The sequence below is a fragment of the Ipomoea nil genome, unplaced genomic scaffold (assembly GCF_001879475.1).
Source record: "Ipomoea nil cultivar Tokyo-kokei standard unplaced genomic scaffold, Asagao_1.1 scaffold2826, whole genome shotgun sequence".
Taxonomy (NCBI): Eukaryota; Viridiplantae; Streptophyta; class Magnoliopsida; order Solanales; family Convolvulaceae; genus Ipomoea; species Ipomoea nil.
Window position 1 is genome coordinate 2,656,111 of NW_017619254.1, and position 72,089 is coordinate 2,728,199.

Here is a 72,089-nt window from a genome sequence, read left to right on the forward strand (position 1 = left end):
GTCTTGTCAAGATATAGGGTAAAATTAAAATATTTTTATTTTGAGATAGATCTTTAAAAAAATATATAGAATAGTTTATTTTATCTGGTCCGTCTTGAAGAGTTGGAGCTATATAATATGCTAATCAAGAAATACATGATTCATTTTGTGAATATAGATTATTGATGGATAATTAGCTAGGTAGTCATGTATTTATATTAGTTAGTGTTACAATACGTATATAACCATATAGGTTGTCATTTCACCCTTTTAGTACACACCATTGACTCTTGGGTAATAGCCAATACCTTTTTGGTATATAGTATTAAAGTAGCTTTGCAGCAGAACTTGTCTTGATGTTAGGAGTTTTGACGAATGTGCCAAACAACTCTTTATTCATCAAGTCATTTTTTATTTCTTGTATGTATTGACTTCTTCTGTAGTATGTTAGGCCTAGATTTGCTAACTTAAGAAAAGTTATTATGCCCTGACTTAGACAATTCTATTGATTCTAGTTGTTGTCATTTACCGAAATTAAAAATTTCAACTCATCATGAATTAAAGGGCCTGCTGTTGGCTAGTATTATTGTTAAGCCTAGCTACTTGATAGATCTATTGTTTGAAAAGATGGATTGGATCTGGCGAACATATTTATTGATCGAAAATACTTGTATCGGTCGATCTATCAAGATCTATGGGAAGCAATGCTACACTTTAAGTAGTGGGATCTACCGACTAACTTTTGTTGAAGTAAGGATATACTACTCATATCAGCTCAATGAATTGTTGCTTATAACATCTTTAGGAGAGGTTATGTTGGATAATCATCGAACAAATAGTTCTATTGTAGTCAAAGTATTCTATCAAATGTAATACTTGAAATATAAATTTTGGGATACTATATTTCTTAACTTATTCTCAACAAATTTCTTAACTTCATACAACACTAATATCATCAAAATCTAAACATTTCTTAACCTCCACTGGTCAAATGGGTTTTGGATGGATCTTGCACGATGATCACGGATCTTTCAAGGTAGGTGCTAGTTTACCATGTTGGGCCATGTACTCTGTTAAAGAAGCTGAAGTCATGGCAGTCCGCGAAGCTCTCAGGTTGAAAGAGAACCATATCACTCACTACCACCTTGAAACCGACGCTTTGCAAATTATTCAGGGCCTCAATTATGGTAGTCTAGATTCTTAATTTGATCTTATCCTTCTAGATGTAAAAGATTTACTTTCACCGCTTACCGATGTTTCTATCTCGTTTGTCGATCAGCGAACCGAATTGCCCACCTGTTAGCTCGGGAATCCCTTTCCCTGTCTGATCGTAGAGTTTGGATTATTGTCCCTCCTCATTTCATTATTAGCTCTTTGTTTGCGGACCTTTATTAATGATATCATCTTTTCTCCTCCAAAAAAAAAAAAGTTTGTAATACATTTTTATTAAAGAACAAGCACGTATTGTACTCTAGAATAGACATTATGATTGTTGTTGTACTAATGCTAGATTTCACGGTTCTCTCCTTTTTTTTGGCCCTGTTTGGTAAATGGCTGTTAGCTGAGAGCTGTTAATTGTTAGCTGATTGTGTTAATTAGAGGGTATAACTAGTTGATAACATTAGCTGTTATAGAAAAGTGTTTGGTAAATTAACTGTTAGCTAATAGCTGTTTGGTATAATTTTTTTTTTTTTAAAGAAAAAGTTACTTGGGGTAGCTTTTTAAATTTTAACATTTTGGAGTTAAAAAAATTAATTAACCAAACACTTATATTAATATTTTAACTAAATCAAACAATTAATAATAATTAAATAAATTAAAATTCGCCTATAGGCCAATTTTTTACCAAAAGGGCCAATAACTTTGCTCTACCCGATCCACCTCTTATGCTCTATATATGTTTCTTATATCTTCTCCCTAGAAGTATGGTTTGACTCGAACTGAAACATATTGATATCACAACTATATTATATTATATTATATTATTGTAATAGTGAAATAGATATATTAATGTTTGGCCGGTGCGATTTGAAGTTGGGTTTTTGTTTTTATTATGAAAATTATTTAAAATTAGAAAGTTTATTTAAACATGTTTCCTCTTTTAGTCTTTCTTTGTCCAGTAGTTTCGGCATCATGAAGCCAGTCTCCATAAACGACAACATCTGTAGGCCTGTACGTTTTGCCAAATATGATTGTGGCTTATAATTATGAATTACAAGAAATTCATGTAACTAAGTTTAATTTTACGTTGCTTGTGTGAAACATATTGGCTGTTGGATTCTTTAATCCTAAGTTCTAATTAACGACAAGAGAAATCTAGATTAATGTTTTATATATGTCCTCATTAATATATAACTTGAATATTTACTTGAACTTGCATATATACAATCCATATACCTTAGCTTGAGCTTTTGCAATTGAATTGTGGTGACCAATTACATAAGACTAGTTAAGGGTTTAAGTTTTATATTAATTTTTGTAATTAAAAATGTTACAATTTGTGCATTAAAAATTATAATTATATTTTTATTTAATAAGCCTTGATTTTATTATGCTTTGATTTACTGAAAAGTGTGCAATTGCCACCTCAAAGATGCGCTTTGAATATGACCCTAGTCGGCAAAGGACCCTAAGGAGGTAAACCAACTTTAGGTTATCTTAATCATTCTCATACTCTTTCGCTTTCAAGAGTAGGTCCCACTTTCGCATCATCAAATTTACAATTTTCTCATAATTCTAACCTAAGTTGCTCATTGCTAACAACTTCCACATATAGTCAAACTTAAAATCTCGCGGTTACTAGATTAATTGACTGTCCAACTCAGTTTGGGTTGCCCCAGATTATATTATATATGCTCATCATATACATACACATGCACCAATGCAAGCATATCCTTATATTTTATAGAATTAATTTCACTTTTGGTCCCACGACTTTTGATGTTCTATCACTTTTAGTGCACAACTTTAAAAATTTTTAATTTTGGTGCCTAACTTTGTTATTTTTATCAGTTTTGGTCCTTTCGCCCAAATTGACAGCGAAATGTTGCAGTATTTTATATTGTTAGGAGTAAAATCGCCATCTCAAGGAAACATCTTCAATATCTAAACAAAATCACTGTAAAATTATATCTATAGGTGTTTGATGATGAGAATAATGGGAAAGACGGGCAGAAATCAGACAGATCTATGGGATTTATAGTTTCAACCATTGGCAAACTCTTCTTTTTCATCTTAATATGATTTTTCTTTTGTTTAAATATTGAAGATCTTTCCATGGGATGACGATTTTGCCCCTAAAATATAAAATTCAGAAATATTTTACCGTCAATTTGGCTGGAAGGACCAAAACTGATAAAAATAACAAAGTTAGGCACCAAAATTAAAAAAATTTAAAGTTGTGCACCAAAAATGATAAGAATTCAAAAGTCGTGGCACCAAAAGTGAAATTAATTCTATTTTATATTACTAGATATTAATGAGATATAACGTACAATTGGATGGGTTGTCTAAAGTAGATTCCTAGATTATTATACTTCCTAAGAATTATATTTAAACATGATACCTCTGCAATAATCCTTGAATATTATATAATTAATCGTGCTTTTTTTTTCTAATGTAAATTAAATTAATTAGTCATTATTATACGATTTATTTTCCTTGAGTTGAGGAAAATGAGCTAAGCTGAGCTGTGTGTCATATCCTAAAGAAAATTATATTTTTCCTTTTTAAAATTACCATCTTATGTTTAATTTTGACGTGCTAGTATCATTGATTTTTTTTTTTTTTTCATGAGTTACTGACTTACTGTCAACTCCACTTTGTAAAAATAATCTATATAATAACTAAACAAAAATAAAATAAAATTCTAATACAATAATGAAGTGAAAATTAGAAAGTAATTTTATGATAGGAATGTAGTACTATATAAACAATTTAAATTCACTGCTGGAAATTATGGAATTTCCGACCACTTGAAAATGATTTTAAATCAAATCGAAAGCCTTGTTCTGACCATTTTTGGTATCTAGAAAAACCTTTATTACTATTTCCGATCACTTTTTACTTTCAACTTGATATAAGATCACTTTCAGGTGGTCGGAAATTCCATAATTTTCAGCAACGATTGTATAAATTTATTCTAAAATTATTTAAATGTTGTATAGATCAATTCATCATTATCCAATTAAACCTATTTAATATTATAGTAGGACCAATGAAATGGATATTTTGTGCAATAATTGAATTCGAATAATCTTTTATATAATTTCAAACGTATAAAAAAGTATAATATTTATTAAAAAAATTTAATAATTAAACTAAATTTATATATAAATAAATTAGAAACAATTAAACTCAAATCATATATCAATGAATTAATTTATTAATGTCTTAGTTTTAAACAATTAATTCATTAATATTTTTTTAAGTACTACTGACATTTAATATTTAATATTAAAAAATTATGCCACATTAATTCATTAACATTGCATGCCCTAAGTGAAGTTATAAACCAGTTTAAGTTGTTGATAGTTGATCGACTCAAACTAAAAAAGTCAATAATAAACTTCTCTCATAAATGTTAAACTTGGAACATTGGGGATACAATACCAACTATCCGACCAATTTGGCAGGATTACCTATGGTAGGCAAACTTAGCTTTCAATCAATTTGCCATCAATAAATATCTTAGAAGATGTTATATATGTAGCACCAATTCAAGTATGATGGTCAAAAACACACTTTTGTACATGCTTAAAATATTTTAGATTTAACTTTAATGACTTTCAATTCTGCAAAGTTCATTAAAAGAAGAATATGTTTTTTAAAGTTATGGTACACCACTGAATTAGTCTCTAATAAATTAAGTGTTTGAACATGGTATATATGCTATTTAGCATATAATATAATTTTGAGGAGAAAGAGAATGAATTCTCAAATATATCAACATGCTTTTGGTATTTGACTCTTTATATACACTTTATTATTTTAAAATCTTAATTATTATCATGGTAATCGCTGAAGAGCAAATACCAATTTTGGTCTCACGAGTATTAACAAAATGACAGTTTTATTCCACATGTTTAATTTCTATCAATTTTCATCCACGACTATTATTTTAGTACCAATTTTCATCCACAACTATTATTTTAGTGTCAAAATTCATTACGTCGGTCACCCCTTCGTTTAAGACATGCGAAAATATGAAATTATTAAGGGTATTTTCGTCATTTTCAAATTAATATACCAATTTGAGCATGAATAAAGTGATTTAAGCACTAAGATCTATCACAATTTGCAGTTCTCCTCCTAAAATTAAGGTATGATGAGGAGGTGAACTGCGAATTGAGATCGATTTTAGGGCTTAAATCCCTTTATTCATGCTTAAATTGGAATCTTAAGTTGAAAAAGATGAACATGCCCTTAAAATTTTTAGATTTCGGCATGTCTTAAATGGATGGGCGATCGACATGATAAATTTTGGTACTAAAATAATAATCGTGGACGAAAATTGGTACTAAAACAATAATCGTGGATGAAAATTGGTAGGAATTAAATATGTGAACCAAAATCGTCATTTTGTTAATACTCGTGGGACCAAAATTGGTATTTGCTCAATCGCTGAATTCGATACTCAATCTTAAATAAATACAGATGTCTTATATAATAATGGTATTGTATATAACAATACCCTTAATTAAGTGTTACGTATCATCTAGAAAGTCATCATTAACTTAAGATAACCTTAATAAAATGATGACAAATTAAATTACATAACACTCCATAGTTGTGTGTTAACAAGAGTTTGGAATTGAATGTGACCTTCTACTATACTTAAGAGTTTATGGATGATTAGATTAAGAGATATTTAGGCCAGGCCAAAAGAGAGATAATCACAATTCACAAGAGTGAAAGTGAAAGTGGCTAAAAATAAAAAGAAAAAGAAAATACAAAGTACAGGTCAACAGAAGAAGACTGAAAGATCAGAGACTCAAAACTACCATACCATCCAAGAATTGTAAGTGCATGAACCAATTTCTCTATATATATCCTCAGCTCACAACACTTTCCTCCCATCCCTTTCTTCTCTCTTTACTCATCATCCTGTAAATCAACAAGAATTAAAGACACAGCAAAAAAAAGAAGAAAAAAAAAAATGCCTTCGTCTTCGATTGTTGTCATCTCCAAATGCACAGTCTACCCAGAATACAAATCCTCGAACTCCAAATCCTTAAAGCTCTCAGTTTCGGATCTTCCCATGTTGTCTTGCCAGTACATCCAGAAGGGTGTGTTGTTGTCCCAACCCCCACTCGACGCCGCCGCCTTAATCTCTCTCCTCAAGCTCTCTCTCTCCAAGGCGCTGGCCCACTTCCCCGCCCTCGCCGGCCGCCTCCACACCGACGCGAAAGGCCATGTTTATATCCTGTCCAACGATGAAGGCATCGAGTTTGTGCACGCGAAAGCTCCGCATCTCTCGGCCGCCGCCCTTCTCCCTTCCCACGCCGACATTCCGCGGGAATTTCGGAGCTTTTTCCAGTACGACAGCACCCTGAGCTACGCCGGGCATTCGAAGCCGTTGATGGCGATACAGGTGACGGAGCTGAGCGACGCCGTTTTCGTCGGGTGTACGATGAATCATGCGGTCGTCGACGGCACTTCGTTTTGGAATTTCTTTAACACTTACGCCGAAATTTGCAAGGGGGCGAAGAAGATAAGTAGAGTGCCGGATTTCGGGCGGGACACCGTGTTTAATTCTCCGGCGGTTCTTAAGTTCCCGGCCGGCGGGCCGGCGGCGACTTTCTCTGGCGACGAGCCCATACGCGAGAAGATATTTCACTTCACCAGGGAAGCGATATTGAAGATGAAATTCAGAGCCAATAACGGGAAACTTTGCAACGGAGAAAACGGTAAACTTAACGGAAAGATAACGCCCGTTAATCACGAGCCGGGTTTGCAAAACGGCGGCGCGGCTTCGGAGATTTCGTCCTTCCAGTCTCTGAGCGCTCAGCTGTGGCGGTCGGTAACGCGGGCCAGGAAACTGGAGGCGAGCAAAACGACGACGTTCAGGATGGCCATAAACTGCAGGCACCGGCTCGAGCCGCGGCTCAAGCCGCTGTACTTCGGGAACGCGATCCAGAGCATCCCAACCGTCGCTAAAGCAGGGGAGCTGTTATCTCACGACTTGAGCTGGGCCGCCGAGATGCTCCACCGTAATGTGGTGGCCCACGACGACGCCACCGTCCGCCGGGGAATTCAAGATTGGGAAAACAACCCAAGACTATTTCCTCTGGGAAACTTCGACGGCGCAATGATCACCATGGGCAGCTCCCCGAGATTCCCAATGTACGATAATGATTTCGGGTGGGGCCGGCCGCTGGCGGTGCGAAGTGGCATGGCCAATAAATTCGACGGCAAGATCTCCGCCTTCCCCGGCCGCGAGGGCAACGGAAGCGTCGATCTTGAGGTGGTTTTGGCGCCGGAGACCATGGCCGGACTCGAGAACGACATGGAGTACATGCAATATGTTTCTTGAATCCAATTCGATCATCACTTCAACATTTATTTTTCTCATCTTTAAATGTACCTTAATTAAACCAATGTTAAGTAAGGCTGATTGTTCTCAAATTAAAACTCCTATGTAATAATGTTGCATCTAATCCAATTTCAAGTCGTGTTCAATATATATGCATCTAAATTAAAGATCGATCAGATTATATCAAATAATAATATTTAATTTAGAAATACATTTATTTTCTTTTACATGTTCTAAAAATTATATTGTACTTAAAACAGACATAAATACTTGTCTTTGTTTTGTCAGTGTAACATATTTTTTTGACGAGACACACCACCTCTTGATAAGATGCTAGACCCATATATGTTCCACACTTCCAGATACATTGATTGAGGGCCACAATATATATATATATATATATATATATATATATATATATATATATATATATATATATAGGGTCTGGTTTAAGTGAGAACCACTGCTTAGGTGTGAACCTGTAAACTCCTATGCAGCATTGAGATGTGAGATTAGACGTTCTGAAGAGTGGTGCAGTGGTGCATCCGGTGCAATAGTGCAGTGATGTATATTTATCAGGTCAAAATCAACGGTGCACAATGGTAAATATGTTCACATGTTAACTAATCTCAGTCATCTATCACAGTTCATCAATGAGGATTTTAGTAAAAACAAATACATATTCAATTTTATAATTTCTACAAACTTTCAACTTAGCTTTGCAATATTTATAAACCTTACTTTATCCTTTTTTCCTTATTTTCAATTACCCTCAACTGTTGATCCATTTTTTACATGGGAACATGTTCTACCTCGATCAATCCTTCTCTATATATGTGTGTGTATTGATGGGATGAGTGAAAGTTAAAGAATTGTTGGGAGTTGTTTGGATGTGATCTTTGAAGAGCAAGATCATCAACTGCAGTGCTGAAATTGAATGGCATTATATTGAAGATGGTGATTCTTGTTAATCCATCACTGTTTTAGCGTGCCACTATGAGAGGCTGTGATAGAATCTGTAAAGGATAAGAACTTTCTGTGCATGATTCAATGAGTGAAAGCTTTTTGTACACAATACATCTCATATTGACTATTTGACGGAGATCTGAACCAATGTATAAGAGATAGTTCAATTTTTAACGAACTAAGTTTTGTGGACGTGTAGTCTTAAGGTGGGACGATGTGTCCCACATTGCCTATTAAACAGTCTCAATTTGCCCTCTATGTATTTGAGAATATGTTGGGTTTACATCTCAATATTTTTCACGTGATTAGAAATTTTCTTTATTTCGAGAGTGTTTTTGAGGATTAGATTTTAGTGGCTTGCAGGCAGCCTAACCACAACCTGATATCTGTGTACCAAATAGGAGAAGGGACAGGCTACAGTTGCAATAGTAAAAGCATCAAGTGCCATGTTTCAATCTACAGAAGTGCAAATTTACCAGGTTTCAATCTACAGAAGTACAAATTTCCCAGGTTTCAATCTATAGAAGTGCAAGTTTCAATCTTTAATACACTCAGCTAAGGGGCTTTTAACTACATGTACATCAATTTGAGAGTTTGAATGGAAAAGGGGCACAACAGACCGACCCAGTTTTTCATGTCGAAATTCTACAACCATAGCACAAGAGGACTAGATTTTGAGGTTTAAGGATGGTAGAGTTCATGTCTTTAATGCAGACATCTTAGAGAACAATAAGGTTTCCATCTATCCATGAAATGCTTCACCTGTTTTCGATGTCTGGTGTCTGGAATATACGCTTAAATAGCCACTGGAGTGGCCCCGGGGACTGGGATCTCTCCTTCCTCCAAAACGAAATGGCAGCATTGTACTGCTCGTTGCGAATCTTTTTGGTCGCCGCCTTCCAGTCATATTTCTCCACTTCATCGCGTGCAGCTTTGCCAATAGTCTCTCTCAGTTCAGGGTCCCATAGAAGAGGCTTCAGTTTTCTCAAACAGTCGTCGAGATCACCAGGGTTGAACAGATAGCCAATCTTGCCTTGTTGATCGTCTGAAATAATTTCCGGGATTCCTCCAGCCCGGGCAGCCACCACAGGAAGTCCAGACGACATGGCCTCTAGCACTACTTGCCCAAGCGTCTCAGATTCCGAGGGCATCACAAAAACATCTCCGCTGGCATATGCCTGAGAAAGCTCCTCCCCTTGTAACATACCTGTGAACACTGCAGGCATGCCACAGAACATTTTCTCGAGTTCCCCTCTACAACGATGAAACGACAGAATAATTAGCAAATGCATATCACGCAAGAATTCACTGCACCACGTTTTCAAGTGCCCAAAAGTTGACCATAGCAACTTTGTTAAGACCATTAAGCAAAAACACAAAATGGTTATTCTTTTTTGGTCAGGACCATGAGGTGTCCTAAGTAGGCGCTAACTGTAAGAGACACCTTTAAGGTCCCATACCATACTCAGACTAATCCCCATTCACACCAGACCGGCCCAATTAAAGGGCAAAGTGGTGGCCAGATTGGTTTCTTCATACGAGAGGGGAATCGAACTCCCGACCTCTCTTAAGAGATGAGAGTACACGGTCACTCACGCCAACCAAGCTGGTTATTCTAGCTTTTGCAACTCACCTGTAAGGCCCGTCTCCTATAAAGGCTATTCTAGATTCTGGAATTTTATCCATGACCCTGTTTCATACATGAATTCAAAATGTCAGATGCAACGCTTCTCCACAAAATTTAGCAAAATGCATGCAAGAAATGAATTTTGTTGAACAAGATGAACAGAGAACAAAAAGAAAAGGGATGAACACATTCCTAACAAATAAACGTAAAAAATTTACACTTGTGGAAGACCCCGAGAGATAAAATATGTACCCCATCACACTAAATAGAACAGAAGCAACTTTATTATATTATCTTTTGTTGTTGTCATAAGTAAATAGAATGGCAGTACCTCTTAAGGAAATCTAAACTCTTCTCAACTCCAATTCGCCCCACATGGACTATCAGCGGCTTCTCAGGCTCCCCGTTACTTTTTGGTAAAAAAAAAAACGGAAATGAAAATGATTCCAGTATAGTAGTATTGTAAACGCCTTAGAAAACAGCCAAAGGCACTACCTTAGTCTTAAACGCATTTCCTCCGAGTAATATTGAGGATGAAAGCTCTTGGAATCAACGCCCTTATTCCAGAGTCGGATTTTGTCAACTGAAAAGAAGCATAGGCAGAGATGTTAATGGAAGAGCGTAACCACGAAGTTCATGGTAGCTAATGGACTTCAACAACCACAATGTATACGTAAGAAGTAGACGATCAACAATAGCGATTCTAACAAGGATAGAAAAAATTAAAGGGGTTACGATCCTTTTAGTCAGTTATGGAGACTAATAACCTCCATGTAATTTATTTATTTAGTTCTCACCTTCTGTTACTTTGTACTCTTCCAGATCTTTTGCAATTGCGGCAGATGGCACGAGCGTAAGATCAGCCGCTCTATGAAGAAATTCTGGAGGACAATAAATATTTAACTATCATTCATTACTAAGGAAAAGGTATGATATCAATAAAGAACGATCATAGGAATCATACTTATAATTAACCACATAGGTTGGACCAGCCAACTATAAGTATATCTTGGAATATATCTGCAAAAAAAAAAAAAAGACTAATCAATTTAAGCCCTTAATTTGATATGTTTTACAAAAAAACTGAAGAGAGGTAACATTATTATAATCAATAATCACATACGAAGTTTGAAAGCTATTAAAGTTAACATACACTGGAACGTGGGTATGGTAAGACATAACTATGGGCACAGACAAGAGTTTTGCAATGCAGAGAGCACCAAAAACCTTCAAGAGAATAGAACTGTCAATAATACAAAAATGGACGACACTTTTCCCCTTAAGCTCTTAAAAGATAACCCCAAATCACCACGTAAGAAAGCGGGGGCCATGAGCAAGTCAAAACTAACCATTATACCAGGCGATGACGCGTGTACTATATCAGGCTTGAACTGTGCGACTTCTGAGATTATTCGAGGGCTAAGAGCCAGAGAAAGGGGCACCTTACGGTACCAGGGGCAGGGAAAGCTAAAAACGAAATGAAAATCCATTAGACAAGCCAAATACTAAGACAAAACTATATAAATTTAGTAAAGAAAAGCGTACAAATAAATCAGTTATAACCTTTGTGACCCTATCAATTTCGCTCCATAAAATTCTTCTGGCACCCCTTCATGTGTTGTCACAACCATTACCTGCACCAAGCATTCAACGAGCCTATTTAGTCCAATGGTATCAACTGGACACGCTTTATGCAGGAGGTTCATCCCCTCTCAACCATCAAAAGTATAAACATAAATTTTAAGAAAATCCCATTGAGCAGTTGTATGATTAAGTCTGGATGGAATGTGAATCTGTGATGAACGACTTTAGGCTAATATAAAATTACAAGATACACTCTTGGCCCACAGAATCTTGCGAAAACAAAGTCAATTGCTCGAAGAATTTTTTTAAAGCCTCCTATGACAGAATATGACTAATTTATGAACATCACTGATAAAAGAGAGAATACCTCATCCCCCATTTCCCGCAGATATTTGATGAAATTCTGGAATCGATTCTTATAACCAGATATATAACTGCACATTCAGTCACGAAAACAATTGGACAATATAATCAGTATTTGCTGCTTGCGAAAACAAATATACCCATAACTAAGAAAAAGCATGATTAAATATTGTTGATGGTTTCTTGGCCAATTACACAATACAGATCTGCACAGATACTCTGGTCATTGTAGGGTTCATATGCACTACGTAATTGAGCAAATAGGCTCAAATCATTGCTTTCAAATGAACAATGCTAGCATGTTTTGAGGAAATCCAGAATTAAGTCCTCAAGGAAGAAGAGTTCATGAATAGATAGCAAAACATTTGTTCTTCCCTGCACAAGCACTTTGGTGTGCAAATGTGGATCAAATTTGTACATAAGAGAACAGAACTGCAAATTTATAAGATTAATGGCAATCTGGCATAATTCCACAAAATTAATGCATTAACAAGAACACATACAAAACTTCAAGTCAAATCACAATCACACACTAAGATCTTTTGGGGAGGAAACCAAGTGGACCACACAGCTGATGGGTAGAACACATGTTTGATTCTTTCTTCTCTGAGAAGGGTGAATAATAAATTAACAAGGAAAGAAGATATGCAAAAACACATCGAAAACTTCCAGTCAAATCGCAATCACCTAAAGTTAACGAGCTGTAAAAATCAGAAGAACTCACGCGAATGGAGAGGGCTCAACGAAGAGAGCAATACGCCTGGGCCTTGAAGTCATATCAGATTCAAGAAGAAGAGGAAGGCTCCCATTCTCTTCTTCTCTGTACTCAGTAATTGTCATCTTACTAGAAACTGCAAATTCCCACAGCGTTGAGGCCAGTCCCAAATTCAAAGATTGAGTTTTTACGCCCAAAAAGAAAAAGAAAAGTACAGATGGGTTTTTTGCTCTTGAACAAGAAAAGCAAGAAAGTAGGAATAAATTGATGGGTTTATATGAATATAAGAAAATCGGAAGACATAGCAGAGAAAGAAGGCTTTATAGAGAGAGGAAAGCGGACATGGCAGTGGATTTGGTCATTAAATGTCTGCCGTGATGACTAGAAATGACTGCATTTTTAGAATCTTTATGGCAGGTTGTCCTTCACCCAATACGCATTTCCTATATCATCATGATTCATGATCAACACTGGCTCTGAAATTCTTGAAATTTTTATATATTTAATCCAAAACAAACTATAATTCAAGAATTACAATATTAGTAAGCGTTTATTCTCCACTTTAAATGTAATACATATGATTCGATAAATTTGCCTACGCGTAAATATATGTAAACTAACATTAAATTCTTTTAAAAAGTTGAATCCCAATTCCAAGGTCTCTAGACCTCGGTCCTAATAAAACATTTGCTTACTGTTCACAAATTTTTATTACGTGTCGAGGTTGTTTAGGAATCAAATCTTGGGCAGAAAAAGAAAAGTTTTGGCTGCTTATAAAGTCGAGAGAAAAGGTGTAAAATCGGAATCATATTCATCTATACTCAGTTACTCATAATCCTGGGGCGGCTTCAATTAACATATTTCTGTTGACAAGGTGGGATGGAATATAACTAGAAGCTTTGGAGAGAATATGCTTGCAGCTTATGCATAAGCCGCCGTTTGATTTTATTTTAATTTTATAACATAAGTTTCTCGGTTTCGCCAGAGTATATATAGACCTTATAAAATCATTGTAAAACCCAAAAAAAAAAAAAAGATAAATTCTAAATGAATCCACTAACCAATAAAAGTTTCTCAATAACTTCTTTAAGTTTTCATAGTAAAACTAAATGTTAATTAGTTGACCATTTCACTTATCCACGATGGGGCATCGGTTGATTTTTTCATAACTACCATTTGGAGTTTGATCTTTATGTTATTCCTTTCATATTTATTGATTTTGTTCTAAAGCTAGTTGATAATGTAATAGGCTATCACTAATGTTGGGCTACACATGCTGACATGTTACATTCTGATGATACTTATGAGGATCCTTATTGTACAATTTATTGTTTAATTTGTTTGTTTTTAAAATTTTTTCAAATAACAATAATTATCTGTTATATTCACATCGATGACCTTAACAAGATAGGTGTGATTATTTTAAAATAATTTTATTTTTTTGTAAATACAACAATGGTTGTGGTGATACTGAGGGGAGACACTCACGACTGGCTTGATACTATATTTATTTATTTATTCTTTCTTTTTGTTTAAAGATGCATTGCATGCATGTCTAATTCATCAAAGTAAATCATTACCACATTTAAAAATAAGTAAACACAGAAGCCTAAAATTAGAGTACAATAATTGTAGGAATAAGGTTCAAATTGGCCACTGAACGTAACCTGAAAATGCAATTATGCCACTGAACAAAAACAAAGTGCAATTAGGCCACTGAACACTCCAAAAATGTGCAATTTCACCTGATAGCAGGTTACCCTCAATTTTAGCAGGTTATCTGCTTACGTGGCAGCTGAGTTGGCATTTTTAATAAATTTTAAATCATTTTTAATAAATTTTAATAATAAATTTTTATTTAAAAAAATTTAAAAAAAATAAAAACGACTTTATTTTATTTTTTATTTATTTTTTTCAATTTTTTATAAAATTTATTATTAAAATTAATTATTAAAAATTATTTAAAAATTATTAAAAATGCCAACTCAGTTGCCATGTAAGCAGGTAACCGGCTAAAATTGATGGTAACCTGCTATCCGGTGAAATTGCATACGTTTGGAGAGTTTAGTGGCCTAATTGCACGTTTTTGGAATGTTCAGTAGCCTAATTGCACTTTTTGTTCGTTCAGTGGCCTAATTGCATTTTCAGGTTACGTTCAGTGGCCAATTTGAACCTTATTCCATAATTGTAATATAATGTATAATTTCATAGAATCACACACATAAAAAAAATATTGACATAATTTATAGTTATAAGTTATAACTAGCATTGATTCTTATAAGTTAGTTAGATTAGATAATCATTTTTGTAAGGTGATTATCGTCCTCTTTATAAAGTGATTAATCCTTATGTGTTTATAGGTTTCGTTTCACTGAATAAATAGCTAAAAAATGTTAAATCAGAATTACAAGCAAATACATATATTAAAAAAAAAATAACAATTGTTCTACACATTGGTACTCAAGTCAAAATTATAAGCAAGGGCGAAAAAAAATAAAAAAATAAAAAATAAAAATTAGGACAAGAATTCGGTTAGTCTTAATATTTTTCTTTAATCTTTTATTTCACGTTGGTTTGGTTGGTATTTGTAAATATATCTATTTAAGTTAGATATATAGCATAACAACTATAGTACGTACGTTGAAATTAAAATCGTCCATTTAAACCTTTATTGAATAAAAAATAGTACTACATCAATTTTAAGAAAAATAACATCTTTGGTTTTTGAATTATAATAATCAAGTTTTGACTCAGTCATTCAGTTCCGACAATATCCATTTTTAACCCTTAGTTTTGAGCAAAATGATGAGTTTGATCCGCGACGTTAAATATGTGTCTCAACTTGATAGAAAATTCAAAAATCTTATATTTTTAGAGGAGTAAATTTAGAATTTCACATGTTATTCTCCTTATATTGAAACCAATTTCACGGTATTATTTTTCTCTTCTCAACCTTCTATTTCAGGGTTTTTCAACTCTAAAAGCATTTTAATAACACTTGTATGACTTGTTTGGAACATGTGTCTCATATAAAAAACCTATGACTCAGTACAAACAATGGAACACTTGATTACCGTCTTAGGTGTATAAACACAGTAACACACTATCCTAAAAGTTTCTGATTTTTCTTGCTAAGCAACAAGGGTGATCAAACCAGAGCTTTTGAGATACAAGAGATGATGTCAAATTTCTTATGTTGCTTAGCTTTTATAAGAAATTCACAAAGTGAGTAATTAACTTGAGATTTTTAGTTAGTAAAAATTCTTTCGTAAACTCTATAGTAGTTTAGTCCATGCAAGACGAACACATTAAGGATGGGTGGATTTTTCTTATTTTATATTATTTTATTTATAATTATTAAAATAAATAAATAATAATATATGATTTTTGACTAAGCTACTACAGAGTCTATAAAAAAAAATTAGACTAAAAATCAAGTTACTACTTTGGTGAATTTCTCATAAAAATAACTTGAAAATTTAACATCTTATATCTCAAAAGTTCTGGTTTGATCACCTTTGTTGCTTAATAAGGAAAATAAAATTTTTTAGGATAGTGTGTTTCACACGCTGAATGCAGTGATCAAGTGTTCCCTTGTTTGTATTGAGTCTCAAGTGCCTTATACAAGACCCAAATTTCTAACAAGTCATTGAAATGCATTTGGCGTTGAACAACCTTGAAATCGGAGTATGAGAAGTGGAAAATAATTTTGCAAAATTAGTTTCAATATACGAAGGAAAATAACTTATGAAATTTCTACTTTACCCCTCCAATAATAGAGGGCTCTCGAGTTTTCTGTCAAGTCAAGACGGATCCTTAATGACGATGGGGAACAAATGTACAATTTTGCTCATAACTAAAATGTTAAAAATGGACACGGTCATAACTAAGGGGCTGAAGCATTAATATATATGGATATAACTCATGGACCAAAGATGTCATTTTCCCTTAATTTTATATGTTTATTGTTGGATCACTTAAATTGTTATCATTTTTCTTTTTTGGTACTTCAAACGAGACTACAAAATACCTATACATCCCCATTCTCTAAGGGGGTGTTTGGTACGCTGGAAAATATTTTTCATGAAAAATGTTTTTTTTAAAAGTTGAGGAAAATAGAGTTTTATGTTGTTTGATTAGATGAAAAAAAAAAAATTCTTAGCTCAACCTAAGTATTTTGTTTTTAATAGAAAACTAGTATGACAATTTTATCCTCATTATATTTTATTAATTATTTTTATTATATTATTATTATTGTTGTTGTGTAGGGTTATATTTGTTATTATACCTATTATTCCTTAGCATTTCAAATCCAACCAAATAATAGAATTCATATTCTCATAATTTATTTTCCACAAAAAAAACAATATAATCCATTTTTCTTGAAATTTATTTTCCATAAAATTTCAATTACATTCCTTTTTAAATATTTTCCAGCGAATCAAACTGTAAGTAAAAACTCCTACAACATTATGCAAAAGTGGGTCCATCATACTCATTTGGGGATTATCTAGCACTATTGCCCCTCGGTAACTTGCTTGCCCATATTAACAAGAAAGTCAACACATTTGTCATCATTTTTGTTTTTGCATAATTAGCTACTGAAATTAGTTTTTACTTAAGCTTATAAATTAAAGTGTGATGAATTTTGGTGCATAACAATTTATTTATCTAAATAAAATAATAAATTAGTGCATAAAAGTTTTGGTGCATATATATCAGACTTGTTAATAAATCTTTGATTTACAAAGAAATTTATAATCGTTATCCAAATGCGCGCTTTCTTGATGACCCTAGTCAACAAAAAACCACAAAGAGGTAAACTAGCGTAGGTCGGCAATCGCTGATAGACTCAAACTGAGAAAATTAAAGAGCAACTCTCTGAAAGAGTCAAATTTAAAATTTGTGCTTACCAAATCAATTGTTTGACTAACTTAACTACATACAGTTGCCCCATTGTTAATAAATCTTATGCAATAAGAATTGTGAGTTGACAAATCCCTAGATTAAAATAATAATAATAATGTTAAATGTGCCCCCCCCCCCCCCCCTCACAAAAAAAAAAAAAAAAAAAAAAAAAGACCAAAAGAAACAAAAACCAAAAAAAAAAAAACAAAAACCAAAGAAAAAAAAAACTTTGCACATGCTTAAATGATTATATTTATCAATTTGTGGTAATGCCGAATAGAACATATTTGACTAATGAATATAAAGTCATAAAGAGTTACTAATTTGTATTTATAGAGTTAATTATAGTTTTAAAATTGTATAATTTTAATCCCCACTTATGAACTGTGATGATGTTTTCACTCTTTATTTGACCACATTGCATTATTGACTATAATTTTTTGTCAAATTTAATCCCAATTATGACTAAGTATGGTAAAAAAAAAAAAAAGTTAAAAGCAAAAATTGTATTATAATCAAATTTTAAAGATACGATTGAATATAGAAATACCTTATTTAACAAAAAAATATATATAAATACCATCATAATTCATTACTAATTTTTTGTCAGATTTAATCCCCAACTAGGACTAAATAGGTAAATAGCAAAAATATAATATAATCAAATTAGAAAGATGCAACTAAATACAGAAATATCATCATAATCTATAACTAAAACTAAAATGTTTGATCATATGTAAAAGCGTTTCATATGAAATGTGTAGAATAAAGTATCACATCTTCACTAAATATAAAAAATAAAAAATAAAAAAATACTAACTTTATGTGTACAAATTTGAATGCAGACAACCTAATAAAAGAAGAGATTCTCACTTTCGGTTGAGATAAAAGGCAGAGAACAAGATCACAAAACAATGGGAATATATTTGACAATGCAAACAAAAGTGGCACAGAAAGTTTTTATGCCTTTCCTTTGCCTTTGATTAATTAGAGGAATTTTCTGGTGGCCGGGTTGCGTTGTTATTAAGTAGGGTTGAAAATAAGTTTGAATCACAAACTAATTAAGAAATTATCATCGCTTCTCTTTTGAAGTTTAGTGATGAAATGTGTTTCAATTGGTCTACAAATCTTTATCACATTTTTATCCATTAGTGAATGAGGTAAATCGCGAGATGTACTTTAATTGGCTTACAGGTTGAACAAGGTCAAATTCAAACTATCCTTTTTTTTTCTCCTTGTGCTTCAACTAGCATTACAACCGAGCAAGGTCAAAACCATACCTACATTTTTTTTGGTCATTGATAGGATTTAAACAATGCACCTTGTGGCTTTTAGCAAAACAAATTTTATAAATTTACTTTGGGTTGATTGACTAGTTGAGCCTGACCCATGGAAAGTTAAAAGTTTGAACCGATATCTTTAGCGATTCATTGGACATAAATGATTCTTTTGTAAATAAAATATTATTTTGTAATTACATAATCATAATATATATTGCATACGACATTCAATATCTCTATCACTATGAAACTAATCCACACTCGAACTGGGATGCATCCACAAAATCTTGTAGTTGTATTAATAGTCTATTTATTACTGGTTTTAATAAATGTATTGTTGAGTATTTGAGTAAAAAAAGTTAAGGCCCTGTTTGGTAAAAATATTAGCCTATCAATCAATTTTGACTTATTTGACCACTATTAATTGTTTGACTGGGTTAAAAAATCAACTTCAAAATGTTAAATTCAAAAAGTTGTTCAAAACAGCTTTTTCAATTAGCTAAAAGCTAATTTACCAAATTAAATACCCTCCTACAATCAGCTAATATTATCAATTAGTTATACCCTCTAATTAACCCAATCAGCTAACAGCTAACATCTATTGGCTAACCGCCATTTACCAAACAGAGCCTGAATATTTTGGTCTAAGATATAATTTAATAGTGAGTTATACCTTTTTTTTCTTTTTTTTTTCTTTTTTTTTTTTTTTGCGTCAGAATTATATCTTTTTAGATTGTAGACTTATGTATGAATTTTTAAAAAGTAAGGTAATTATTTTGAGGTTCACCAATTTAATTGTAGACTTTATCATTTATGTAACGGTTTTATTATTTGTTTAAATTAGTATTTTCGACGCACGGAATGAATTTGTTATAATATATTAAGAATATTTGGATCAATATACAATTATATAAATTATAATAACGAATATTATATAGTGCAATTCATGAAATGAGTTGAATCGATTATGCTTTCTGATGTTATCTTTGGTTGAATTCGAGCAAATAATTGCCAAATTATCCGTGCGATGCACTAATAAAATTTTTTATTATATATTTAGATAATAAAATTAAAGATGAAATTATAAACAATTCTAATATTTGAAAATGTACATTTATTTGATTATAAGATTAGTCTCAAAGTATCACTCAATTAATTAAATAATATATAACTCGTTTAATTTGTCTGCAGTTATCTTAAAAGAATAGATATGTAATATGATTTATGTAATTATATTATTACTGAAATAAAAATGGAAAAAAAAAAGAGAAATAAATTAATTGTAATTATTATAAAAATAAATCCAACGACTCATGTTTAGATTAATTACCCTACAAAATATTAGGCAATTATTGTTAGTCAATTGTACTAATATCTGTGTAGTTATACTTTTATAAATCACTAGTAAGTTTCCCGTGCGATGCACGGTCATTAAATATGGCCTCTTAATAATTTAAGATTATCGTATAATCTTCTTATTCTATGTAATAGCAAAATGTTTTTTAATAATTCAACATTTGAATCGGAAGCACTTAATCACAACTCAAATATGTTATACCTCCGGATTCATATGTAAGTCTGACAACCTAGTAGTTGCACTCGTGCGATGCTCAGACATATGATACAATAATAAGATTAATAGTACATAAAAATAAACTATAATAGTATATGAATTAATTATTGAAAAACGAAGAACATTGTAATTGTATTACACATTATTGAAAACTTCTTTGTATACGACATTTTTAGTCGTACTTACCGATGGTACATTATTCCCACATCAAAATTTTTAATCCTCTAGGATTACTAACTCTTGAGACTGCAAATGATACACCATAATTAAAGATTGGCTTTCTAAAAAACAAATCCACGTGTGATAATGTTTGTCATTAACTTTTATTTATTGTAATGGCATATGATAGCATCAAAATGAATTGCTTTCTTTGGAACTTGAAACAAAAATCTTGAATCAGAATGTGTTAACGACATTCGAGGAATTAAAACTTTTGCTCCTACACTCGTTCCACACATGATTTGAGCTTCTAAAACATGATCAGTCAACTTTGTAACAATAAACCTTGTATCATTAAAGTATGTTAATATTCTCACAATAACATATTAACATTTTCAGAATATTATATAATGTTAAATATATCATTATATAATTATATATAAGATAAGATATAATAATAATTGAATAACATGGAAAGTTGAAATAGTAGTCATTCATTGGGTTCATAAATATGAAAATTAATAACAGTCCAAACGATGCCTTATTATTTAGGCGGGAAAATGATGTGGCAAAAACATTTTGCTATTATATAGAGTAAGATAAGATGAGATTACCATTACTTTTAGTCTAAAATTCTAATCTCGTACCTAATTATATATACCTAGTTAGACTAATTTTTAAATGTTTAATAATTTTCTAATTAAGAGTATGAATTTAGATAGATTTTAAAATGAATTCTGGTAATGAGTAACCACTATAGAAATCAATAAGAGCAATGCTACAAACACCTCATGTATTTTCCATACTCATCATGTGATTGGTAATTAAATTTATTTATTTGTTAGTAGTGGTTATCAAATTGATTCGTACTCAATAAATGAAAGTTATATCATGAGGAAAAATCTGGAGGTAAAAGTCATGAGAAAAAAATGAGCATTTTCCATTTTAAAATGAAATTTTTGTAATGAGTAACCATTATATAAAATAATTATAAGGAATAAGGTTCAAATTGGCCACTGAACGTAACCTGAAAATGCAATTAGGCCACTGAACGAAAAAAAAGTGCAATTAGGCCACTGAACACTCCAAATGTATGCAATTTCACCTTGATAGCAGGTTACCATCAATTTTAGCAAGTTACATGCTTACGTGGCAGCTGAGTTGGCATTTTTAATAATTTTTAAATAATTTTTTATAAAGTTTAATAATAAAGTTTTTTTTTAAAAAAAAAATTATTTAAAACAAATTTAATTTTTTTTAAATTTATTTATTTATTTATTTCAATTTTTTTTATAAAAAAATTATTATTAAAAGTTATTAAAAATTATTTAAAAATTATTAAAAATGCCAACTCAGCCGCCACGTAAGTAGGTAACCTGCTAAAATTGATGGTAACCTGCTATCCGGTTAAATTGCATACATTTGGAGTGTTCAGTGGCCTAATTGCACGTTTTTGGGTGTTCAGTGGTCTAATTGCATCTTTTTTTCGTTCAGTGGCCTAATTGCATTTTCAGGTTACGTTCAGTGGCCAATTTGAACCTTATTCCTAATTATAATAGTAATATCAATTCATAAAGAAACATACATATTTTCGTAGTGTACAAATATTATAATAATTATTATATATATATATATATATATATATATATATATATATATATATATATATATATATATATATATACCTTAGCAGAAACAACGTCTTGAAGTATAGAATTTAACAAACACAACTTTTAAATGATTGCTGGTTTGCCCGAGAGGTTAGGGAATATATATACCTTAGCAGAAACAACGTCTTGAAGTATAGAATTTAACAAACACAACTTTTAAATAATTGCTGGTTTGCCCGAGAGGTTAAGGGGGAAGACTTAAGATCTTCTGCACATAAGTGCACATGGGTTCGAACCCCGTAGCCAGCATCATATATATATATATGTGTGTGTGTGTGTATAAGTTGTCACATTTATATATTGAGTTATTGTTTACCATAATAATTATTAAATTTTATATAGTAATAATTTGGGCGGGATAGAAGTATGAATTTGTTTTTATTAGTACTATAGATTTGTTAAATTAGCATTCATGTCGTAAAATTAAAGCTGCACTACGTAGCACAAAGATGAAAAACAACAAAATAGAAAACGTGATACAAGATACAAGAAAATAATAATTTAAAAATATAGAATACGAAATGTGGAAGAAATTTATAAGGGTTTATTTGTAAATACATTTCTTGAAGTATGCATGGATAAATATTAATTATTGGATGGGGCCATAGGATTCGAGCTCATTTTATTAGGAAAGTCTTGGTCTAAGTGAGAATTTATTTTTATTGCAAGGGGTGAAGAATGAAGCATGAAGCAAAATATTAAAAGATGTGCTATAAATGTGTATCAAACCCATGACTTAGCTTCCACAAGACAACACATGCCCCAACCCACCAAGCCACTAGTCCACTACTTATCTTGTGTATTGGAGGGTAGGAAGCTCTAGTTGTACATGGGAAGTGCGCTGGAAGCAAAGTAGTGGGAGGACACATGTAAGGCCAAGAATGAAGACTAACAGGTGTTGTACATTTGTCGACCTTCACGAAGGTATCTATCCTATATAATTAAGGCACTCTTAATTCCTCTTAAGACATCATCCTTGGGATCATAATAACCTCCCTAGCTTGGAGGCTTGTGGTCCCAACCTTCAGCCTAACAGCATATGACCCGGTATGTAATGAAACCATCAATTATATATAGAGAGAGGAGGGAGAATATATAAGATGTGAGGTTGGAGGGGGTGGGGTATATAAAATCGAGAGTATGTTTAAAGCGTTTTTCTCTTCGATTTTTTTTTTTTAAATAATACTGAAATGGTCCTAAAGTGCTTTAATTTAAACAAGGTTTCGGTGAGTTTTCAATGAATAAACATATGTATTTTGATTGAAAACACTATGAACTTGGCCAAACAAACACTGAATTTGCAAAAGTAACAATTAAGGAGATAATAGGATTATAAGTCAACATCAAATGAAGTTACGAAGACAATCCGAATGTATGTATGGATAAATTTCGTTTTGCAACCATAGTTCATAATTGTAAATGATCACAATGCAAATAGATAAACTAGTTTAGATTGTTCATATTTGACTAGCTCAAATTAAGAAGGTCAATATACCGCTCTTGCAAAAAGTAAGATAAATTTTGTCATGATAAGTGGTAATGCAAAATGTTGCTCAAAGACGTACTATTATATTGCTCAAAAATGAGGTAAAATAAGATAAGATTACTAATAAAACTAAAACTAGTAATATTCAGTATCAACACCTTGTGCTCAATTGAAACCTTGTGCTCAAAGATAAAATAGAGATTAATGCCTATCAATTATGTATATGTTAGTCATTTTTTGTGCGTTATATTTGCTAAGCATATATATAATATATAAACATAAATGTGTAATTTAATTACTACGTATCAGTTTTGTCTTTTAGTTGAGACGATGGATCACATACTTCAATTTGGTATCAGAGCAACCAACCTCCATATCAATTACACTAAAAAGACTCTGATCTATGCAATGTATTAACTAAGAAGATATGATATTGACAAATGACAAGAGAATCAAACTTATAATTTTTTTTTTTTAATTCAAAAATCATAATTCATCTATTCAGTCATCCTTTCGAAACAGCAATTCGTGTTTTATTGCGAGACTAGCCGATTTCCAGATGTTTTGGAAATGAAAGTGAATTGAGTTTGAAGATATTCCATAGCATATTCTAATGTCCATGTCAACCGCACATGCATGAGTAATCATTTTCGTTATCATTGTTTGCTTCAATTGCGTGCATTAATAAATTTTTGAGGAATATTCTTCTTCATTTCCCAAACTCTAATGTATATTCTGCACTATTACGTAGGTCACTAAATTGTACAGATAGAACTAGATTTTCTTATTCAGAAATTTTTGAAAGCAAATATACATTAAAGAATAATGACGTTACAAATAAAACAGGGAAGAATAATATTCCACACCTAGCGATCAGATTCTGATTTTATAATTTTAACAGAAGTATGTATTACAAGAATCGCTGGCAAATCATAACATTACTAATATAATATATGTATTACTCGTACATAACAATAGTACCAGAAATGAAAATTTATTTTTAAAAAAATTATAGATATGCATACTCTAACTCTGTCAATTCCTGCTCTAATGTAAATTAGGATTGCTCTATCATCTTTCATGTATTCTAAGCCAACTCATATCATCTCTAACCCAACTCTGTCATCTCGGCTCACTGGTATGCATCTCTCGTCTAAATGGTGCCCTTGACCTAAGTTCGATAAATCTAGCTAGCTCTATTAATCACAATTTGTAATTAGATTTAATTTTAGTTTTTATTTTTTAATATTGAATTAGTTATTTTATAACAAGTGGTGTTAAACTTTTATATTATTGACTTTAAATATTATGAAAATTGATTAATTGTTTCACAAGTTTATCAATTTAAGTCAGGCCTAATTATTGATTATAGTGCCTTCACGTAATGAGGAGTGTATTATTATTAAAATTAAAATTCATTGCGTTAAAGCAAACACTATCTTATGATTTGCAAACTCAGACTCGCATGTGACATGTGAGATTGCGTTATATATACATGTAAAACTCAGACTCGCATGTGAGATTATATTGCGTTATATATACATGTGAGATTTGGGCGGCTCACAAATCGAGGTGGGCTTGTGGTTAATTGGTTTTGGGCCGACACAAAAGCGATGTGGGCTTCTAATGCTTTGGGTTATATATTAAATTTTTTTTTTTTTTTTTTTTTTTTTTTTTTTTTTGGGTTACACTCAATTCTGCCAATAGTTATGCTGTGCAACCGAATGTACCATGCGTATGGTGCATACGGTTCAAAACGACGTCGTTTTGATTAAAAACGCGCGTCCCACTTAAAAAAAAAAATCAGGTTCGACTCTCAGCAATAGCATTATTGTGGATATATAGTTATGAAATTGTGGATATATAGTTATGAAATTGTGGTTATATAGTTATGAATTTATGGATATTTAGTTCATTCGTTGTGGATATTTAGTTCAATCATATATTGTAGATATTTAGTTCATTCATTGTGGATTTTTACTTCATTCATTCATTTATTGTGGATTTTTACTTCATTCATTCATTCATTGTGGATTTTTACTTCATTCATTCACTGTGGATATATAGTTATGAAATTGTGGATATATAGTTATGAAATTGTGGTTATATAGTTATGAATTTATGGATATTTAGTTCATTCATTGTGGATATTTAGTTCAATCATATATTGTGGGCTAAAGTGTCATTCCGCACCATGAACCATAAGCGATTTTTCATGCCGCACCCTGAACTTTGATAAGTGTTATTTCGAGTCATGAACCATTAAATTTTTTTCACCTAGACTATTTTACAGGTTTTCCGGTTTCCTTGATGATATGGCATTTGGTAATGCGCTGACGTGGACTTAATTTTAAAATTCAACACCCATTTCAAGGACCATTGTTTGATGTGGACTGAAGGCCATCCGCACACTGATCTTCAACGCCATCTATTTCTTCCTGCTACCGTTGAGCTCCTTCTGTAAATCGCCGGGAAGTTTCATGATCATCTTCATATTAACGTCTGTTGTTTCCTTTGGGTTTACAACCGATGGATATTTCCCCTTTCCAATTACACGGTTCTTCAAAAAATAGCTACAATTTAGGTCCGTCTCTGAACGAAACCTTCATTCTCTGGTTGATCTTCATTCTCCGATTCACACCATTGGTCATCGGAAACTGTACGCTTCTTCTCTCCTCATTTCTCATTTCCTCATTCTATGTTTCTCTGCAAGTGCAAGCAATTCGTTCATTATATTGCCTGTCTAACTATATATATATATATATATATATATATATATATATATATATATATATAGAGAGAGAGAGAGAGAGAGAAGAGAAAGAGTGCAGGAGAGAGAGATGAAGAACAATACCTGTGCGAAGGCAAAATAGAGGATTTTCAAGCTATTCACAAGCCTCTTGGGTGGTGCACGACAGCAATTTATCATCTACGGCGGAGGGATGGCCGGAAATAATGTCGACTGAAGAACACTATACACAACGGTGCACCTCCTGGGCCAGAACCACCATCACGTTGCCGCCGCAATGGGTGCACAGAGACAAAAAGATGGAGACCTGGAGCCAATGCCATCAACATAGTTCTTGTTCCAAGTGATCTTGGTCTTGGTAGGGCCATTGGCGATGAAGACAACGTGGTTCATTTTCTTTGAAACAACCACGTAGTCATTGTACACTCCAACTAAACAGTCACAACTCAGAAATAATATTCATATACATACATATATACTTATGTATATAAGAATATCAAAGAGTTGGGGACAGAACATAAGATGCATGCATGTGTAAAACTCTTATTTTATTTGCAAAAATTTAATTCAGCAAGAATTATATTCCATCGGAGTATATAAGAATATCAAAGAGTATTTTATTCTCCAACACTCCAGCGTAGAAGAAGTAGCAGGTCGACAATTTGGGTGAACGTCAGCCGCGGCGACCGATTGCGGTGGCGGGGTGCTTGACTCCATGGTTCCTCTCTTCGTCGACGGTGGCAGCTGAGCATCAGCGGTAGAGGAACTCAGCAGTGGTGCGGCTGGACCTCTCCTTCGGCCTTCCTCTTCTTCTAGCAGCGTCGAGCAACAACGGAGCTTGGTGGCCGGCGGGGCAGGTGGAGTCGAGCGGCGGCGGGTCGTTGTAGTCGGAGCTGACGGCGAATACAGTGCAAGTCAAAAATGTTGAGAACGTCAAAAAAGGTTGCCATGTCATATTTTAATAAAAAAAAACACCTCCACATCAGCATATTTTAACCTGTAACTTGATGTCAACCTTTAAAAAAGTCTAGGCGATAAAAATTTAATGGTTCGTGGTTCCAAATAGCACTTATCAAAGTTCAGGGTGCAGCATGAAGAAACGCTTATAGTTCATGGTGCGGGATGACACTTTAGCCTATATTGTGGATATTTAGTTCATTCATTGTGGATTTTTACTTCATTCATTCATTCATTGTGGATTTTTACTTCATTCATTCATTCATTGTGGATTTTTACTTCATTCATTCACTGTGGATATATAGTTATGAAATTGTGGATATATAGCTATGAAATTGTGGTTATATAGTTATGAATTTCTGGATATATAAAAATGCTATTGCCGGGAATCGAACCTGATTTCTTTTTTAAGTGGGACGCGCGTTTTTTTAACCAAAACGGCGCCGTTTCGCAACCGTATGCACCTTGCAAGGTGCATTCGGTTGCACAGCATAATTTGAGACTTGGTTTATTGTGTTTTTTTGAGGAATTGAAGGAGCACGAGGGGGCAACCTTAGTGGACTATTATGCCATGGACACGGGTTCAATATAACATCGTTCTACAATTTGAGAATAACAGTGTTGTTAGTGGTAACGTTTTTTCTTTCTACTAATCAGATTTATTTTTTAAAAAAAAAATTTGTCAAAAGAATTCAGCAACGTAAAGAATTGTGAATATACTGTTACGTAATTATGAATATAGAGTTCTGCAGTTGTGAAGATAAAGTTCAAAAATTATAAACATAGAGTTCTATGATTATGAATATAGAGTTCTGTAATAGTGAATATAGAGTTCAATCATTGTGAATATGGAGTTATGTAATTATGAACATAGAGTTCTGTAATTGTGAATATAAAGTTCAATAATTGTGAATATAGACTTCAAATTATGAACATAGAGTTCTATAATTATGAATATAGAGTTCAGTAATTATGAATATAGACTTCTATAATTGTGAACATAGAGTTTGGGAGGGAAACTGCCGAATCTAAAGACAAACGCCGTTAATGGCAAAAGAAAACAAATTTTTTTAATTGACACCGACATCGTTTTCGTGGAAAACGACGCCGTTTGGAACCAGACGTTATGCCATGGAACCGTGTTCACCATTCATGGTGAACACGGTTCCAACGGTGTTAGTGCACCGTTATTTTTTTTTATTTTTTATTTTTTATTTTTTTAATTAATTACGTGACTGCCTACACATTCACTTTGGAACCATGCCTACACATTCACTTTGGAACCATGAGATTATGAATTTTCTGTTATGAGATTATGAATTTTCTGTTATGAGATTATGAATTTTCAGTTATGAGATTATGAATTTTCTGTTATGCGATTATGAATTTTCTGATATGAGATTATGAATTTTCATTACATTCATAATTTCGGAGTTTCGGACATTCATAAATTATGAATTCATGCATGCACATTCACTTTGGAACCATGCCTACATATTCCCGTTCGAAATCACGGACATTCATAAATTATGAATCCATGCCTGTACATTCACTTTGGAACCATGCCTACACATTCACTTTGGAACCATGAGATTATGAATTTTTTGTTATAAGATTATGAATTTTCTGTTATGAGATTATGAATTTTCAGTTGTGAGATTATGAATTTTCTGTTATGCGATTATGAATTTTCTGTTATGCGATTATGAATTTTCTGTTATGCGATTATGAATTTTCTGTTATGCGATTATGAATTTTCTGTTATGAGATTATGAATTTTCATAAAATTCATAATCTCATAACAGAAAATTCATAATTTGATCAGTAACGCGCTGTTAACTCCACATCCGCGATTTTTTTTTTTTTGCCTAAAAACGACGTCGTTTTGACTTGTGTTCACCATTCTCGGTGAACACGATTCCACGGCATAATTTGCGGTTTGGAACCAAGGTAGACACAATTCCACAACATAATTTGTCAACCTTAGTGGGCAATTATTCTGTAATTGTTATGCTGTGCAACCGTGTCCACCTTGCAAGGTGGACACGGTTTCACAACATAATTTGCCAACCTTAGTGGGCAATTATTCTGTAATCGTTATGCTGTGCAACCGTGTCCACCTTGCAAGGTGGACACGATTCTATGTTCATAATTTCTGAACTATATGTTCATAATTATAAAGCTATATATTCATAATTTTTGAACTTCATATTCATAATTATTGAACTCTATATTCACAATTAAAGAACTCTATGTTCATAATTATTGAACTATATGTTCATAATTATAAAGCTATATATTCATAATTTTGAACTTCATATTCTCAATTATTGAATCTCTATATTCATAATTACAGAACTATATGTTCATAATTATAGAACTATATGTTCATAATTTTTGAAATATATATTTATAATTATGAATAGTTTTGGAATCGTGCCCACCTTGCAAGGTGGACACGGTTCCACAACATAATTTGTCCTGTACACCTGGGTTCACCTTGAAAGGTGCACATCCAAAATTGCACATTACATACTAATGTTTACAATTTTACATATTAAATTCTCACAATTTACATACTGAATGTTCACAATTTAAATTGTGAACATTCAGTATGTAAATTGTGTATTTTAGACCCGGGTCATTGATATAATTGTTGACCTTAGTGGTAATTTATATCATAGACTACGGTCTACATAGCATCATAGATCGTGAATCAAATAACAAAGTACAAAATTATTATTCATAAGATACATAATTTCATAACACAATACACAAAAAATAACAACACAATAATTGTTTGATGTTGAACAGTTGAGTTTCATCCAAAATAGACGTTCAAATAACATTCTTATAAATCAAATAACTGTACATAAAAATTTCTGTTTACACGCAAGGGTTGTTTGGTCTTAAAAAGGAATTATTGTCGGAGAAAGAGAGAAAAGAATAATATCTTACATAAGATTTTTGAACCAAATTAACTAGTCCAATTTTCTAGAAAATACTAATTTGCAATATTTTTTTTATGGACTTAATTTTTCTCTGTCAGAAATAATTTTATTTTATCTTCAGATATTAGAGGACCTAAATTGCGAGGTGTTAAATTGTGGTTGAAGGGGTCAATGTCTTGTCCCCTTTGGGTGGTCAACTTTGGAGCCTGAGTCATACTGATGCAAAGTACTGCAATTCCTGTTGCCTGCCAATTGTTCCTGAGAATGTAGTCATAGGTTGAACATGAATCGTGACACCATTATTAGAATTCATTGCCCCATTGCCCCACCCCCCAAAAAAATCTAGTCATATATAATTAACATAAGACGATAATAGTGAAATATATAATATGTTTATATTACTGTAAATATGTTTTGTTATAACTCTATTACAACGATATTAATCCACTGTACTTATAGTCTAGTTCATGACAATTTGTTTGTTTTTACAACTAAAGTGCACGTCTCTCACCATATAAATACAATTATTATGGTCATTAATGAAATGCGTCTTGACAGTTCTACAACGTTTCTAATTATATATTCTTTTTTGGCTCAACTCTTAAAATGTTGCCAAAACTACTGCTCAAATGATTCTCATGAGATGTTACTTGTAAACTGACCCAACACGCTATGTTTAGAATGTTGAATTTGTTTGTGAAGCTCTTGAACCAATTAGACAATAATACTCCGTAGTTTATTTGAGCTAATCTGAGTCATGTTTATAAAATTTGTCAAGATCACCCCTTAATTAATTTTTATAAAACATTAGGGACAGACTGATCCAAGAAGATAAAACTTGCGACCCAAGTCTCAAAAACAGTTTAATTTGGGATTCTTTAAATTGGAGTAATGTGACTAAATTAAAGAATAGTAATGTATTTGAAGTGATCCTAGAATCCACGAACAGGCAGCCCCCACCAAATATGAAACAAATCTTTCTCACTTTTTTTCTAACCATCCCATAAATACAAGATTACCAATGTAACACGGCAATGAAACAATTGGTAGAAGAGGAGGGGACTGAGGAGGGGGGGCCATCCTAAGAAATTGTGATACCTGAAAGGGATCAAAGATGGCCTGCCAGCACCAAAAAAATAAAAATAAAAAATAAAAAAAAGGAAAGGGGAAAACACCAATTCAAGAACACAGACACAACATTAGTAAAGCAAAAGCTGGTGATAAGAACAGAATCATTTGTTGTCTCTTTACCTCACAACCCAGTCATCTTCATCCCTGCCCTTTCTACATACCCATCTTCATCCTGCAATTCCTTCCCATAATTATTTTTTTTAGCTTTTTGACCAAACTTCACTTTTTTCTTGTTCATGGCCGGTTCTCTCCTGTTCCTTGTTTATCAAAGTAAACTACATTTCCACTTTTTAAATGATGTAATATGTCCAATATGAGAAAGGCCCGTGCCCACTATTTAAGAGTATGCATGATAAACTTTATTCTTGTGTAATAGCTCACAAATCACATAAATTTCATATCTCCATCAAATACAAGCCTTTTCCATTAATAAGAATGTAATAACTTGACAATAATTGAACATTGTATAAGTACTTGTTTAACATTATTAACATATATTAACCAACTACAATATAATTAAACTTTATTAGCTTTTCATTTATATTCATAGTTGAAAAACACAGAATGCTTAAAATTATGTGAAATTTAATTTAAAACTATATTAAATGGAATAGAATTAGAGAAATGAAATTTTTGATTTATTTGAATGAAAAAGAGTTTCCACGTTCAAAAGAGTAGGTACGGAGCACAAAAAGTAAAAATTGTTTTAATATAATTTGGTTTAAAAATCTTCATTCTCTCCCTGTTTCACTCTCATCAATTTCCAATAAATACCTCTCTCTCCATCATCATTTCAGCACACACACCATCAATCTCTTCCTCGTCTCTCTCTCTCTTATCTCTCTCTACTCTCAGCCAAAAAAAAAAAATGTCAAGGAAAATGAGCAAGAGAGTGAGTTTCAGCCCTGAAGGCTACCATGAAAAGGCAGCAACAAACCTTAACAAAACAAAGAAGGTTGCGCAAGAGTCGTCGGAGTTCTCGCCGGTGAGATTTCTGAAGCACATAGGAGCCAACATGGTGCGCCTGGTTTCGAGCTCCGACAGAAAGAGGAGTTCGCGGAAGGTGTCGTCGGCGAGCCTGGGGAGGTCGCGGTCCTACGCGGAACGGTCGATTGATTCCCAGAGAGCTGAGGCCATTGAAGACTGCATCGAGTTCTTGAATTCTTCTTCGTCGTCTTTGCACCGCTCCAGCTCCGTCTCCAGTTCTTGCTGCAGTTGATTCAAGTTTATTTCTTGATTGTGGTGTGAAGTGAAGAGAATGATGTAAATTTTTACCCTTAAATTAGTTTTTCTTGATTCATTAATTAGGATTATTGGAGCTCACTGTTACTTTGATGTAAGATACAGAGTATAAATTTTTGTTATCTTTAATTTGCATATATTTGCCATTTCTAATTGCTTCAGCCCTTAAATTATCATCCGTTTCATCAATTCTCATATCAAACCAAGACTTCTCAAGACCCCCTAATAACATTTTTTTTTTTTTTTTGGGTTTGAATGCTATTAACTCTATTACAATGTAGTATCTGTTTATAACTACTTTCTCAACCTACTGAAGCACAAAGAAACTATAGCGCCTCCACTGAAGCTCAAACTCACACCCTCCCATATAAGAATGTAACATTTCTTTAATTATTACTAAGTATAAATCGTGTTATCTCTAGTACAAGAATCATGTTCTACTATTTTAATTATTCCTTTTCATTGTATATAATAGTGAAAACACTATTTTTCCTTTTAAAAGGACTTGTTTTTGTCTTCAAATGGAAAGAACATATTGGATACCCGATAAATCGATAATACTCTTTGAGGAAAACTCACCTTGTAACCCTAACAAAGAACTATCCTAAATTGCATATAACCAATCCCGTCTTGTGACCTTAGCCAACAATGAACTATAAAGAGATAAATTAAACTAAATTACTTATAAGTGGCCAATTCAAAGCAAGAAGGCTAATTAATAGCCTTTTCCCATGATGAGAGTTTGTCTTAAAATACTAAACCATAATAACTAGTTTGAGAAAAAAAAAATGAAATACACTTTTTTTTAATAATGTTATATTACACCACCTATTTTTATCTTTGAATACCAAACCACAATAACTGGTTTGACAAAGAAAATGTAATGTATACTGGTACCATATCACACACATATAATCATGGTTGTAAAAATCGCGCATAGGCGCTAGGCTCCCGGTCGCCGCCGCGAAGAAGGCCGGAATCGGCCTCCTCCGTGGCCGGCTAGACGGTTTAGGCGGCCGCCTAGACCGCCTAGCCGGCTGAATCGGCGCTTTAATTTTTTTTTTTTAATTTTTTTTTTTTTTTGCGTTTTAAATTGCAAAAAGTTCGGGAAGGCATAACTTTTGACTCGGTTGTCCGTTTTGGACAATTTTTTTTCTCAAAAAAATGCTTCTTTAGCTCTTATTTTAGTTTTTATGTATTTAGATGGTTTAAACAATCTTTTGAACACTTTTACAACCACTTTCGTAAATAATTTCTAAGAAATAACTATGAAAACCTTATGTTTTCTTAATAAATTTTAAAATTTTTTTATTTTTAATTTTATTTTTAATTAAAAAATAAAAATAAATAAAATCGGCGCCTAGGCGCCCCCTTGCCACCTAGGGAGCGCCTAACATGTTTTGCAACATTGCATATAACAATACATATGTTAGTTTATGTGTACGTGTTTTGCAACATTGCATATAACAATACATATGTTAGTTTATGTGTTTTACGCTTGATTAAAAATTATGAGATTAGGTACAGTGATTCGAACCCATGCTCTAATATCAAATTGAAGCATGTGTTTCATCTCAACTAAAAAACCTAAGCTAATAATTAGATTGCACATTAATGATTATATACTCAACAACGTGAAAGTTTGTATGATTGGAATCAATTATTAACAAAACTAAAATAAGATGGATGGGTGATTCCTTTGCTATGTTGGATTCAATTGTCAAAGCTAACTAGCTAAGAGTACACCAAACAATATAATTCAATGATCTCTAGTGCCAAATTTTCACCATCTCATCAATGTTTCACTAGAAAATGACCATCACTAACATCAAAGGTCAATACAAGTGGGGGACCCTTGTCTTAACTAGAGCATGCATGACATTAACACAACCAATTCAACTTGCAGTTCCACTAGCTCCAAAATGACTATTTTTAGGTACGTGCCAAAGGGAAAACTTCTCAACATCTTCCCTTTAATTTCTTCCATGGATTTGTTTTAGCTTTCTAGAGCTCACATGCAAGGTTAGAGGTATAGTAGTGCAGCGCAATTGGGGTCGTACGTTATGAACTTTTTTGTTTTTTGGTACTATTATTGTTAGGTTTTTTCATTTGCACAGACCTAACATGAACTGAGTGTAGAGATCAGCTACCAGAAAGTAGGAATAATAAGACAATAAAGATGCTTGAACCCTTTTGGCTAATTGGTTATATTCAAATGGTCGTATATGCAATAGATGAGTATTTATGTCATAGATAGATGAATGGTTTTCTCTTCTCGTTTTAGTAATTAGATTGTGTTGAAACCCTTAGCTTTCTTTCCCATTTATGCTTAGTTACTTAACCCACCAATCCGCCTCTGAATCTCTGATCCTCTTCAGATGAACTACCAATCAACTCTGATCTGCCATTAACTGTCAGGTCGTTTATGTTTTTCTTGGTTCACATTTCTTATAATAACCTACTGATCAACAAGAGTACAGTATGGTAACACTCATTATCTAGTGATTAATTAAAATTTGAAAACTATAAGATATAGTTTAGAAAAGGAAAAAGTTATCTTTTAAAACTTGTTTACAATAGTTGGATTTGGTGAAGGAAGAATTAATGAGTTCCATGTGAAGTGGGATTGAACAGTCAAAGTCATACCCACCGAGGTCCCCGCAAGGCAGAAATGTGACATCCACTTTGATCATTTTGCTGTTTCACCCAACGACTGAGCAATCAGTCATGTAACAAATGTTCATCAGCAGAAAACACAAAGTACAGTAAGTTCCCTACTGCACCTAGCCCTTAGGTGATGATAGGCCATGCATATATAACAATCTACATCATGGCTTATCACTTTTTTTCTCTACATTACCAAATCCACTATGTCCAACGACAGAATAGCATTATGGCAAAGTGAAAGCGGTAAACAAATAGGTAAAATATAATATTGTATGAAAAGATCACAAGTTTAACTCTTACTATCACTCTCTTCAGTCGCTATTTCCTTGCAAGTTTCGTCCTTTTAATCGTTACAATGAGAAAAATAGCAACAATTTTTTAAGTTTAGTCACAAAAAAATTTCGTCGCTAAAGTGAATGGTGACAAATTTTTTCCTTTTAACGACGAAAAATTCTATTGCTAATTCCACCTTTTTGTTTGTTTGTTTTTTTGTTTTTTTTTTTTTTTTTTTTTATATATAGTGGTGCAGTTAATTTATTTCTTTTATGTGATTTGGTATAAAAGTACGCATGAGTCTACTATCTATACAAAGTCTTTTGGCCAGTGCCATGATAAATCTTTGGCAAATTGACTTCATTGGCTAAGAGGGGTAAGTTGGCTAGCTAGACCTAGGTCAAGTGGTCAACCCTTCCAATTTAACTAAGGGCATGTATCCCCATCCTTGGTTTTTGAGGAGGTAATGCTGTAGGAGGGAGGGAGAGGAGAGAGAGGAACCTTGGTCTTTGTTGAAGGACCAAGATTTTTGTCAACTTTGTGGGTCACACACACACACACACACACACACACACACACACAAAAAGAAGGAATTCTGCCTCTGGTGAGGCACAAATCTTGCGCCCAGCGCATAAATCTTTAATTTTTTTATTTGTTTTTATTTTTTTCCCTCCCCTCCTATCTTCTCTTTTCTAGTAAAAAAATTACAACTATTGGTGATGCTCTTAGAGCAAGTGGTGCGCCTAGGCCGCGAGCTAAGGCTCCTTCCTAATCCCTAGGCTAGCTAAGTAGTCTTATGGTTTTATTGTTTGGGTTATTGGCTAAATTTAATTGCCTTATAACTCCATCACAATGTATATATGTAAATATAACCAAGATGCTAAGCATGCATGTATACACTATTAAGGAAACGACAAGTCGACAATTAAACCCATCATTTAGAAAATTAGAGGTTCCATATCATATCATAAACTCGTTCAAATCATCATTGAATACGCGGGTTGAATTTCGAACCATAAACTGTTCAATTACGGCATCGATCGCATGGTGCAAATGGTTGTGCATTTAATGTAACGCAAGACTTAGATGCAAGTTTACATCACCTTCCCCACACATCACTTGCTATGTCCCCTTTAGTACAACACTCTGGACCACCATGCCGGAAGACACACAAAAATTTTTCCAGATTGAAATTAATTGATGCGTATACGCATCTATCTTTCATTGAATCCTCTTTAGCTCACTCATAGCTATAGGCAATAGGCAATGCAAAACACAAAGTGAAAGCAAAAAGGGGAGAGATTCTGTTTGCAGAAGAAACTAGCTAGCTAGCTAGCATGCATTATGATTAGTAATTGTCAATGCAAGAGTAGTATGGCAACAATTTTTTATTTTTTTTTTCAATCATGGGGGCTACCTATCAACGTGACAAGTTTTGAGGTAGATTTGATTTGAAACAATAATGGTGTAGCTGGACTAAATAAATTATTAATATAACATGAGTAGAAAGACAGCAATTAGACATGTCACAACTCAAAACGACAACCAAAATTGGCCCTATGCCCGGCCCTTTAGTTCAAGTTGTATAACAGAATGCACAATACTTATTGCCTCTCAACATTTTGTCTAATAGGACAAAGAGTGATCGGTTGATGACCAATTATTAGAGTTTGAGATCGATAATTGGCTAATCAAATTTGGAAATTATTGATAATTGTAAAATTCTTATCACATGTCTTGATTTTGGTGGAGAAAATAAAAGAAAGTAATAAGAACTATGATTTACGTTTTTGTTCTATATTGAAGTGTGTCATGTCAGTAAGGAGAAAAAAAAAAGAGTATATACAAATATTACTTGTAAATTTATTTTTTTTACAAATTAAAAATTAATATTAATGTCATTTAAAATATCTCAAATAGTTTTTTTTTTAATGATATATAATTTATACATTAATTTTATTTATACAAAAAGAAAAAGAAAAAATTATGGAAGTCAAATTTTTGGACTAGGGTTCACCTTACAAGGTGGACTCCTTGATCCATGATATAACTACTAACTTGAGAAACAAGTTAATTTCATCGCAAGGTGGATCCTGATACAAAATGATATTGTTTTGTTTAAATTAGCGCAACTGCTTGCCTTTACAATAGGTACATAATATGTTGATGGTAAGTATATAAACTTAAATCTATAAGTACATAATCAACTAACTATAAATGTATATATCTAATAATTTTCACTATGTTCTAAGTCCATAATATGTAAATTGTTGATAAACAAGCTTAAAGCTAGATATTTGACAATAAATAAATAATGTTAATACCTTATGAAGTTAAAAAAACCTTGTAAAGTTTATGCAAATATTGCGTTTATGCAGCTTCTAAACTTGTATTAGCTTAGTAGTCTTATTCCTTCTTTATTGGTACAATTATGTGGTTGTATTCAATTTGCCTTTAAATGTAGTTTTGAATCAACGGTTGACATATAATCATATTATGATATAGTTTTAAGAAATATTTGGTTGAAACTTTGCAAGTTTTTATTTTGGACTTAAGGTATTGATTTTATGAACCTTTAGTTAAAAAATTTGTGTACCTGTAGTACCAAAGTTACGTTATTTCTAATTGCGTGAGAAAAAAAAAAATGACGCCCAGCCCTTAAAAGCAGCACTTGTGAAAATTACAAAATGACTTAATTTTAGACCAAGGTCCATCTTCCACCTTGTAAGGTAAATTCTGGTCTATGATATAACAGCTGGACTTAGAGAAGGCAAATTATTGTGTGGATCACTATGTTCCCAGATGCAATGGTTACACACCTGCCAAGCTTCACCTCAGATCATAACCCGCTACTTGTCACGCTGGAGGGCGAAAAGACGAGTAAAAAAGAAAAGAGGTTTCAGTTTAGAGCAACTTGGGGGGCTCATGCTGACTTTAACACTGTTGTGGGAAAAGCATGGACCAAGAATTCCGATAAGGACTTCAATGCACGGCTGAAAGCTATGGAAACTGAGCTTGTGGACTGGAGCAAAGAAGCAATAGGAAATCTGGAAAAACGTAGGAAAAAAATCATTGCAAGACTTGATGGGATCCAGCGTGCCAAGAATTATGGTAAGAAAGGGGGCCTAATCAAGTTGGAAAAAAAGCTACGGTCCGAGCTAGATGATGTTCTCTATATGGAGGAGTTGTCCTGGTTCCAGAGATCTCGAGAAGAGTGGATAATATCTGGAGACAGAAATACAAGGTATTACCATTCGATTACAAAGGTCCGACAGGCTAAATCTTTGGTATCGGCTTTGAGGAATAATGAAGGAGATTGGATTACAGATGACAATGCAATCAGGGAACTTGTGCAGGAACACTTCCAGAAGTTTTTTCACAGAGTTGTCCACTAATATAAATCCAAGGTATGTGCGGCAACCTTCCTGTATTCTTACAAATACTGAGATATCGTTATTATGCAGGAATGTCACGATAGAAGAAATCAAGGCAAGCCTTTTTGACATGGCCCCCTATAAAGCCCCTGGCCCAGATGGTTTCCATGCAGGTTTCTATCAGAAGGCTTGGAAGGAGATAGGAGATGATCTATCAGGAGAGGTGATGGACTTCTTCAAGACAGCAAGGATGCACCAAAATTGGAATGATACCTTAATAGCTCTTATCCCGAAAGTCAAGTACCCTGAGTTGGTGACTCATTTTTGCCCGATAAGTTTGTGTAATGTAAAATACAAGGTCATTACCAAAGTAATCACAAACAGATTGAAAGAGATTATGGGAAAGGTGGTGGGAGAGGAACAAAGTAGCTTTGTTCCACACAGGCAAATCACGGATAATATTGTTATTTATCAAGAGCTTCTGCATACTATGAGAACTAGAAGGAGTGGACTAAAATCTATGGTCCTAAAAATTGATCTGGAAAAAGCCTATGATAGGCTATCTTGGACTTTCTTACGCGACACACTGACAGAATTAGGAATTGAAAATCATTGGATCAATCTAATAATGGAGTGTGTTTGCACCCCAAGACTTGCTATTCTCTGGAAAGGGGAACCACTTAACTGGATCAACCCATCTAGAGGCCTAAGGCAAGGGGATCCCATCTCCCCTTATCTGTTCGTTCTTTGCATCGAAAGACTTGGGCGCATGATCAAAGAACAAGTGCAAAGCAAAAACTGGAGGGGTATAAAGCTGTCAAGGTATGGTCCTGAGATCTCCCACTTATTTTTTGCTGATGATATGGTATTAGTTGCAGAAGCCAATGTGGAACAAATGAAGATTGTCAAACGTTGTCTAGCGGAGTTTGAGGAGCTATCGGGACAGAAAATCAGCTTGCAAAAATCCCACATCCACTTCTCCAAGACTGTGGACTCGGATCTAGCTCAAGCCATTGCTCAAGAAGCAGGGATTACATCTACGGATAATCTAGGACGATACCTTGGAGTTCCTTCACTGCATGGAAGGGTCACAAAGAATCTCTTTGCACCGTTAATTGACAAATTAGATACAAGATTGGCAGGATGGAAAGGGAGGCATCTGACTTTGGCAGGGCGGGTAACTCTCGCCCAAAGCGTCCTGAGTGCAATGCCGTATTTTATGATGCAATCAATGTACATTCCCAAAGGGGTTTGCGATACTATTGAGAAAAAAGTTCGCTCTTTCATTTGGGGAGAAGGCGCACACCTAGTCAACTGGGACTTAGTCACCTTGCCCAAGAAACGTGGTGGGCTAGGAATTAGAAGAATTAAAGAAATGAATCTTGCGTTCTTAGCCAAAATTGGTTGGAGGATCCTCACCGAAAACAATAGATTGTGGGCCAAAGCCCTTTACGACAAATACATGCATGCAAAACCGAAGTCCCAGGCTTTTACGTGGAAGACGGGAAGTTCAAACCTTTGGAAAGGCGTGTGTGCGGCAGATAGTATTCTGCGGGAAGGCCTAAGCATACGAGAGAGGAGACAAGCAGAAGAGACTTTCATAGAGGAGCTGTATTGGAAGCTTGATTGCACCGGCAGATGTTCAGTGTCTTCAGCTTACACTATAGCGACGAAAGGAGAGGGTGGGGAGCACAACAGAACTTGGAAAACCATTTGGAAGCTTAAGGTGCCAAGAAAAATCTCTAACGTTCTGTGGATTCTCAAACACAAAAAGTTGATGACGAACTTGGAGAGAAGAAGAAGAGGGTTCACCAGCGATGCGAGATGCCCCCAGTGCGCAAACCATGAGGAGGACATCACTCACTGCATACGCGATTGCACTGAGGCGAATAAAATCTGGGAAGTATTTATACCCCCTGGGGCTAATAGGTGGTTCTTTAATATGAATTATGATGCGTGGCTTGATGTGAACATTGCAGGGAAACTGAAGAATGATGCTGAAGGTGACTGGAACATACTCTTCTCACTAATAGCTTGGTGGTTATGGAAATGGAGATGCAACGCAGTGTTCAGGAACGAACAAAAGGACCTGAATAACAAAGTAGCTTGGATACGGAGCCAACTGACGGAGATACGAAAAGCCTTTGAACGCCACAAGTGTACATCCACAGCGTCGTTGAAAGACAATGATACCACCTGGAGTACACACGGGTGTATAACCCTGCACACGGATGCTTCCTTTGTCTCGGAAAACCTGCCAGCAGGCTGCAGTGGAGTCTTGCGGAACCAGAGGGGCGACTGGATGAGAGGGTTCAGCTGCATGATGAAAGTAAGCAACGCTACAGAAGGGGAACTTTGGGCGATCTACCTCGGCCTGAAATGGGCTTGGGAGATTGGTCAAAGGAGATTCAAGATGGTCACGGACTCCCTACAAACGGTGCGTTGGCTTACTGGAGAGACGGAACCCCTAGGTCACTGTGGGGATTTGGTAAGATGGTGCAAAGATTGGCTCAAGAAAGATTGGATTGTCGTCATCGATCACACTCCTAGAGGGAACAATGCAGTTGCAGACGAGCTAGCCAAAATGGCGCTGAGGAAGCATTGTGACTGGATTGAGATTAATATGTTGCCTAAGTGCATTGCGGAGCTGCTAAGGAGGGACAGGGTGCTCCTCACTGCTGACACCTTCGCTTAGGCTCGCTGGGTTCACCCAGCCCCCTTCATTCCAAAAAAAAAAAATATTGTGTGGATCATGGTCCACACAGTGTTATATGGACTATAATAAAAAGTACATTTTTAATATATTAAATGTACATTATTTTTGTATTGGATGTACATTATACAATATAATGTACACTTAGTACAAAAAATATATATATCTTTTGAATATAATGTACATTATTTTTGTACTAAATATATATTATTTTTGTACTAAATGTATATTATTTTACAGTATACAAAATATGATCCAGATAATAATGATTGTTTAGAGAACATCTGGGCTCATTAGTAGCACAGTGCAGCCCAAGAATTATTCTCTTTTGATTGACCCCAATATCAGCCCATGGTATTACAATTCCGAAGAATAAAACGCATTCACGGCCCAATATCTGTCGTTTTAATAAAACGCGCGTCTTCCCTTAAAAAAAAATCAGGTTCGATTCCCAGCAACAACATATGAACTAAAATTCCATAATCGATGAACTATAATTCCATAATCTAATCTATGAACTAAAAATTCCAGAATGAATGAACTAAAATTCCATAATCTATAAACTAAAATTTCAGAATTGATGAACTACAATTCCATAATCGATGAACTATAATTCCATAATCAATGAACTATAATTCCGTAATCTATGAACTAAAATTCCAGAATGAATGAACAATATAATGTTGTTGCTGGGAATCGAACCTGAATTTTTTTTAAAGGGGAGACGTGCGTTTTTTAATAAAACGACGTCGTTTTGGCATCCGTATGCACCATGCATGGTGCATACGGATGCATAGCATAACGATTGAAAACTCACGGGCAAAAAATAATAAAATCCCAAATGCCAATTTAATGAGTAATATTAAGAGTTTAGCCCAAATTTCATAGCGTTAACATTGGAGCTACATCTATTACGACTATGTTGGAAAATCCATCCTTAATTATCTCGCTTAATTGCCATTATGTCTGATTTGTTTGACCCCATCTCATAGGCCTCTCCATATTTACCTCAAAATATAAGTCAAACATGTGCCTATACTAATAAGAGCAATAAAATAGCTCATATTTACCTATATTTGACTTCTGAGACTTAGCGTACTTGGTTCGTCGCTCGACGGTAATGCAGGGATTTGAATCCCACTGAAAACATGAATGGGAAAAATGAAAAATTAGAATTTGATCGGTTGGCTGATTGTGCGACTCGCGATTTATTTTCGCAGAAACTTTAGAAGAAAAGAGAAAAATCACACATTTGGTCTCTAAGTTATCATTGGTGTTGAACTTTTCCTCCCTTAACTAACAAAACATTTTGGACGAAATTTGCAACTTTAGTATAACTTAGGAAGGAAAATTGAGCATTAAAAGTTAATAAAATGATGAAAAATGCAACGTTAATAATAGCTTAGCATCAATTTTTTAGTAAGTTTGTGATATTTTACGGATATGTTAAAAATTTATGTTATTGACTAAAAATTGAATGAAACCAATCATTACATATATGAGAGCTAGAACTGAACCAGTTTATTTACTTCAAAGGCAATTAATTACTAAAAATATAGTATAGAGTATAAGAGAAGGAAACAAGTTACACCAAAGTCACAAAATTAGGCCAACACTAACTAACAATAGACTAAGTCTCAACAACGTACACTCCCTACTCATCACTTCATCAATCAAATCCAACCCCGACTATCATCACATGATTTACTTGAAATTATTGTGCAAGAATTTATTAGAAAGTGACCTCAAGTACATTTTCCCCCACCAATTAAGATATGTGTATACATCTAAGAATTAAATGAGTGAGTTTTGTATTAAAGTTTTTTAAAACAATTTTAATACTTGGTTGTCATGAATCCGAGCATCACATCTTTGAAGGTTTTGTTTAAGTTCTACACATTATTAATTTAATTTGTAAGGTGATCGCTCATCTTTTGTAAGATGGTTGCATGTCAGTTATATTTCCATTCGTTGTTACGTTGAAAGTACTCGTTACGTCGTTGTTATGTTGAAAGTATTCGTTACGTTGTTTAGAAGTGTTTTATGAGATTCTTGTAATTTGTTGTACGCAATGACAAACTTATCACTTGGTTGTTTGAATAATATTATATACTTAAAGTGTGTCGTTCCCACAAGGAATCGGAATACTGTATTACAATTCATAATTACTTTCTGGGAATAGAGCCAATAAGGGAGTTAACTTGATGCCAAGAATCAAATACTTAATAATAGTAATGAGTTTTGATAAAAGTATTTTACATGTTTGGTAGTAGGATAGAATTGAAATGATTACCAATATTGATGTTTGGTTATGTATGACTTTATAATGAGAATAAACGTCTTAAAAATTAAAAATAAGGCAATGTATAAAGTAGTTTATCATTTTATAACCTTTAATTTTATCGGTTAGGGCAGGGTAGCAAGGTATGTATGAGGAATGGGGAAATTTGAAAGAAGCCAAGGAGGTTATCCATCGCCATCTCAGCTAATAAGGCAACTTATTAATTTAGTGCTATTAGTGAAGCAACACTGCACTTATGACGAAAAGCAACTTATCAGAAATGGAGGGAATTAATTCTCATTTGCTGTAATCTTATTATTATTGCTCCCATCACAATAATTCTCTAGAAAATTCGTCAACCCTATTAATTTGATTTGGACATTATTCTAATTATGCCGCCCAAACTCTGATCTGCTTTAATATAATTCTCTCTTGTTTTTCTTTAATTTGCATGAATGAATAATGCATGCATACCCCTACCTAGCCCGCCGCTACCTACACCCTCACTTAGCTTCTCACACTCTACTATGGTTTAAATTTTGTCACAAAATTCATCAACAGTGCACCAAATATACAATAGTTTTAAGGGTTTTATCGCAACATATATGTTTTGTACATTATCTTAATATTATTTAAGCATGTATTTCGTCAAGATATATTCAAAACAAGTACGGAGTAATAATAATCAAATCTTCACTTGTACGTGATACAAAATATATGACGTGAATATTAAATTAAATGTTGACAAGATTTTTTATACAACAACAACAATAGATTAAGTTAGGATGAATCAATTAAGTAATGATGTGGACATATTATATTGCAAATTAATCGTTGACACTATCAAAAAATACATAAACTTGGGTAGACCTAAAACGGATTATATTCTACTATAACAAAAAGATAGGGTTTTCTACTAAATCAAATAAGTAATGAGAGGATATGGGTTAAATCCGATAGGGGTATTGATTCTTTGTGTTTCAATATGTTAAGAAAGTAACTATGAACAGATATTACATTGTAAGTAATACTCAAAAAATTGCCAAAAGCATCTTGTACTCAGATGACACATTGTGGCTCTCCTTGAAGAAATGTCACAAGATCAAACCGGGACATTGACTCTTTAGGCTCCAACAGACAGAAAAAATATAGAATAGATACTACCTTATAATAGAACTAATACTACTCAAAAAAAAATTAATATCTTCATTTAACTAATAAATATTACATTCTTATTATATATCATGCTAAATCACCAAGATCTTGAACACTGATGACCGGCAATTGCTTTTCATCTTATGTTTGTTTTTAGGATGAACATAAATGGCAAAAAAAAAAAAAAAAAAAAAAAAACTGAGAAATTACAGAATCCCATAAAATAAAATAAACTAATTCCATCATTTCTTTTCTTTGTCGTCTTTGTCGACAACCTTGTTTTGGACACGCCCATCAGTTCCGGCCATGATCATGTACTTGTCCTTCCTCGTCAGACTGGTGCACTCGAACCCCAGCGTCCCGCCCAGCACCTTCTGGATGTAATTGGCGACCTCGATCGCCGATTTTCCGGCGCGGCAGGTGAGCTCCGGCGGGAGCTGGTCCAAGAATGTGATCTCGTACGTCGGCCGAGGATTCATGAACACGAAATACGGGTCCAGAAGTTTGTGTCCTCGGACGGTGGTCCCGTAAAACACGCTCTGTTTGGTATTAATGGCCACCGGCACGATCCTGTCCGTGAGTTCCGCGAAAAGGGCACTGAACCTTAGCAAAAACGGCTCTCTGCAAGTTGTCCCCTCCGGGCATATCACCAAGTCGCCTTCTTGAAGCAACTGCTTGATATGAGCGGCGTCTTTGTCTCTCTCACGGGACAAAGCGACGGCCTTGATCGGCGAGATTAGCTCCGAGAATTTGCTTATACTGTACGTCACGCAGCTGATCTTCCGGCCTAGCGCCACCGCCGTGACGACCGGGTCTAGGACGGTGCGGTGGTTGCAGACGAAGAGGACCCCGGATTGGCCTTCCTTGGGGGGCGGCGGGGGAGTTCCCTTGACGATCAGTTTGATCCCGAGGATCATGTATGTGTACCGGACAATCCTTTCCGGTAACGGAATGTTGAGGTACACCCTAATGATGGACAGAATTATTCCGACCGGCATCCATAGGAACGTCAAGAGGGCCACGACCGGCGTCGGCCTTTGTACCAGACGGCCGTCGTGGAAGATGACGGGGCTTAGGAGATGTTTTGTGGGCAACGGCTCGCATTTGGTTCTTGGGACCATGTATCCTTCCTGCATGAGTTAACGAACGTGAGTACGTACGATAGATATGGTTTTGTGATATTTAATTATTTTTCCTTTTTTTTTTTAGTGACCAGGGAAATTCAGTATGATGGGTACTGAGTAAACACTATCTTGTGACCATTAGTAAAGAATCACAAGTAAACCAATTTAAGTCACACATAGTTGACCAGTTCAAATCAAGAAGGTCTACCCCTCCTCCTAAAATCAAACTTGTAATATCGTAGCTACTAAACTAACGGTTTGACTAATTTAGTTGTGATTACCATTATTTTCTCATCTTTAATTAATTTAGAGGTGCATGTTTTGTGAGAGGGTGGTTGGAAGCTAAGTGGAACATGCGTATTGGCTGCCTAAATTTGTACCCATTGGTCATATGAATTTCATTTCATAACCCAAAGTGAAAAAGTTACATTTTTTTGATGTGAACAGAAACCCACAACCATTATCTAAATGTGTATATGAGCATGTAAATTTTGCATTGAGATGTAAATTAATTTAAGTTATTCATAATTGATGGGTCAATTCAAGACCGTCAATAAGTAGCTCGTGATTACCAAGTCAGCCTGTTTGACCAACTTGGTTATAGTTGTCCTAATTTTAAAATATAGTGCTATTAAAAATAGAGGTTTAATTACTTAAATGGTTACCTTACAAATGGACATGAAGTCGTGGTCTGTTTCACGGTCACCGAGACCTAAATCCGGCACGTTGGTTCCGAACTCCTTAAGGATGGCGACCTTCTTGTTATCTCCGACGAGAACGCCGGGTTTCTTCACAAGGCCCGTGGCACGCCCGGATTTCGACACATCCAATTCCGTTCCAAGAACCTTATCGGCGCCGAGAAAGGTCTTGGCGAAGTGCTCCACCATAATCCTAGGATTGGCAGTGATGATATACCTTTTCCGGCAAGAATTGAACACCTTCCAAGTCTTCGGATTGACGTCCTCGGAGTAGAACTTGGGCAAGACGGCCCTGGACACAATCTCAATGTCTTTGATCTTGAGCCCCGCAAAGGCGATGAAGATGAAGGTTTGGATGGCCATGGATTCCGACACGAATATGTAAAAGAAGTAGACAAATGGAACCGACGTTAACAGGAGAATCGCCCGGAAAACGCTGCCGGCTTCCAAGGCGACAAGCAAGAAGTAAGGAAATGCGCTCCTTGAGAGCAGAAGGGTGCCGTCTAAATCAGCCGCCACCGTTTGGTTTGATCTCCCCTCCGTCTTGCATTTTGAGATGGGTTCAAAATGGGGATGGGCACCCATCTTGCAGGGATACGGTGTTTTTTTGTTGGCCTGGCTTTAATGTTGTGTTGTGTGATTTGTGTGTGTTATGGTGTATGGAGGGAGGAAGGGGGTTTAAAAAGGAATGAGAATGATGGCAATGTAATGCAATTATTGTTGCATACAAGTCTTGCAATGAAGATTTCGTGTTACTCATGCTAATTATAATTATTATTATATTGTTAATAACAAATCAGACATGTTCCACAATAGATATATATTAAACGTAATAACGAATTTTATTTCTTAGTAGGTCGCACATGCCAATACTTGAGGGTGTTTACTGCGTAAATTTCGAACGCTTGGTGACCCTAGCCAACAAACAATCACAATTAGGTAAACCAATCTAAGTTACGTTGATCGCCTCATATTTTGAGTGCACCCCGCTGCTCGCTCTGTAACCATAGCCGACAAAGGACCAGAATGAGGTAAACCAGTCGCTCAACTCATATCTTGAGTGACGTGGATAAATCCCACTGGCCGCCCTGTGATCCTAGCTAGTAAAGAACCACAAGGAGTTAAACCAGTTGCTAATCGGTTCATATTTTAAGTGTTAAGGACCACAAAAAGGTAAACAAGTTGTTGTTCAACTCATATTTTGAGTGACGTAGGTAAACCCTGCCACCCGCCTAACCCTAATTGATAAAGGATCACAAGGATACTAGACTAGGTTATTTGTTGATGGCTGGTTCAAACCAAGAAAATCAATAAGCTACTCCCACTGAGAGTCAAACTTAAAATCTTATGATTGCCAAGTCAATAGCTTGACCAACTTGGTTTGATTGTCTAATCAATACATATATGTTTCTCATTATTTTTAAGTGCATTTTTTTCTTGTTCACTAGAAATTACCATGATCTTAAAAATAACATCTACGAGATTGTAGTTTGATGAAGTCAAAGTAGATGAATCCAAACCACCATTTAACTTGTTCAATTTTTTGTCTTTTTGAGCAATTTTCCAAGGGGAGGTTGGAAAGCTAGAAAGGGGGTGGGTGGTTGTACACATACAAAATATAAGGCTATTTCTCTTTGATACATAAATTATTGCAGTTGGACGGGACAAAGTAGTTGAAGGTCCACAGCAAATGGCTGTTAACATTCAATTAGCCTACTTTTTAGTTCTTACATTGCCGCCCGACCCTCTTCTATAATGTTTTTTCAAACATGCATCTTTTATCTCTTTCACCCTTGCCTAAATCTCTCCATTCCTTTTTATTTATTTATTTATTCATATTATACTAGATGACGATGACAATTATTATCATTTTATGCTCTATATCATATAATTTTTTTGTATTAATGATTAAATACAAATGTTCTCCATTTGATGATACAGAAATCATACATAAAAAATAAATTAAAAAAATTACATACTTAATATAAACTCGATATTACTTCTAATGAGCGTTGAGCTTTGTGGATATCATATAAAGTTCACCCTATAGTTTGGCCAAGTAGAAAATTTTAGGTTAAAAAAATGAAAATGTTAGCCAATATTAGGGTCTATGTATTGATGCCACCAAAAGTGAAAATAAATAATGGCTAAATTCATAGTATTCATTGAAGTCTATCCTCAATAATGCATATTGATGGCTAAATAATTATTTGCTTTTGATTGCACCTTATAGTTTAGGAAAAGTTTATTACATCTCGAATTATAGTGTACCTAAAAAAATAAATAAGCAAATAAATTCAAAGCTGGCATTGCATTCATTTAGACAGTTTGTCACCAAATTATTGATATACTTTTTTATTCTTTACCATGCTACATTTTATTACAGTGAACTTCTACAGTTTTGGTATAGTTGCTAAGAACACTAATATTACAATTACAAGGTCAAATGATTTTTTTTTTTTACATGTGTGCTATCTTAAAGAGTTCTAAACCAAATTTATTTATTACGATAATATAATTTAAATTACAATGTCATGCTATACGTTGTGTCGCTATTAAAAAAAAAAAAAAGAAAAAAAAAAAGTGCAGGGCGGTGTGAGCATGCAGCAGGATAAGGTGAGATTTTCATCAGTTTTCATCTTTTCTTACTTATTCTACAGAGCAGTTTGGAGAAATCGAGTAAGGGGATCCCCTTGTACGGGGAGGGGTTTGTTCAATAAATTTTATATCGTAACATCGTGTTTTCAAAGTATAGATATACGTCTGGAGAAAAACAAAGATTCCTTGGAAAACAATCTTTATTCTCTTCAATTTCTGGTACACTTGTTTTTAGATTTAAATTTATGTTTGCCCATCAAATGAATAGAATTTTTGTTTTTTATTTGGGTGGTTGGGGAAGGGGAGAGAAAAAAGAAATACACTATGTCAATCCTCTAAAAGAATGCAATGAACGTAGAAAGGAAGATGGTTCTCCGTTCAGTGCTCATGATCAATAATTTGTGATTTTTAGTCATTCTAAATTATATGTACTCAATATATATATGGGGAAGGGATCAGGTGCATTTGAGGCTTCCTGTGCAGTTGTGTGAGTGAATGCACGTTAAGTATTAATCTGACGCACTTAAAGTACACAACACACGCACATTAAACACACAAACCTCACGCATGTCAATCACAAAAACACACGCACCTTAAGTTTTAAAAAACAACTCACATTAAGTACACACTCATGCACATTAAGTACAAAACTCGCGCACATTAAGCATAAAACTCATGCACTTTAAAGTTTCAACAACAACTCACATTAAGTACACACTCACGCACATTAAGCACAAAACTCACGCACCTTAGGCATAATACTCACACACCTTAAGTACAAAACTCACGCACATTAACATTACACATTCACGCACATTAAGTACAAATCTCAGGCACATTAAGCACAAGACTCACGCACATTAAGTACAAAACTCACGCACATTAATCAACCGCACAACCGCACAACCGCACGGGAAGTACTCAACCGCACTGGAACCTTTATATATATATATATATAACGAAAAAAATGAACAATTTCTTGTTAATTGTGATCGGATAAGAGAGTTAGATCGATTATAATTAATACCGTACCCCAACTAGTAAATAGGTGAATATTATAATATTCAAGACAGAATACCCGCATCATGTCCCATTAAAAGGTTGAACACAACTTACACAAGCAAAGGTTTTGCAAACATTGTAAGTTTCTAAATCTAGGTTAGAAAACCAGAAAACAAACAACAAAAATAAATAATATAATAATGTACCGGTTTTGAAATAGAATGTGTGCGGTAAGAATAAGATTAGCTAAGCCAACAGATTCAAAAACCTTAGTCGCTCAAAGAACAGACAGTCTCTAAACGATTCGTGGAAAAATATGCTTTCGTGTTCTAAGTCTCAACGTAAAATGCCAGTTGTGCATACCAAACAGAATAACTTGATCCCCACACTAGTTAACAAAGATTCATTAACAATTAATTCCAATAACTTGTGTCGGAATTTGATCCGATCCACTACTATACCTGCCGTCATTTTAATATCTTATGCAAATTTTCTTATGAAATATAATGCATTATATATAGGAAAACTTTTATCCTTGAGATTCACTATGGTATCTATAATATTTGGTAAAATAATATGTAAATTGTATACGATTGTGCTGAGTATTATTCGTAATGATTTTCAATAATACTTTATACAATTATGTATGGTATACAGTTATATATGTACATTATTAGCCGTCTTCTCGTCAACTATTTCAAGCTTTTGGGTTAAAAAAATTATGATTTCTAATATTACCCAAAAGAATTTTCTTTTTTACTACAAGAAAAATCAAAATTTTAAATTACAAAGATCGTCAATATTTTTGTTGTTGACGGATTTATGTTAACAAATTAAAACACCAAAATTCATAGATATTTAAATACAACTATTTAATCTATTACTAACTGCGTTTGTATTTTGTTGTTTTTTCATGTAGTGTTTGAATAAAATAAGTGGAGGTTTCTTGTTGCATCCGACCCAATCTCAATCATATCCAGAAAAAAAAAAAAAGAATTTAAAAAAGGAAAATAAATGCATTAGTAGTAACAATGACGCATATTAAAAGTATATGCTTTCAAATTAAAATCATATCATATAACCTAATTAAACAAGCTTTATTAAATGAGATATATTATATATTATATGTGAACCGTATACGCCAAGTCGCCAATCCATAACGAGAGCGAAAGAAGTTTGTATAAACAGGAAATGTGTCGATTGTCATCATCGGTTGACTCACCTACTTAAGCGGCTTGTCTCTACAATGCAAATTTCTCCAAAATCTAAATCATAATTGCTATTAACTATATAATTTATAAACGTTTTTTATATTCGATATTGAATAATCATATTAAATTTTAATTAATCTAGAAGTGGATTTGTTGTTAGACCTATTTATATAACTCTCTTAATGAGTATTGATGAAATTAGGACACTCGAATTATGGAGAATCAAAGCAATAACGAAGAGTGATGTAACCGAGATACTATTACTCTATTAGTACCTTCAAGTCAATAAAAAAAATGTCTCTCATGACAAGTTATGAAGATAAAATTCTTATTTAAAGTCTATTATAACTTATTAGCCTTAGAGATTTCACCTGTCAATATGGCCAACTTAACCCTTTTTTTTTAAACCGAGTTGGAGATTTGTAACCTAACATTTTAATGAGCTAGAGCAAAACTCACTTTTCAAAATCATATATACATTCAAAAAGTACTAAAATAATATTATATACAAATATTAAAAAAAAATAAAAAATTGTGCATTCATCAAGTTTTTAAAAAATCACAAAACACTACATTTACATTAGGAAAGGAAAAGAAAAGGGTTTAAAATTTGAAAGTTTTAAAATTTTAATTTTAATAAAACATGTAAGTATAGTGGGTAACATATGTATTAGATAGATTCAACCCGATAACTTGTACATGTCATACGAGTTAGACTAAAATTTTTTATGCCAACCATACTGTCTAAAATACGAGTTAAACAAAGTCAATATGTTGGGGTAGGCCTGTATTAACAACTCTACTAGCTTAGACTCTAACTAAACATGTAGATTCTTTATTAGATTCTACTTTCATCCTTTTCAATTAGTATATTCCTCCTCGCCAAATAAATCACTTCTTTGACTAATCTAATCCGTTGCTTCCAACCTTCACATCTCAAATCATGACATGGCCCAAACTCGAGACTCATGTCTTCTAAACGAACATTATTTGATTTATTTATAAAATTCCAATGAATATGAGAGGAGATGAACTAGTTAGCTGCCAATAAATTGGGTACCTCATTTCTAACATCAAAGTATCAAACTAAATCTTGGTAATATTAATTGGTCCGCCCAATACAGCATTTAAATGGCACCCAGCACCCACTTGAAATGATCGATAATAGTATGCAATTAATTAAGATGATGCTGAAATGCCTCCAACTCATGCATGATTATGACTTTGTGGCACTTGATGTTGAGTTTACAATTATATATTGCCACCCCTATAACTAATGATATTATGAATGTATATATTTGAATTTAATAAAATTATATTTCAGATTTTTTTCATAACAAAATATATTGTAACCCTTTATTAAACATATAATTACAATATCATTAATTTCTTCAAATGCCAAAACTATATATTGCACCACGTATATACAACTGAGAAACAAAAACAGAAATTAATAAAAAGTTTGTTTGACATAATTTATTTAAGAGCTTATATATAAGTTTTATTTGATGAATAATAACTTAAAATAAAAGTTTATTTAGAAATATTTCTTTTCTACTGGACTAACTTAGCTCTTGGTATAATTGATTGGTGCAATTTTTTAGCCTTTGCATTTTTAAGACATTTAAAATTACATAATTGTTTTGGGAATTCCAAATTCTTAACACATGAGTAAGCATGATTAATTGGGTGTTTCGTGATGGATTTGACGAGTGTATTCGATGATCTTCATATATGGATTTGGAGTTGATTATACTTTTGGTTGGACCTAACTATTGGTCCTCCAATTTTTGGTGTCACTTTTATTGCAGGCCTGTTTAAAGAAGAGACATTAATTGGGCTAAAGCATTGTCATTTATTCTTGGTAAATAATTATATTTGCAAAACTGTAATTGAGAAAATTAAGATGACCCACTAAATAAGCCCATATATATAAGCCTGACTCCTTTTTTTGGTCTAACTCCCAAGTGCCCTCACTACATATGAGACTCACTTAATGAGGTAAATCACAGGATGTCTTAATCATTAATCGGTCCTCCAAAGTATATGCTTATATATTAATATTTACAACAAAAATAATTTCAAACAATGAGAATCGAATTGAACTCTATATCATGTAGCTGCGAGCAAAATTATTAAGTTATTAATATTTTATTTTAAATTGGTTAACCAATTGAACCGCTTTCGAGTAATAATTTCAGTGATGCCCTAACGGATGAAAGCAATAAGCTACTACGGTCCAAAATTGTGAAATTGCTAAAGTTGGAGAGAATCCACTAACCAAAAAAATCCTTCTTTCCACTTTGACTTAAAATGGAATCTCTCCATCTTTTCATGTACACTACACCCACTGGAGTTCCGTGTGGATTTCATACTGTCTGCCACTATCTCTACAACCCATTCGTGCTGCTAATATGAAATCCAAAATTGAATATTCATCACTACTTGTCCTATGAATACATTATGAAAGTGTAGACAAATTCAAAAGAAATTTTTAGTCTCAAGATATTTTTTGATTTTCTTGATACAATAATGTTATTATACCCTAGTCAAAACACGCGTAAAAAGTATTTAATTTTCTTCAAGTAAGATTGCAACACAAATGAAAGTATACAAATTTGTGCAATTAGCTTTTGCTTTCTTAAACCAATCTCAAATCTTTCTTTTAATAATACTCGTTTTATAATTTTAGTACCATCTCATTGTAACTTGGATTTCATAGTGATGCATGGAGTCTCACGGGCTTAGGTCCAAAGAAAATTGGCCAAAAAGTAAAGGTTTAAGAGTGAAGTCAAATTATTGTGTGGGCCATGATCCACGTAATGTTATGTGGACCATAAAAAAAATACATTTTTAATATACTAAATGTATATTATTTTGTACTGGACGTACATTATTTTGTTACTGAATGTACATTATTTTACAGTATACAAAATATGGTCCATACAGCTTGTGTAGACCATGGTCCACACAATAATGATTGAAGAGTGGATTGGGGCTAGAAAATAGTCAAAGTCCATGCATGCATAAGAATTTTTGGGCTTAAATTAGAAGATAAGAAAGTTTGGGTTGCAAAATTAGACTGAGAAGTAGAGTTATAAGGCTGAGTTGTAAATACTAGAGGGATGAGGTTTAAAGTGCACCAAGGTAGAAAGTATATGGAGCCAATGTGCAAAAATTGGAGGGATCGGAACAAAGTGAAGAATGCGAAAGTTTGGAACCAAAGTGCGCCAAAACGTAAAGTACATAGTGTCATAGCACAAAGTCTTGGAAAGGGGAGTGCTTGGGAACTGTTTGCAAATGAGAGGAAAAATATAATCAATTCTGAGGGACAAAATTGGGGAGGGGTTTTTTTCAATTGGCTCCATCAATAAAGGCATCAGATGGCATCCCCTCCCCCAACCATGGATGCAAATAGTTGTTGCTTATCACCGCCAACCGCGGCTTACCACCTAAGGAGGTTGCATACCAGCATTAAAGTTAAGGACGTGTTTAGAAAATATAGAAATGGACTAAGGGTGTGTTTGGTAGCACGGTACAGAGCAAAAATCGAGAAAATACTAGGGGACAACCAATTTGGCTGTCCATCATCAGCTCTCCTAAGATCCCTCCACTTGTATGTCATATGCATTATTTATAGTGACAAGTTTAGAGTTAATACCGTCTCCACTAAGACTTGAACTCATGATCTTCTATCTGGGAGAGTCAATTCATACCACTTGACTACAAGATCATTGTCTAAAGTGACAAGTTTAATTAGCATTTAGGTTGGCCAGTAATAATGAATTGTTATCAAATTGTTCGAAAATGTGTTAGGTTAGATTATATTAATTAGTACATTATTCTAATGGTAAAGAATAAAATTAATTAATTAATCCAGGGTATGATCATTAAAGCCTAACCATCCCCTAATAAACCCTACCAAAAGTTAAAGGCTAATCAACGCAATAATTTGCAATCGATTATGAAATCGAATGCAGGGACCCGGGAACCCGGCAAAGTAGAAAACCCTAATTCCAACCACCAAGCAATTTATTTATCTTTTGGGGAAAAATGCTGTACAGATAATGCCTAATTATAACTTTTAAGATTGATTAGATTTTTTAAAGCAGAAAAGAGAAAGAGAAGTTCAGAACATCGTTATCCGCTAGCTAGTAATTATATATATATATATATATATATATATATATATATATATATATATATATATATATATATATATATATATATATAATGTGACAATGGGATAGAATTTTCAGGTTAACTTGGTTGATTTGATAATTATAATATTTTTAATTTGAATTCTACATATTAACCTTGTTAATTCTTAAAAAATAAGAGTCTGGTCTAAAATTTAATGTGGACCTTTTTTATTTTAATCACCATAAGTACAAATATATACGGAGTATATAATAAAAATGTGTCAGAATATAATGCACAAAAATTCAAAAAGAGAAAAATATTATTCAAAGTTTAACTTAAAATTAACATTCTAGTGCATATTTAAATATTAAATACAAAAATTTTATCTCAATTTTTTAAAAAAATTATTTTCAGTTGCAATAAAAATAATTTATGAATTCTAGAAACATAATTATTAAGTATAAAAATAATGAATCATATATAAAATACGGAGTATTGGTTTTAAAAAAATTGAGGGTCATGTGTCGTTGCCCTAGGCTCACATGGCCAAGGTCGGCCTTGAGTTTGAGTTACCCATCTATAGGAAATCTAGACGTACTAATTTACCTTATCTAATCTGTAATCTTTATAGGCAGAGTTACAATGCGTATTTCACCCAGAGCCCACCTTCAAATATTGCAATCGTTATGCTATGGACCCGTGTCCAGCATGCATGCTGAATACGGGTAACAGTGCCGTTAGTGGCAGTGTTATCTTCCACTTTTTTTTAAAAAAAAAATTCAGACCGCTTCGTTATAGGAGTATATGTTCATAATTTTATTACTATATGTTCATAATTGTAAGTTCATAATGTCAGAGCTCTATGTTCATAATTACATAACTGTACATTCATAATTCAATAACTGTAACTTCATAATTCTCAAAGCTCTATGTTCACAATTTTAGAGCTTTATGTTCATAATTTTATCACTATATGTTCATATTGTAAGTTCATAATGTCAGAGCTTTGTGTTCATAATTCCATAACTGTATATTCATAATTGCATAACTGTACATTCATAATTGCATAATTGTACATTCATAATTTTGTAAATGTACATTCATAATTCAATAACTGTAAAATCATAATTTTCGAAGCTCCGTGTTCACAATTTTAGAGCTCTATGTTCATAATTTTATCACTATATGTTCATAATTGTAAGTTCATAATGTCAGAGCTCTGTGTTCATAATTTTATAACTTACTTTCATAATTCCATAACTATACATTCATAATCTCATGACTGTACATTCATAATGGCACAAATGAATAACGCCGTTAACGGCGAGACAAAATCAATTTTTTTTTAAACTGAAATGACGCGTTTTTCTTGAAAACGACGTCGTTTTAGACTCGTGTCCACAACGCATTATGGACACGGTTCCACGGCATAATTTGCCCAAATAGTGACGATCGGATTAATATTGTTTCTACTTTTTAGATTTTAAGGCAGGGAATTCTCATAGGGTTTGGGCATGCAAAAGACGAAGGAAAAGGGAGGTGAAGCGGCCAAGCCAAAAGCGACACAACTATTGGCATGCACGTGTGTAAAGATAAAAACCTCAGCACCACGCACGCACGCACTAATAATCATTTTCCATTGTATATAGCTTTTGTGTAATCCAATGTTTACTACATTGAAATATATTCCTTTCGTCTTCATGTGTAACCAACCAACCTTTATTTTGTTAAAGTTTGGCGCAGTACCAAAAACCCATATTTAGTGTACCATTTTCTTGTGGGGTATTCCTTTACGCGTTTCATGCATGTGCTAATATATATCTCATCTTATTAGTTATTACTCACCGATTTGATTGACATCCTAACCAATTCTTTATAACAGTATCGAGATAGCAACATTTTTAGCTTCTTCCTATTAAGAATTCTACTACGTGTGCTCCATATTTCTATTCCCTCACTTTTACGTACTCCCTGATGTGACAATGCATGAATGATTAGTTATCTTCATAATGTGGATCTCAATAAAAATGTCAGCGTCAAAATTTTGTGATAGGAAGTAAAATTAAAGTACGTTGAGAGTAGAATTTGGGATCGTAGAAGTATTATTTTCCTCCTATATATTAAATAATCTTTCACTTAGAGTTTAGATTTAGACATTGAACTTGTATTCACACTTGTAGAGTGAGACTAATTTAGTCGAGTCTCAATTAGCTCTATTCAACTTTAACGATATGTTTAAGCAAGCCACTCAAACTCCTTGTGCTTGAATTAACACCTTTTAGTATGTTAGTGTTTAGTGATATAAACTCCAACTTGTAATGAGCTTGATTATTATGGTAAACTAGATAGGCTATGTTTAGTATTGGTTAGAGTTCTGATTGAATATTTGTCGAAGCAGACACTACACTAGAGCCTTTGAATGCTTGACGTTGGAACTACACCGACTTATCCGGAACAGCTGGCAGAGCAATTACATTATATTCTTTGAGGTTATTTTGCAAGAAAGTTCTTACTTAACTGAAATACCTTAGCTTAAGGGTAAGACAGTAATTCATCTACATGAAACATCTAAGGAATTACTTGTCTTCCAAGGATAAGAGTATTATATATACACTGGTTGAGAGAGGGTTCAACAGAGAGATTAAGAAGTTTACAAAGCAATATTTGAATTTCAAGAAATTAAACTCTCTCAACATTCTTCTCACGACATTATTGATGAACTGAGTTTAAGAAGATACTTGAAAAGAAAGATCTACAAAGCTTTATCTTTGGGCCGTGAACCATACAACTGTAGTGTAATGGTGGGTGAGTCAGTGAGACGGACAATGACATCACAGATCTTCGATCCAAAAAAGTGATTTTTGGACCGCTAATATATTAACTTATTTTTAAACTACTAACAAGATCTCTCCCAAACCATTGCATAGGGGACACATATATATCAACATGATATACATATGTATTATATCTACTTCAAGATTTCTATGAATACCAAACTATCTTTGCCTAACCAATCCATATACAATCACTAAACCAATGCCACCTCCCATTCTTTATCTTTTTTACACATACCCATCCATCTCTTTTTTTCTCTGATATGTTTATAAAGTAATTAAGCTAAGCCATGATATGAAATGATATTACGTCCCATCATCTTGGGGAGAAAACAAAATTGCCAAACTTGTCAAGGAAAAGTAGGAAAGGGTGAGGTGTGTTTGAGGGTGATATATGCCAATTCATCAGTACGGAAGGTGACACGTGAGTAGGTCCTCATCAGGTGGCCCAAGATCCTATTGGGTGGCTCAGATTGAATATGGGTTTGGCTTGGAACGAATGTCACGTGACTTGCAGATGGTCCTTCGAATGTCTGTCTTCGGTTAAGGATCATTATTAATAAGACCTTAACCCACTCTTCTCTTTCAATCTTTCACTCCATCTCATCTTTCCTCCTTAGTTTGCTTCATAAGCTATGAAGTCACATCAAAAATTAAAATACAAGTATTTGAGTACCATAAAAGAGCTCAGTTTTCTTTTATATCTGTATGAGTTTGAAAATTCAAACACTATAAATTAAATATTGAGCATTAAGAAAGCTCTTTTAAATTAGTTAGGTTTCACAATACTCGACTCTGAAATAAAGTTATGAACGAATGCATTAAAAAATAAATTTGATGTAAATCTCACCATTTCATCCTATCAAATATGATAACACAGGAATCTAACTAATTCATACTTAAATTTGATGTAAATCTCATCGCTTAGCTTCATCGTATCAAATATGACAACACAAGAATATGTCTATTATGTACTTAAAATGATTTTACATCAAACTATATCCTTCATTCTTTATGTATGTTTTTTTTTAGAATAAAACATGTAGAAGTGATTCTGAGCCTACTCAAATGGGATTCGATCTATTTAGTGTAACATATTCCTAGTGAAGCCAATGATGTACACACTAGATGGCATATGACTTGGTGGTGGACCTGCTTAGATTACATGTTTTTGAGACTCTACCTGAAGATAAGGGTTAGGGTTATATTGTTTGATGATTTTATAGTATAATTTTGGAGTTAATGTCATATGGGGTCCTTCGAGTATAGTGGTTTAACCATATTTAGTTCTAAATTTTCAAATTGATTATCCGTAGTCCTTCGACTTTCAAATTGGTACCATCTGTGGTCTAAGTTTACTACTCACAGTCATTCAACTTTCAAAATTTAACCATATGTAGTCCTCCTGAAAGGACCATGGGTGGTTAAAATTTGATAGTTGAAAGATCATTGGGGGTTAACTTGGACCACGGATGGTAACAATTTGAAAGTCAAAGAACCACGGGTGGTCAATTTAAAAGTTTAGAACTAAACGTGGCTAAATCACTATACTCAGAAGATCCTAGATGGTATTGACTCTATAATTTTGTCATATTGTATATACTGATCTATCTTATTTTTAAGAATTACACCCCCAAGTCTGAAGACTCCAACTGCTCTACATGAAAAATTGTCTTATTTTCTTGATGTATTAAAAGAAACGCTTAATAGGAATGAAACAATAATAAAATGAGAAGGAAAAAGTATATTCCTTTTGCACATAGCATGGTGACTTAAGAAATGCATGCGTAAGCTAAGGGACTTAAGTGTAAAGATTGTTGGAAATGGGCCCATAGGATAAGGGTGGGCTAGTCATTCAAAGCTTTTAGCTGTTGGGCTAGCTAGGATGATAAGAGTAGAAAAGTCAAGTTGTAGGGTTGGGCAGAAATTCAATAGTTATGCCATGGACCCGGATCTACTTTGTAATGTGAATTCAGATTAAAATATACAATATTTATACTGAATGTTTACAATTTAAATTGTGAACATTTAGTAGGTAAATTATGAACATTTAATATATAAAATTGAAAATATTCAATATGTAAACTGTGAACATTTAGTATGTAAATTATAAATATTTAATATATAAAAATTGTGAACATCGAATATAAAATTATTAAGCATAAATCCACTTTGCAAGGTACAGCCAGGTTCACACAATAATTTGGTGCAGAAATTACTACACCATAAAATTGGCCATATCTTGCATATCTATGTGGAGCCCTCAAATGTGGGACCCTATCCTAATTGCTAGTACATGTGAGGTCTAACGTGGACCCCATGATGTTTTGACCACAAGAAGCCGAAATAGCAGGGTTTTGGAATCACACAAAGTACTAATGTTATGGACCCTTGACAACCTAAACACCCATTGTTTGGTCCACTTGGAAGATAATAAATGGTCAATAATTTAATCATTATTTGCATGAAGAAGAAGAAGAATCAACAAGGCTTCTATGCAAAAGCCTCACCAGGAAGCTGGCCTGGCTAGCTAGCAATCAAGGTCAATTTTGCAGGTAAAAAGCTCACTTGCATACACCATTATTATATTTACAGGACTCATATATAAGTCAAGCTTGTATAGTTGTATAGGGTTATCTTTAAGTTTAATCCAACCAAAAGATTGTCTATGAGGCATATATCAATTGGCATGTGCTTGTTAAAGGGGAAAAATATATAATTAGATTCAATTCTCACCTAAAGTATTGTTGAGTTAGGTGAGATGCACATTAAAACAAAATCTAGTTAATTTCTAATAGCCTAAATAGTCTAGATCAGAATATTTATGTTAGGAAGTAGTTGAGAGATAAACAAAGTAAAGTAATAATGTTATTGATTGTAATAATAAAGTTAAGAACAATTGAGGGTAACTAAATTCAAGTTGATCAAGCAGGTGGCTTGATAACTACAACATTACAAGTTTGACTCTCAGTGAGTGTGGGAGCTGAGTAACCTAGCTATTGACATTCTTGGTTAAAGCTAGTCAGCTGTGGAAAACCTAGACTGATCTGAACGCCCATTCAAAGTAAAGTCTTTCACTTAAACCAATACCTTTTGGTTTGTTTACCAAAATTTTATAGACACAAAATATTGCTAGGGTTTACCAAGAAGGTGCGATTTCTTGATGACATGCAGATGCTTGCCATACATTTTATTTTAATAGCAACCCTAACAAATGGTTCGAAAAATTCCACGTCGTCTCAACTATGAAAAAATTCCATAGCTAGCTGAAGATTGCAGTTAATTAAGTAGAAAAAGATTGATGTAAGTTGAGAGAATGTAATGAATGAAAATCCAATTGCAGTGGACATTATTCTCTGCAACATTAATTGGGGGTTGAATTGAGGTGATACATAGTATGTATAGGAAGGTTGGTTAGTTGGGTTTTTCTCACCACCATTTATTAGGGAAAGTGATTGGCAGTGGATGAGTGCATATTATATGGATTGCTCTCAGCTCAGCTCAGCTCCATTAAGCAGACATACAGCTGGTGGGAGACACAGTGGAAGATAATACATACTACCATTGTAGCTCACATGTAGTGTGATGTGCTGCCTGCTGGAAACATATATATCTATTTTTCAGCAGCCACTACTCTTGGATATATAGATGGGACAACTTATTCTATCATTAATCTCAACCCTCCAGATTTGAGCCGATCAGTTATGGGTAACCTAGGCTAGTTTATCACATTGTGGTCCTTTGCCGGCTAATGTCACAAAGCGGGATTTACCCAATACACAGTCACACACTATCAGGCATGGTTACAAAAATCGCACCTGGGCACTAGGCTGCGCCGGCCACATCGAGGAACGCCGAAATCGGCCTCCTAAACGACCAGGCGCCTAGGCGGTCTAGGCGGCCGTACCTCGATTTTAAAAAAAAAATTAAAAAAATCGGACGCCTAGATGCCAATTAATCGGCCCCTAGGCGCCCCCAGATGCCTAGGGGGCATCTAGCGTCTTTTTCAACACTGCTATCAGGTAGTGGATGCAGGTTTCTATTGTCACCCCAATTCTAAGGAGATGCAGTCTATTCTAAGTGTGAGATATTATTGGTTTTTGAAAATTTTAGAATATCATATTAGTTAGTTCTTGAGCAACTCGTTTTGTTTCATGTTTGATGTTTGGTTATTATTATAAATAATTTACAAGTTGTGATATTCAAATACTCAATTATACGGTATCAATTTTAGCTATTAAAATATGACATTTGATCTTATTTTTTTAATTAACTATTTGGAGTTAAGTTAATAATGGTAATCAAATAAAAACACCAACAAGAACAATAAAATACTAATTTGGCCATACGCATGTTAGTCACGTAATTATTATTGTATATGCTAATTAATTATGATGTAATCAACAGCAATAACTGTCAAACAATATAATAGTGATGATTAGCTCTAGCTAGCTCATTATCAGACTCTAAACCTACTTAAATAATCATTCACCACCAATAGCAATATAATTAATTAATAAATATGATCAGTGATATATAATATATTATTAATTGTATATTTGTATGTACTTTTAAATCAGTGCTAATTGCTAAAGGCTATTTTTGTATAGACATATATCAACGACAATATCATATTTAATTTAAAAATAGGTAATGCTCCTAAGCTTGATGAACTTTTTTTTTTTTTTTTTACTCTAAATCTTATTATTATATCATATAAGATGGGATTTAATTGTATTAACTCATCATGAGTTGATTAGTTTACAAGTAAGTACAAATATAAGATGTCAAACACCTTGTGGTCAATTGGCACATTTCTGACTATCTCTCCCTCCAACCAAACACCCCATTAAAATGAGTATTTTTGAGTTTTGAAAACATTCCCTCCCAAAAATTTAGTGAAACTTTATGGATGTTTTAAGATTCTTTTCTTGTCAAGGACTTGAGGTCTAGTCAGAATTTCCGACCACCTGAAAGTGATCTTAAATAAAGTCGAAAGTCTTGTTCCGGCCACTTTTGATATCCAGAAAAACCTTTGTTGCTATTTTCAACCACTTTTTACTTTCGACTTGATTTAAGATCAATTTAAGATCGTTTTCTGGTGGTCGAAAATTTCATAATTTCCAACAGTACATATGCGAGATTGTGCGTTCGAGCCTTAACAGATGCGATATTGATTCTTTGTGGTTCAATATGTTGAGAAAGTAGTTATAAACAGATACTGCATTGTAACAGATCGAGTTTGTGGTACTCAAAAAGCCTAATCCGCATCTCTTTCTCTGTTTTTGTGCAACCTAACAGGACAATATATATGGTGGGTTTTTGAAGATAATAAAAAGCCAAGAGTGGGGTAGAAATCCACAAGGCATCAAGCAACAAGCAGATCAAGTTGATATTCATTGTTCAGATCATGTCCAATAAACTCCCTCTACTTCACTCTCAGTCCAAAACGCCAACCTCCCCCCCCCCCCCGCCCCCCCCTCCTCTACCCCATCTACCCACCCATATATGTTGCATAGTAGTTGCTGTATGGTGTATACATATAGATAGAGATATAAATATATAAAATAAAATAGGGTTTGCGATTGTGGAGACAGATTCAGACATCATAATTTTACTCATGTGCTCACCACACCGGGTTTTATACTATTATGTTGCTATATCTTCTTGTTAGTATTGATTAGAGTTTGTCACATCACTACCATTTTTAAGGTAAAAAATGATATTAAATTAAATGTATTATATCCTCATCTTGATATGTTAAATAAAATAAGAAATCTATTATAGAAGTATTCTTTTGATTTACAAAAAAATTATTTGCTATCACTATCTAAATGTGTGTCCTGAATAAAACTTACTCTCCTAACCTGTAAATTAGCATAAGTTGAGCATAATTGACTGGTTCAAACCAATAAGATCAATAGACGGTTCTCAAAAGAGTTAAATTTAAAATCTTATAATTATCAAGTCAATTGTTTAATCAACTTGATTAGAGTTGCCCCGTTATAAAAATATTCTTCACAGTCGAGCACATAATAAAATTACGGACTACAAATTTAGTACTATTATTTACTCCGTGACTGATAAAGGGCTGCGCTGTCAAACCGGCTTTCCTTTTGTTTGCAAGTGAAGGAAAGTCAAAATGTTCCCTCCTACTAGCTAGCTTATTGCCACCAATGTAAACTTGTTTTGCCCCTATAATTCATCATGTCATTACTATTGATATATATATATTTTTTTTAATGCTACTGATACTATTACATTGTACTATTTGTTTAAACATACTATTATTAATTTACTAGTAATAACACATAAAAGTAGAATTGTCACATAGAAGTCAAACATTAGCATATAATTTCAAAAGATGATTTTGTGTATTGCATCGATAAGAGTCGTACTTATAAAATTTGACTCTTATTAAAAGAACTAGTATTTCATATGCGCGATGTGCAAAAATATATGCCCAATATTAATGTTAAAATCTTAGTGTTATATATATATATATATATATATATATATATATATATATATATATATATATATTGTAGAATTATATTCATATTAATATTAATGAAGTAAGAATTATAGAAATGATATATTACTAAATATAACTATGGTAACATTTAATTAAATCTAAATAAAATTAAACTTATCAATTGAAAAATGTAAGAAAAAGATATTGTGTATGCATGTGCATGGTAATAATAATGTGAAAGATAACAGAAGTTATAACGGCATGGATATTTTTGTCCAAATAATTATGTAGTACAACAATTATAGCATAAGGTACAAAAAAAAAGTTAACAGAAAAAACGGACATAAAACCAGGGACATAACATGGATTGAAGCTTATTATGTTTTTAGATTAGCATTTTTTATATGCAAAAATAGGTGCCCAATATTAGTGCTTTATATTAAAATTTTGGATTTATTTAAATTTTAGAGATCGATTTATATAACAACAACAACAACAACAACAACAACAACAATAATAATAATGATGATGATGATGATGTAAAACATTTTTTTTTTTATAAATTTGATATTTATATTTTAAAAAATAACTAACATATAACTCCAATATATAATGTGTATATTATTATTATTATTATTATTATTATTATTATTATTATTATTATTATTATTATTATTATTATTATTATCATTATTATTATTATTATTATTATTATTATTATTATTATTGAAAAGATAAGAAAAATATATGGTGGATGCATGTGCATGGTAATAATAGTGGAAATGATAACGAAAATTATAATGGTAGGGGTATGTTTGTCTAAAATATTGTATAATACAACTCTTATAGCATAATGTATTAAAAAAACGTAACTGAAAAACAGACATAAATAAAGGGTATAACCTTCATTTACCGTTATTAGTTTTTAAATTAGATTTTAGATATTTGACAAAAAATTATTTAATACACTGTACCGCTATAAGAGTCAATTCTTACACCTTACAGGGCGTTTGGTTGGAGGGATTTTAAATTCCCTTCCCACTTAATTCTCACCTAATTCCAAAGGCAATTAAATTCCGTAGTTTGGTTGGCGGGGATTTCAATTCCCCCATTTCATGGAATTAAAATCTCATGTCCCCCCCTGGTATTTTAATTCCTGGGAAAAAAAGATAGTGATGAGTCAAAATTACCCCTTCCTTTTTTAACCTAAAATTAATGTCTAACAACAATAATGGACATTTTTGACTTTATACTACTTATTCCCTTTCAATTCCCATGTATACCAAACATTGGAATTGAAATTCCCAGTAATTCTATTCCTGTCAACCAAACACTGGAATTTAAATTCACACTTTATTCCCAGTAATTCACCTCCCATGGAATTACAATTCCTTTCCCACATAATTCCCCCCTTCCAACCAAACGCCCTGTTATAGCTTATTAACTAAATTAAGTTATTTTTCAACAAAAAAAAAAAAAAGTTATTATTATTGTTTTTTCTTTCATGTCATACCACATCCTTGACACCTATGCATGATGCAATAAATATACTCCGTATTATTTTATATACCTTTTATTTTAAAATCTTCGGAATTTCCATTGTATCCTTTAGCTTTGCCAATGATTTGGTAATCTCAGGGCTAGTCGCCAATGAGGTGACGTTTTCAATATTGTTGGGCACATGTCCCCAACTTGAGGATCTCATCTTTATATCCTTTGTTTCAAATCTTTTGTGATACAATAAATTTTCAAGAAGATGAGTGGAGTTGATGATTAGATCATTTAGATGTGAATTCGTGATTTAATTAATTAAATTCAATATAAATTTCTTTCATGCTCCTCATTCTTAATCCAATATCTCTTCATCCATTAAACACTTTTTCTATATAACTATAATCACAATGTTTCTAAATGTATATAGTTTTTTAGCTTCTCAACACAAAATTATATGAGTTGGAAATTTGCGAATAAAAAAAAAAGAATGTAATAACACAAGAAAGTAGGAACATTGATTTAGACGCGGTCACAATTCATTATTGACACGTGTTGTAACTCGAACAGTTAGTATATAGGTTTAGGTAGTTCATAATCAGCAACTCTAGCTAGTTCATAAACCATCAGTTATCTTTGTTTTTTTAATTTTAACTTTTAAATATAACTAATTATTTAAATTTGAATGCTAAATAAAATATTCAAATATAAATTAAATAAAATTTTAAATTTCATATATATTTTAAAATTTGAAATTTTGTATTTGAGTTTTTAAAGTATTATTTTTCAACTTTTTTTGAAGGAAGAAGAATGGATTGTACTTTAAGTGTTCATAGTTACATATATACATGTTTTAATCATGTGTAAGGAATAATGATATATATATATATATATATATATATATATATATATATATATATACATCTCAAAATCAAGCTGTTGAATCTCAAAAGTAACATTATCATCAATGTGGATTTGCTTTATTTAAACATAGAGGTACATATACTTAAATCAAATGAAAGTTCAAATTAAGTTCTGTCCAGCCAAAAATATATACAATTTTATAACAGGTTTATTATAGTAAAACTAATTTCAAAAAATAGTACACCATACACAAGGCATATGTTGGACATTATAGACTATCTGTACATGGCTCCTAGGGTGCCCCTATTATGAAAACTCATCAAAAGGCTATATGCCAACAGATTCTATTATATTGGACAGGAAAAAATTCTTTTTAATCTACAAAGTGAAGACCGTGAAGTACCATTTAGTGAAAAGTTCCGTTACGTATTTTATTTTAATTTTTATTTAAAAAAAAACGAATAAAAATTGTAATTTATTTTTTTAATCAATCACGTACGTTACATTTGCAAAGAGTTCCGTTAGTATACTCTACTTGCTCGGTAGGTTCTGATTTGGTCGATTATTTATAGTAATAGAACAGGTAACATCATGTTGAAAAGTCGTTGATGGGACTATGTAGTAGCTTATAACTGAGTGTTCAAGTCAATCGTGACACATGTTAGTGCCGATGTGAAGACTGAAATAGTGACAGCAAAAGTGACTTTTAATTTTCAATTGACAACGTTCAACCTAGTAATTCAAGAATCCAAACGAACTATATAACTAAAAAAAACTCTATAAACAAATTTATATATAGTCCTAAATTATTTGGATGCCTAAACAGTTACACAAAGGCTAGAGCTACGATGAATTATTGAGAATCTTGAATTGAAGCTAACATGGGTACGAGATTGGTGACGGTGCAAATGTGCCATCTTTCTCATTGACCAAATTAAAAGATTATCAACAAAATGGTGACCATCAACAAATCGCACCTAATCAAAGTGAAGGTCGTCTTTTCTATGTTCCATCAAATCGCTCATATCTTACATCAAAATCCAATAGAATCCCAGGCCAATAAGTTTTCTTCTGTTTTTGTTTTCTTCTATCTTTTTTTTTTTTCCCCCCTATTCTCCCCCTTTTCTTTAGGCAAAATAAATAATTTCGTCAATAAATTTTGATGAATATGTAATTAATTCATAAGAAAAATAATTTGGTCCCTCGACTATGGTTTCACAAATAACTTTGATCCACGACTTTTAAAAATTTGTAGAATTAGTCCACGACTATGACTTTCTTAGCAAATTTGGTCTTTCCAGTGCATTTTTCGTTCAATTTTTGCTGAAAAATTTTACTACCCATTTTGACATGGATAATATTGTCTTTTCCATCTCACAAACTAATAACATAAATAAATAATTAATTAATTAATTAATTAAACACAGCCAGTGGTATTGTGATTGAAATTAAAAACCACCCAATTTCAATTCCACTTTCAATTTCACCTTCCTCGGCTAAATGCCAATTTTTGTTTTAGCTAACCCTGCAATTTCTCAATAATTTTTAGCCTAATTGCATACTAAAATTGCAGATTTTGAGCTTAATTGCAGTATTGTCAAATTGCAAATTTTAGGCTTAGAATTTGGCAGTTTAAAATTGCAGTATTGTGAAATTGCAGACTTTGAGCTTAATTGTAGTATTGTGAAATTTTAGACTAAAAATTTATTGAGAAATTGTAGACTTAGCTAAAAAAATTTGGCATTTAGCGAGGAGGTGAAACTGAAAGTGGAATTGGAATTGGGTGACTTTTAATTTCAATCACCGTACCACTGGCTAAGTTTATTTATTTATTTATTTATTTATGTCATTAGTTTGTTAGATGGAAAATACAATATTACCCATGTTAAAATGGGGAGTAAAATTTTCCAACAAAAATTGAAGGAAAAATGCATCGGAAGGACCAAATTTGCTAAGAAAATCATAGTCGTGGACCAATTCTACAAGTTTTAAAAGTTGTGGATCAAAGTTGTTAGTGATACCATAGTCGTGGGACCAAAAGTACAAAAAACTCTATATGTTCATAATCGAGCTAACTATAATAAGGATACAAATATACCATAGTAAAATCTCAAACTCTGTCCTTTTGATTCTACTACTCTATTTGGTTTGTTCTTGTCAATTGGTCAATCATCGGCAAGTATCCAACTCACAATTAAGACATACGTCCCCTACTATTCAAACATGTTCAGTATGATTATCCTTAAGGCGTTCTTAGAATTCCTAAAGTATCATCCAATCGGCACTCCTTGTTGGGCTAAATTCTCGAAGTTGGATCGGTTCTCAACTTCTCATTAGCTACTAATCTACTATTAAAGAACTAATTCAATGCACGAAATGATACCTTTAAACTGAACTAGACTAATTCGATTGGATAGTAATAACTTACTTGAATCAGTTTGAATTCATTATCTCATTAAATTTTATCTTGTTAATTTAAATATTAACTTAAATGACACAAATTTAATCCTCAACTCCAACATTTAAAGTACAAAATTAACAAATAATTTTCATGTACCAAGAAAACATACAAATTTCCTTTTATACCCATCCCCAACTTAATTGGTCGACATATTAATAGGAAAGGCAAGTTGAATCGAAGGTGCTAGCGGTGACTACGGGACCCATGTGAACCGCAACAATGGAACATATTCCTCAATTTCATGCCCTAAAATTCATCCTCTTTTTTTTTTTTTTTTTAACTGCTAAAATCCATTTCTTAAAAATTGTATTTCCCACTAGTAATTCTATAAAAAAAAAAAAAATCAAACAAAAAAAGTGGGGAATGAGAAAAGTTTTTCAAAAAAAAAAAAAGAAGTCGTAATCGATAAAATCTGAACAATTCAATATATGTAGTGTAACAATGATTTATAAATCCATCACGCTATCGCTTTTTATTAATATATGTGTGGAATGTGGATAGATAGGGATGTCAATCGGGCAAGCCCGTTAGGTTTCGGACTAGTCCTGTCAGATTATCGGGCTAATCGGTTTATTAATATTTTATTCTCGGATTCAGTTTGTCTTAGCCCTAAACTTCGGGTTGTCGGGCTAATCGGACGGATTGAACCATCTGAAATAAAATTAGAAACTGAAAGTAAGTACCTATATTTAGAGTAGGGATGTCAGCGGGGCAGGAAGTATACTCCCTATCTCCGTCAACGGCGAGAAATTGAAAATAGTCTCCATCCTCATTCCTGCGGAGAATTTGACGGGGATGGAAAATCTTCGTCCTCGGTCAATTTTTAGTCAAAATATTAAATTAATGTAGTTTTTTTTAAGGGTAAATTAATGTAGTTTTAAATCTTAAAAACTAAAAACTTAAGTTTTAATTTAAATTATATATATATATATATATATATATATATATATATATATATATATATATATATATATATATATATATATATATATATAATTTATTTATGTATTTATTTTCAATTAGAATAATTATTTCATGTATGTTAGGTTTCACATCACTAAAGAATAGTTTGGGTTATCGAACTAGCCCTTTTAATTTTGGGCTAGCCCTATCGGGCCATCGGGCTATTGTTTTTTATCGGCCTAGTCCGTTCGGGCCATAGTCCTGTCGGTTTCGGTTTTATTAAGTCGGTCCATCGGGTTCGGGCTAAATTGACATCCCTATGAATATACTTATAGTCACTTTATAATGATGAAGTGATTATTTACATAGTCCATTAAGTTATATTTATATATGATCGAGTTTGATATTAAAATTTATTATTCATGATATAGAATTAATTAATTAATTAAAACCTAGCATAAACATTTGCAATGAATTACAATAGAATTAATTTCACTTATGTACCCATAACTTTTGAGATCTTATTACTTTTGATGCACAATTTTAATTTTTTACAATTTTAGTGCCTAACTTTGTTATTTTTATCAGTTTTGGTCCTTTCGCCAAATTAACGTCAAAATGTTGCCGAATTTTATATTTTAAGTGAAAATCGTCATCCCAATGAAAGATCTTCAATATCTAAACAAAAGAAAAATTATATTAAGAGAAAAAGAAGAGTTTTGTCAATCGACAACGATATAAGTTTCATAGATATGTGTCTAATTTTTGCCATCTTCCTCATTATTCTCTCAGAAATATATGTATGTATATACAGTGGCGGAGCCACTTGAGAGAAGGAGGGGGCCTTGGCCCCCCTCACCAATTCTTTTTTTTTTTAAGTAGTTCTATAGTTTTTTTTTTTTTTTTGGCCCCCCTCCCTAAATATTTGCTATTTTGCCCCCCTCAAAG

The 72,089-nt window shown here is 33.2% G+C and overlaps 3 protein-coding genes and 1 non-coding gene across 4 annotated transcripts; 2 read left to right on the forward strand and 2 right to left on the reverse strand.

Annotated features, from left to right (window-relative positions):
- The first annotated feature begins 6,037 nt into the window (after positions 1-6,037).
- LOC109159294 (BAHD acyltransferase DCR) lies at positions 6,038-7,689 on the forward strand. The gene has a single exon (XM_019307399.1). It carries the CDS (start codon positions 6,137-6,139, stop codon positions 7,511-7,513), a length of 1,377 nt encoding a protein of 458 aa, XP_019162944.1. The 5' UTR covers positions 6,038-6,136; the 3' UTR covers positions 7,514-7,689.
- Positions 7,690-8,879: 1,190 nt separating this feature from the next.
- On the reverse strand, positions 8,880-13,346 carry LOC109159270 (sulfoquinovosyl transferase SQD2-like). Its single transcript, XM_019307372.1, has 11 exons — positions 12,778-13,346; positions 12,058-12,124; positions 11,670-11,740; positions 11,456-11,573; positions 11,260-11,333; positions 11,071-11,126; positions 10,904-10,987; positions 10,602-10,689; positions 10,438-10,515; positions 10,113-10,169; positions 8,880-9,733 (listed from the first exon to the last, which is right to left on the reverse strand). Exons 1-11 carry the CDS (start codon positions 12,891-12,893, stop codon positions 9,238-9,240), a joined length of 1,305 nt encoding a protein of 434 aa, XP_019162917.1. The 5' UTR covers positions 12,894-13,346; the 3' UTR covers positions 8,880-9,237.
- Positions 13,347-22,524: 9,178 nt separating this feature from the next.
- Positions 22,525-22,607, forward strand: TRNAL-UAA. The gene has a single exon. It is a non-coding gene; the product is annotated as a tRNA-Leu (tRNA).
- A 22,764-nt stretch (positions 22,608-45,371) lies between these two features.
- On the reverse strand, positions 45,372-47,831 carry LOC109158638 (glycerol-3-phosphate 2-O-acyltransferase 6-like). Its single transcript, XM_019306525.1, has 2 exons — positions 47,127-47,831; positions 45,372-46,467 (listed from the first exon to the last, which is right to left on the reverse strand). Exons 1-2 carry the CDS (start codon positions 47,742-47,744, stop codon positions 45,580-45,582), a joined length of 1,506 nt encoding a protein of 501 aa, XP_019162070.1. The 5' UTR covers positions 47,745-47,831; the 3' UTR covers positions 45,372-45,579.
- Between the last annotated feature and the right edge of the window lie 24,258 nt (positions 47,832-72,089).

Excerpts from the sequence above, each read along its gene's own strand:
- LOC109159294 (XM_019307399.1), top strand. The coding sequence starts at position 6,137 with ATGCCTTCGTCTTCGATTGTTGTCATCTCCAAATGCACAGTCTACCCA.
- LOC109159270 (XM_019307372.1), bottom strand. The coding sequence starts at position 12,893 with ATGACAATTACTGAGTACAGAGAAGAAGAGAATGGGAGCCTTCCTCTT. Across the intron at positions 10,516-10,601 it reads GAAATGCGTTTAAGACTAAG|TAACGGGGAGCCTGAGAAGC; the intron begins GTAGTGCCTTTG and ends TTTACCAAAAAG. Across the intron at positions 9,734-10,112 it reads ATAGGAGACGGGCCTTACAG|AGGGGAACTCGAGAAAATGT; the intron begins GTGAGTTGCAAA and ends TCATCGTTGTAG.
- LOC109158638 (XM_019306525.1), bottom strand. The coding sequence starts at position 47,744 with ATGGGTGCCCATCCCCATTTTGAACCCATCTCAAAATGCAAGACGGAG. Across the intron at positions 46,468-47,126 it reads ACTTCATGTCCATTTGTAAG|GAAGGATACATGGTCCCAAG; the intron begins GTAACCATTTAA and ends TAACTCATGCAG.